General features: G+C 46.1%; 1 protein-coding gene across 1 annotated transcript; it reads right to left on the bottom strand.

Moving 5' to 3' along the window:
* Window positions 1-49,082: 49,082 nt before the first annotated feature.
* On the bottom strand, window positions 49,083-58,049 carry LOC120927249 (40S ribosomal protein S10). Its single transcript, XM_040337802.1, has 6 exons — window positions 57,943-58,049; window positions 52,568-52,717; window positions 52,202-52,373; window positions 51,307-51,384; window positions 49,262-49,317; window positions 49,083-49,171 (listed from the first exon to the last, which is right to left on the bottom strand). Exons 2-6 carry the CDS (start codon window positions 52,715-52,717, stop codon window positions 49,127-49,129), a joined length of 501 nt encoding a protein of 166 aa, XP_040193736.1. The 5' UTR covers window positions 57,943-58,049; the 3' UTR covers window positions 49,083-49,126.
* Window positions 58,050-58,856: the final 807 nt, after the last annotated feature.

The raw sequence follows: 58,856 nt of genomic DNA, 5'->3' as shown, positions 1-58,856 counted from the left end.
GGGGGATCCTCCATTTTTTTTTTTTTATTCACTATCTGGACATTCGCTCAATGCTCTGTTCTCCAACTGCACCCCTAGACAACACTGAGGTAACTTAATACGCTGATCCCAAAACAAACCAGCGGCTCCTGAGGGGGTAGCGCTACATTAGCTACAAGCCCAAAAAATATGAGGTACCCAATAGGAAAACCCTGAAGATTGGGGTTCCCTATGGGTAACAAGGGGCTACTATAGGCAAAAAGGGACTATACTCGTATGTAAGAGTATACAAAGTATTTAATGTTGAAAAAAGGTCGCTACAAAACATGATATAAAAAGCAGTAAAATTGCATGTGCAATGGGTATGCATGCGATTGAACTGAATGAATGAACAATAATGCACCTGTGGTATATAGTGTGCAACTATTAGACGTACAAAAAAGACAATAACGAACATACAACAAATATAGACAAACAGTCCGGACGTGACATTTCACATCTGCTGTGATTCCCAATCGGAAAAAACGATTTGAAAGTGTAAATAAGAAAAAATAAATAACAATGATTACTGGGACCAAGTAGGGTTTGTCCCTACAAGGAAGGCTCGAGATAACACTACCAACTTGATTCATGGCGCTCAGACACGGAAGATCCCGCTGTTGATTCTTGACAGATGCCAAAAAGGCTTTTGACAGGATGAATTGGCCCTTCCTGGTTGAGAATCTCCGCTGTGTAGGCCTGAGGGAACGGATGATGAATTGGGTCCAGGCTATCTATTCTTGTCCTTTGGCCCAAGTTAGGGTAAACGGACATCTCTCTACATTATTTGTGATATTCATTTTGACCCTTGAACCCTTTCTATGATACATCAGAGAAAACCCAAATATCTCAGACCTGCGAATAGATGCCACTCTGTCCCCAAAAATTGCGGTGTTCACGGATGACTTGTTATTCTTCCTGACCAACCCCTTGGTATCTATCCCAAACCTGCTTTCTGAACTGAAGACCCATGACGAGCTATGAAGAGCTATTTTTCTTACGCGTCAATTATCAGAAATCAGAGCCGCTGGATGTGTCATTTCTGACCTCCTTAGCTGCGCTGCTCCGAGTGGATTTCCCCTTTAGGTGGGCTGCATCCCACATTAAGTATTTGGGTATCCCGTTGCCTAGCAGGGTGGAGATCTTTCCTCTTAATTTCCCTCCCCTTTTGACAGCTATAAAGAAGGACCTTTAGGACTGGCAGCACGGCCTGTTCTCCGGGTTTGGGCACTGTGGCATAGTAAAAAATAGTATTTTTAGAACAGCTTACCTGTAAAATCCTTTTCTTGAAGTACATCACGAGACATAGAGCCTAGTAATTACTAAGTGGGTTACATTCCATCTTTAGGTGCTGGACACTGGTGTAATCAATTAGACAGGAAGTTTCCTCCCTATATAACCCCTCCCATACTGGCAGCACCTCAGTTTTTGTAGCAAAGCAATAGGTGTCCCAATATCCCCAAACAAGAGGGGCGGGAGCTGTGTCCCGTGATGTACTCCAAGAAAATAATTTTACAGGTAAGCCGTTATAAAAATCCTATTTTCTTTATCGTACATCAAGGGACACAGAGCCTAGTAATTACTAAGTGGGACGTCCCAAAGCAATACCTACTGAGGGGAGGGAGACACAACAAAACGTCAGTTTCCTATATCTGAAACCTTCAGATAGCTTTTTTTTTTTTTTATCAGAAAAGGTATTTATTGAGAAAAAATAACCATACAAGATTACAAACATACACATTACATTGTGCAGCATAAAAAATACTGAATACAGGCTGTATCCTAACACATTTGTCTTCTCGCACAAAAGGTTACTAAACAAGGTATGCTGTATCCAAACAAGATTATTGACATTGTCATACCTAGTGCTGTACCATATCACAACCAATTATTTTCTCCCTTCTTTCCTCAACTCAGGGAAACTTATTGAGAAGAAAAAGTAAAAAATAAAAAAAAAGTAAAACAAAAAGAAAAAAGGAAATAACTGATATCACAGGGAAAATAAAAAAGGGGGAAAAGTTTCACAGCTCCTATACAGGTCAGACATTCAGGCAGTCAACGCAATCAGCATTGCAAGAGGGATACGGTAGCGGTATTGCTAGCACCTATCACCACATAGAAAACAAAAAGACAGGTCTCACTGTCACTGGGGATATTCATTGCATAAGCCCGCCCCACAATAAGTCACGTACACCACAAGAGGGTCACCTCCTCCGCACACCCACTGCTCACATTGCCCACCCACCCTCTACCTCAACAGTCGATCCATCACCAGATCAACCGGGGACAGTCCGGGGGCATTCAGCCAAGGTGACCACAGTCTGTCGAACTTCCCCGGCTGACCCCTATGCTGATATATACATTTTTCCAAGCGAATGGTGTCACCCATTTGGGTAATCCATTCCCTCATCGTCGGTAGCTTAGTAGCCTTCCAATGCCTCAGAATTAGCTTGCGGGCCTGAAACAGGGCCCTGGTTATGGCCTGTTTGGAATTATTGTCCATGGGGATGTCATCCAAGATTCCCAATATGCATGGTTTCGGGTCCGTAGGTATGTTAGTCTGAAACACTCTGTTAACTGTGGCTAAAACCCCTGTCCAATATAGGTGTAACTTGGGGCACCTCCATAACAGATGAATTAGGTCCCCATGATCTCTCGCGCATCAGGGGCAATTAGAATCCGGTCTCACCCCCATTTTGCACAACCTAACGGGCGTATAATGGAGAAAGGAGAATGTAGAGTTGTGAGAGCCGTTGGGCCACGTTTAAGGAACACAGTTGTACCCCCTGGAGCGCCTCCTCCCACTGCTCATCCTCAAACACTCCTACAACTCTCTCCCACCTACTTGAAGCTGCAAGGGGGAATCCCTCCAGGAATGGTAAGAATCATGGAATACGCTCTAGAAATGAATCCCCGAAACTGGGATACTCCACCAATGTATTTAAATATTGGCGTCTGCGAGAGAATCCAAAGGTTCTCCCCCGACTGCGCCCTCACTGCATGCTGCAACTGTATATAATAGAAGAGCATTGATTGCGGGAGGTGAAAACGCTCCCTCAGCTCCGGGAAGGGAATCAGTCTAACCTTGTAAGCCGACAAAACTAGACTTTTTTTTTTTTTTTTTCGAGCCTACAGCGAAATCCCCCCCCTTACCCCCCCTCCGACCCATCCCCCCCCCCCCTGACCATCTCACGACTCCACATAGTGATTTTATTCCCTTTGTTACTACTGCGATCTTATTCCTCTCTCAGATTTTCTGCGAAACTCCAAGACTTTTTAAATTCAATCCATGGTTCCCAAATATCCTTGTTCCCTGGCTTGTTCTTATCTACACCGTATTTTAATTTCTCCCTCCTATATGTACCCTCAACGGAGTCAATCCACTCCCATATTTGCGGACTTTCCAAGTTTTTCCATTTTAGGGGTATCAATAGTTTCGCTGAATTCAGCAAATGCGGGGTCAGTGATCCCTTATATTCGTTCACTGGCGCTTCCCCCCCATGAAAGAGGACTACCCATGGGTTGTCTTTTACTTCTTTTTTAGTTATCTCTTTTATCAGGGCCCGGACTTTTCCCCAGTAAGTTTTGATTTTTATGCAGTCCCACCACAGGTGGGCCATCGTTCCTCTTTCCGCTCATCCTCTCCAACATTCCTCCGACTCCCCTACTCTGAATTTACCAATTTTTTCTGGGGTAGCGTACCAGCCCGTCAGACATTTGAAGTTCATCTCGGCGGTTCTTACATCAACCGCCGAAGTATGGGTCAAATTAAGAATTCTTCCTATGGTCGTTTTCCCCCTTGGGACACCTAAGTCTCTCTCCCATTTTTGGATATAGTTTAGCGTGTCCGACTCATCCGTTTTCTGCAAATATTTGTATACTTTAGAAATGTTACCTTTTGAGCTTTCGGTACTACACATTTGTTCCAATATAGTGTACTCCTCTTGTGACCGCAAAGGGTGTGGGAGGCGCTTGACGAATGACACCAACTGCAGGTATCTCCACTCGTCGAGCTCCCCGGTTTCAATCCTAAGTTTAATTTCGTGAAGAGTCATAATTTTACCCTTTAGTGTTATATCTTTTAACTGTGTTCTATTTTTAATCCATTTACCACCAACCTCTTTTGTCCCTGGTGCAAAATATTCATTTTTTTTAAGTCTATAAGGGGTGAGTTAAATTTAGTTTTTAATTGTTTGTGTAAACTATCCCAAATCCTCAAAGCATTATGTGTAATTGCATGTGTTGACGTATGTAAGGTTCTATAATGTGGTGGGTTCCAAATTAATCTCCCTAACTGTGCCCTCGCTAATGTGCATTCGATGCTTATCCATCTTTTGTCCTGGGACTCTTTAGCCCATTCTATAACCCTTGAGAGGACCGAAGCATTGTAATACAATCTGATATCGGGTACAGCCAAACCCCCCTTTTTCTTGGTCCGTTTTTAGATTTGCGCAGAGACTTTGTGTTTTTTATTATTCCAGATGTATTTCATTATAAGGGAGTTTATTATTTTGATGTAAGACCGTGGCAGATAGATTGGGACCATTTGGAATTTATATAAAATTTTAGGGATAAGGACCATTTTTACCACATTTATCCTCCCAAACCACGAGATTGGTCTATTATATATGGTTTTAATTTCTCTTTTCATTTCGTCAAGAAGGGGGATAAAGTTTATTCTATATAATTTCTTGAGAGTATTTGCCAGTTTTATACCCAGGTACTTTATCTCTCTTTGCCAAGAGAAGTTAAATTTCTTCCGCAAATATAGTTCTTCATCTTTATGAATATTAATGTTCAGGATCTCCGTTTTTGCTGTATTCATTTTAAAGTTTGAGACCTCACCATATTGTTTTAAGGTAGCTATTAACTTCGGGAGAGTAACTCTTGGACTGCTTATGTAAAATAAAATATCGTCGGCGAAAGCTGACAGTTTGTGCTCATCTTCACCTACTTCTACTCCGTATATTTCTGGGTTTTGTCTAACCATTGCCAAAAGGGGTTCCAATGAGAGGACAAAGAGGAGAGGAGACAGGGGGCATCCCTGCCTAGTCCCATTCTTCATCTCAAAGGGTGCGGATAAAGATCCGTTAATTTTAATCCTTGCGCAGGGATGAAAATATAAGGTTTTAATACGCTTGATCATCCTTGGGCCTATTCCTATAGATTCTAATGTTTGTATCAGGAACCCCCAGTCCACCCTGTCAAAGGCTTTCTCAGCGTCGACCGACAGGAATAGACCGGGGATCCCTTTTTCTTTAATCTGCTCAAGGAGGAGGAGCGCCCTAACCCCATTGTCCTTTCCCTCCCTCCCAGGTATAAAACCGACCTGGTCAGGGTGGACAATAGCTGTCATTACTCCTTTCATTCGTTCGGCCAGGATTTTTGCATACAGTTTGGTGTCTGCATTCAGGAGCGAGATCGGTCTGAAGCCTGAGCAAATCGTATTATCCTTTCCCTCTTTTTTAATCACTGTGATCGTTGCTGTTAATGCCTCTCTACTCATCTCATAGTCTACTCCCAGACCATTAAAATATTGACACAGTCTAGGAATTAAGATGGTGCTAAACCTTTGTATATAAGCAGACGAAAAGCCATCTGGCCCGGGACTTTTCCCCTTAGGAATGTTTTTTAAGACCTCGCTTATTTCCTGCTCCGTTATTGATTCCTCCATTCCTAATATGTCATGCTCTTCTAAATTTGGGAGATTGGCTTGCTGTAATACTTCTCTGATCTTATCCATTTTTTCACCTGGGTCCCTGATCTTTTGTTGAACGCCGTATAATTCTTCATAATAGCTTCTAAAGGATTCTGCTATTTTATTTGTTGCGTATACTAGGTCACCATTCCCATTCCTGATTTTCTCAATAAAATTCCTGGTTTTCTTTTTTCTTACCATTCTGGCCAAGTATTTACTAGGTTTGTTTCCCCAGACATATCTTTCTCTCTCTGTCCTGTCAATATATTTCTTAGTTTCCTGCTCAGCCAGGGCTCTGTATTCGTCTCTTATTATAGTTAGCTTATGAAGTGTTTCCCTCTTTTGTCCCTGTAATTTATGTTCCTGTTCCAACCTGTATATCTCCACCCTTAATGTTTTTAATTTGCTCGTTCTTATTTTTTTTTTTTTTGCCCCTTCTACAATAAAAATCCCTCTTATATAAGCTTTATGAGCGTCCCAAAGGGAAGCTCGTGAGATACCCTCCTTATCATTCTCCTGAAAGTAGAGTTCCAGTTCCAGTTCTTTCTGTACTACTTTCTCGACTACCTCCTCGTCCTCCAACAGACTCTCGTCCAATCTCCATTCTGGTGGATTAGCTTTTTGTATAGCAGTACTTATTTTCATGGTAATAGGGGCGTGGTCGGATATCGTCATGATCTCACAACTTACTTCGACCACGTTCTCCAAAAGTCTATGGTCCACGAGGATGTAGTCGATCCTCGAGTACATCCCATGTACAGGCGAAAAAAACGTGTAGTCACGGGTCTTGGGATTGAGGATTCGCCATACATCCACCATTTGATTTTGTAACATTTGTCTTATCAGTATCTTAAGATGCTCACGGTTAGTCCCCTGTACACAGGACGTACTGTCGAGGCTCGGGTTCATGCAGAAATTAAAATCCCCCATCAACACTACATGACCCTCTTCAAATTCTTTTCATTTTCTTCGAATTTTGCTAATGTATTTAACCGAATTCACATTGGGGGCATAGACATTTGCCAGGGTATAAACCTCCCCCCTAGTTTTATTTTCAAAAACAGGAATCTCCCCTCGGGATCAGTCTGTCTGTCCAACAATGTGAATCGGACTCTGCTTGCAAATCCTATAGCGACCCCACGAGATCTCGATGAAATTGTATCCCCATAATACCAGGTAGGATATTCAGGTGAGTACTGTGATGGTATCGGTATGATATCCCCGTCAAGCATTCCCTCCTCTCCATACAAGAACATCACAGGATCATCCACACATGAGTCAAGATTGAATGCTGGAACCAAGACTGATTTATTGGCAGCTTGCTGCTGGTTATAAATACAGTTTTACAAGCTAAATCCTTAATCGAGGAACAATGGGAGCTCCACCCCCTTTTCACACACTCAGGAGTTTCTCATACAGAATATAGCCAGACAATTCGGAGCCGACCTGAGACACATTTTCTTTAAATAATGACATCAGGGAAGTTAATTACAAGGTGTACAGAACACATTAGCTGGGCAGCCTGGCACCGCTTAATGAAGCAATCAGAATACATAACATGAGTCACCTCTAATCACAGTAAACAGGTTTAACATCCCTTTGAAACAAGGAGCTAGCTGCAGATGGGTCATTAACATGTCAAAAGCTTGTAACACATGAATCCATTTTACCTCTAACCCACAATTTAACCAAGCAGGGAGATTTACACTGACATATCCTTCACAATGGCCCCCCTTTTTCTCCCTGCTCCGGCAAACCCGGTTGGACCTTCCCTGGTCCAGTAGGGTTGACGGGTTTAGAGCTTTTAGTCCGAGGTTAACTCCGTTTGGCGTGACTGACCTCCATTGGTAACTGCTTCCGACTCAGGTATGCCACCGGGTCGTCAGATCACACGCCGGTCAGTCCCCAAGTCTTTGTTCGATCTGCAGAGTCACCAGAAGTCAGTGTGAAGACGGCGAATGGGTCTGTGCGCCGCCGTCTAGGTGTCCCGCTATGGGAGGGGCAGGTTATGGCTCTGAAGTGACAATCACAGGAGATTCATAAAAAGGAAAAGTTATATTTGTTGAAATGCTGTAGCACTGGTGCTCAGAGTCCGGGGGGGGGGAGGGGAATCAGAGCCCCATAAGGTCAGCCACCCCCTGCTCCCTCCGCAGCCGCCGGTTCTCCTCTTGGAGCTTCTCCAGCTCCATCTCCAGTTCATGGTGCCTGGGGGGGTCAGCCTGCTGTGACCTCAGGTGGTTGTTCTCCTCCTCCATGCGGCTTATGCACTCCTCCAGCTCCATGTATTCACGGATCAGCTCCTGCTTGCTCATGTCCTGCAGGCTTTCCACGTGGTCCTTCATCATCAGGAACTGGGTGGTGGTGTAAGGGGCCACCGGTGGGCCCTTGGCGAACATCTCGGCCCGCATCTGGGGCGCCCGCTGCGATTCCATCTCCTCCCAGGTCCGCTGGTTATATGACTTCCAGGACCTCTTCTTCTTGGAGGGTAGCTGGCGGTGCCTCTTTCTGCCCAGCTCCCTCCAGGGCCCCTCCGGCTCATGGCTGTCGCCCATGACCAGCTGACAATGGTGTTCCCTGTTGTCCGTAATAACAGATTGTACCATGAGGGCTTCGTAAGGGGTGCCCAATGGTTCTTCCTGACCCAGCTCCTGGGGATCCCAAGCCGAGTCTACACAATGGGCTGCTGCTGGTGGGCGGTACCCAGGTTGAGACCAATTTGATCTGGTGTTGTCATTCAGGGGGCAATTCTGCTTGAAGTGACCCAACTGTTTGCACCGGAAGCAGCGTTGTTCATTGTCCTCCTGGCGTGGATAGCGAGGGCTCGATGTCATTGGTCTGTTAGGAGGTTGGTATCTAGCGGCTGGTGGGTGTGAGGGCGCCGTTTGTCGTGGAGGTTGTACCCGTGGTGTGACCTGGTTTGTCTTGCGAGTATCCGCATATTCATCCGCCAACTTTGCGGCCTCTGGTAGAGTCATGGGCCTGCGATCTCTCACCCAATCTTTGACATCCATCTGGATGTGATTGTAAAATTGCTCCAGGAGCATTAGTTGCAAAATGTCCTCTGCGGTGGTGGCCTGGCTGCTGTTAACCCAGTTAGAGGCCGACAGGGATAACTGGCATGCCCATTCCGCATAAGAGTCTTTCGTGGTTTTGCGTGAGTCCCTGAACTTCTGTCGGTGGGACTCTGGGGTTAGTGCATAACGAGCCAGGAGCACTTCTTTAACCCTGGCGTAGCTATGGATATCCTGATCTGGCACGGTCCGGAAAGCATCAGAAGCTTTGCCTGACAGTTTGCCTGACAATATTGCAACCCACTCTCCTCTAGCTATTCGGTGCAGGTTACATTGTCGCTCAAAATCTGCCAGGTAGTTATCAATCTCACAGTCCTTTTCATCAAAAGCTTTAAAAGCGCTAAACGGAATCTTCCTTGCGTCTGCTGTGCTGTACTCACTGTTTGGAGAATGTGCGGCTGCTTGTTGGACTGCTGCCAGTTTTAACTGTAGCTCTGCGTCTCTTATTTGTTTAGCCTTCTGTAGCTCTGCGTCTCTTATTTGTTTATCCTCCTGTAGCTCTGCGTCTCTTATTTGTTTAGCCTCCTTCGCTAACAGGTCCATCACTTTCAGCACCACATCCGGCGTTGGGTTCGGGCCGAACCACGCTAGCTTCTCTCTCATTAGCTTGTTGGTTGGTGACTCCTCCTGAATCACTGGTGTCTCCACCTCTTGTACTGCTGGCGTTGCTGCAATCACGTTCTCCTGGTCTAGCTCCATTAATTCTGCTATGATGACCTGCTTGGTTTTGTTGCTAGCAATCCTTCCATTCACTGTTCCCAGTGTCTGCTTGGAATCCTGGTGTAAGGGAGAGTAGAAGGGAAGATCCCGCTGCTACCAACCAATTGTGACGGTATCGGTATGATATCCCCGTCAAGCATTCCCTCCTCTCCATACAAGAACATCACAGGATCATCCACACATGAGTCAAGATTGAATGCTGGAACCAAGACTGATTTATTGGCAGCTTGCTGCTGGTTATAAATACAGTTTTACAAGCTAAATCCTTAATCGAGGAACAATGGGAGCTCCACCCCCTTTTCACACACTCAGGAGTTTCTCATACAGAATATAGCCAGACAATTCGGAGCCGACCTGAGACACATTTTCTTTAAATAATGACATCATGGAAGTTTATTACAAGGTGTACAGAACACATTAGCTGGGCAGCCTGGCACCGCTTAATGAAGCAATCAGAATACATAACATGAGTCACCTCTAATCACAGTAAACAGGTTTAACATCCCTTTGAAACAAGGAGCTAGCTGCAGACGGGTCATTAACATGTCAATAGCTTGTAACACATGAATCCATTTTAACTCTAACCCACAATTTAACCAAGCAGGGAGATTTACACTGACATATCCTTCACAAGTACAATTTTATATTGGACTCCAGGGTAATGTGGGTCTCTTGAAGATAGGCAATATCTGTTTTATATTGTGTTAATTCGCAGAGAATTTTATGTCTCTTGATATGAGAGTTTAACCCTTTTACATTATATGAGAGGAGCTTAATATCTGTCATATAACTTTTTTTTTTTTTTTTTTTTAAGCGTTTAAGGAAGTTTCTTGTGGAGTCGTACAGATGGTCCCCCTCCCTTCCCCCACCTTCCCTAATTCCCCTCCCGTTTCCCGCCCACCCCCCCCCCCCCCAAATCCCCCCCCCCATCCCAGCTCCCCTCCCTCCCTCCCTGCCCTGGCCTATTCTTGGCCTGGGAGCCTCTGTTAGGCGATTCCTCGCCTTCACCCTCAGCTCCTCTTTCGTAGTGGTACTGGAGGCACTCCATTAACTCCCCCCCTCCCATTCCCCCCCATCAAATCTCTCGGAATTCTAGGCGACCCAAAACCCAACTAATCTACCCAATCCGGCAGGTCAGGGGTTGTTAGATGCATTTTTGAGCAGAAATCATTCAGTTCCTCCGGGTACCTTAGTCGTGCTGTTTTCCCTCCCTTTATGCCTATAAGGCATGCCGGGAAACCCCATTGATACTTTATATTTTGTGACCGCATCAGCTCTAGAAGGGGTTTCAGGTGTCTTCTCCTTGCAAGCGTTTCTTTAGACAGATCGGAAAATATTTGTAGCTCAGTCTCTCTATATCTCAGGGGGGGTTTCCCCCTAAGCCTTCCCCAGATTTCTGCTTAATCGACATAATTCCTGAAACGAACGACCACATCCCTTGGTCCGTATCTATCTGTCTGTTGGGGGTTCCCCACTCGATGCACTCTCTCGATCTTGAGGGGCTTCGATTCTGCTGATCTCTCAAGTAAGGGGTTAAAAATTATGTTCATGATATCCCTGAGGTCTTCATCCTTTTCTTCTACTATCGCTCTGATTCTAAGGTTCTGTCGCCTGTTACGATTCTCCTGGTCCTCTATCCTATAAGCCACCACTCTTTGGCTTTCGGTCAGGGCCTTTACCTGCCCTTTCAGGAAGTTTATTTCCTGGTCCTGTTCCTCTAATCTCCTTTCCGTCTCTACAACTCTTTCGCGGAGCCCTCCAAGGTCTGCTCTCACCTTGTTGATCTCTGTCTTTATGACATTCTCCATCCTCAGCAGCATTGTGTTCATCTCTGCCTTTGTAGGGGGTTGTGTGTCCTGTATGTCTTGGGCAAGCTCTTCAGCATTATTTTGATCTTGCTCGCTTTCTATTGTCGTTTCACTTTTAGAGCTCTCCACACTACTTTCTCCTTTTTTTGTATCGTTCTTCTTCTTTTCAGTCTTTTTTGCGAGTCCTGGACTTTTAAGGCTCCCTTCTTGAGTCATATATTGCTGTATGGAGCTATTCCCCGAATTATTCTTAGTTGGTTTTATAGTGACGCCTCTCGTCGATCTATTCATTTTATTGGAGGGTCTGATTCTCTTCCCCAGTTTGAAAAAAGGATTTTTACACTCTGCGATTTATTTATTCTCAGCCTTGCCTGGGTCCCTTCACGCGGAAATATCTATTCCCTTCTCGCTATTCTCTCCCCTCCCTTCCTCCTCACTCTCCCCCCTTCCCTTCGCTCTCAGAGGTCCAGCCGTTTTTAATTGCCGTGTACTCTATTTTGGGTGTTTAACCCCTCAACGGCCAAAATATGCTGGTCTATCTGGGGGGGGGGGAATGAGGAGCAGAGGGGGACAAGAAAGAACAGGAGAAAGAGCAAAGAAAAGAGGAGCCAAAAAAAAAAAAAGGAGGAGACACCAAAAAGAGGGAAAGCCCGGAATGGGGGTACCCCTGCGGCCTCTCCACTCTGTTTCCTTGTTGAATCTTATCTATTGCGCGTTCAATACCCAATTAGATTACTACTGTGATTAACTGATAATCAGGTAACGCGAGGAAGATGTATTCAATCAATATGGACTAATTATTCCCTTTCGCTGCCCTCCTATTCATGTGCTCCGACCATTTACTTGCATAGACCAGTCGCCTTTGTTTTTCTACAACAGATGTATCCTGCCAGGTTGTAAACTTATAAGCATTTTTCACATGCATAGGTTTCTACTCTTCTATCCCTTAGTACTTCCGAGCCGACAGTAACATGTTCACTCCCACTTCCAAGCCCAGAGTCTCTTCCCAGGGTTGAACTCCACGGATATCCAGTGAGATTTTATATCAGTGTCTACACTATGAATGGGGATTTTTCAACTCCTTAATCTGTTGAGGCTTTGATTTTCTTCGCTAGACTATGCACTGTGTTTAGCCCGGTGTGTGTGTGTTGTATTTAAACGGCCACCTTACACATAGGAGTTACCCTGCTCCTTGATCTGATATGATTTTAGTGTCTCTTGAGAGCAGATAACCATATGTCTCCGCTCAGGTCCCTAAACCAGCTTATACCTCAGCCCTGACTGGCTTCCCCGGACTGGTCGTCCTGTATGTCCCGCGTTGTTAAATATATGTAGCCCCCATACATATAAGGGGGGTCCTGCTACTTCGCGAAATATTATATATGTGTGATCTCCATATATATATGTATGAGGAGTCCTGCTTCTTGACTAGATAATACTTTGAGCCAGAATTTCTTCCCAGGGCTGAATACCACTCAAGTCCCAGGCAATTATTTAACTGTGGTCACCTTACAGATGAGATAGGTAGAATAGGGCCTGTTCCCCAGCATATGAGATTTCTGCCCAGAGTCTCTTCCCTGGGTTTAGGACATCTCCAGTCCCATAAGTTTGGGTACATATGTCACCTTACGCAAAGTAGCATAATACCAAGTCCTACTCCTTACACACGTGAAATTTCTACAGCGTAATTTTTCAGCGACACTGCCCAGAGTTTTAGCCCTTGACTTAACAACCATCTAATCACGTACGTGTCCCGGGCTAGTGATTACTGGTAAATGCAAATGACCATCACATAAATGGAAATAATCCTGCTCCTCCATAGTATGGGACTATAGCCATGACTTAGCTCTAGCATGATTCACAATGACTCGTTGCACTTTTTTCTTTCTTTTTTTTCCCTCCTGGGCTGGGCATCCAACAGAAAGCCTGAGCTTCAGCTCACAAGACCAGGGGGGGTGGGGGGGGGGTACTTCGGGGAGGGGGGGGGCAGGACGGCACCCGACCCTGCTCGGCTCCACTGAGCGTCTGACCCAACCTCAGGACCTCCTCGTCATCCTGTTGTTACCGCTGCCGTTACTCGGTTGCCCTCTATGGGTCCTCCCCTTCTATGTCCCGCTGTTCCGACCAAAGCGCAGCGTCCACCGGTTCCCGACTGCACCCAGCGCGATGTTGGGAGATCACATGGCTTCCTTCCGGGTCACGTGGTTTCCTTCGAGGTCCCGTCTATGTTTCGAATCCTGCGTTGGGCCGAACAGGGCAGGGCAGAGTCTCCGACTCGATCTCCGGGGTGTCAGCCTCTCACTCTGGCATCCACCGGTCTGAAGCTGCTTTCGTCGGCTCTCCGCTCCCCGCTACCACAAGCCATGGAGCGCTCCGGCACCTCCCACCTTCACGTACGTCACGTCCTCGTCACGCGCCCCGACAAAACTAGACTTAATCCCCCAAGCACATGGGCGACCTAACTGACAAACTTATACGCGTTACCCCTTGTATAAAGGCCCGAATCAAAGAGTGCGAAGCAAGCGACCTTTAAAAATACTGACAAGGACGAGATTGTATCCTTGATGGAACTTAAGACTAGCTCCATCTCCTTTCATAATGTAGGAAGGCAAGAATTTAACCAGGAACATGGGCATTCCAGATCCTATGATACATGGTCCTGGAGGCCAGCTCTCCTGTACGAATCAAGGTAATTTGTCGCCGATTCTGAAAGCCCCGATCCTCAAGAATGCGGGCTACAACAGCCAGACCATTAATTCCCATGTTTGCTAGACAGGATGGAATACCCCAATGCGGAGTAGGTCTGGAAAAGATGTAAGGGACCCTGGGTCCTCTACTACCACTCTTACGATCCCTGCAGATCCTGTGCACGCGCGAGCCAGCGGCAACCACATTGTCCCCCTGCCTACAAAAGCATGCACGCGTGCGTAGGGAAATGGTGGAGGCGGGGGGAGAGAGAGCGAGATGCCCCAAGGAGCGCCGTGGACCCGGACTACGAGGGACCCCCCCCCCCCTCACACAACTGTGGCAGAGCCTGAAGCGGAGGAAGTGAGCCACTCAACAGACCGGTTAACACTGAGCTTTTCGTTCCTGGAGAGCATGGGAAGTGAAACACCAGGTATGTCTCTTTACTGCCTCTAGTGGCAGAAAACAGATAAGACATGCAGTTACTCATGGAAGATAATCCTTAAGGTATTTACCTAGGATTGTCTTCACTTACCTTATCCCTGCTGCAGGATACTACTGAGCACAGACAGATCCAATCTTCACCCATCACGGCGGGTTAAGTCAACAGACCTTCAGGGACCGGGCAACTCTCGGAAATCCACTCCCCTGGACCTGTAGCGCATCCTGTCAGTAACTTTTAGTTTTTGGTATAACCAAAGCACTGGCACTCAGGATCCAGCCCTCCGAGGAGAGGCATTACAGGCAAAAACCTTGTGCTTCTGATACGAGGCCCCAGGTACCATCCACTTTGCCCTCAATGGCACTTTGGATGGATCTGGTCTTTATGGAGGCTATTTAAATCCAGCATAGATCCCTCTAGTGGAGCTCCTCAGAGCACATCTTCACTCACGACCAACACCTTAGATACTGGCGAAAAAACTGAGGTGCTCCCAGTATGAGAGGGGTTATATAGGGAGGAAACTTCCTGTCTAATTGATTACACCAGTGTCCAGCACCTGAAGGTGGAATATAACCCACTTAGTAATTACTAAGCTCTGTGTCCCGTGATGTACGATAAAGAAATTAACGCTATGCCTCGGTTGTTGTATCACTTTCAGGCACTACCGTACGGGTTCCCAGCTCCTTCCTTAGAGCAGTAAACCAATCTCTGGTCACCTTTCTTTGGGCCCAGAAACCCCCCCCACCCCGATTAGCCCACTCTATTATGCGACTTTCGAAATTGCTTGGTGGCATAGCATTTGCCAGATGCTAACCTCTATCACATGGCTTGCCATCTGACTCGTGTCCTAGATTGGTGTCACCATGGCTCTTTGAAACAATGGGTACAAGTGGAGCGGGCCTTACCACGTCTGATGCTGGACCACCCTATGGTGGGAGAGACATGGCGGATAGCCCAGAAGGCCTTCCGAGACTTTATTATCACACCAACACCTTCGTCAATCACCCCAATTGTTGGCAATCCAGTCATCAGCCCCGTATTCAGCAACCCTAGAATCCAGGAGCTAAAAGTGGTAGAGACATCTCTATGGTGCGACATTTTCTTATCAATGGTCAGTAAAATAATAGACAACAAATCATGGATGACCCGACCCTTGTGGCTCTGCCGTTTTGGCAAAAATTACAGCTAGTTCATTTAGTTGGCTCTCTACCCACACCAGAAGCTTTCCGGAGGCGATTAACCTCGTTTGAACTATTATGCCTGGAGCAGTCTCCGATGAGACATGCGATTTCCCAGACTTACCAACTTCTGTTGTCCCAGCCACCATACTTTAGACCTCCATATGTTGCCAGATGGGAGCAGGAGCTGGGTCTTCAATTTACTGAGAAATAGGTCACCAGACTCTACTTTTTTTCCTACAAAAAGTCTATCTGCGCCAGGCACCAAGAGTCGGGATTTAACCACTTGACAACTGGGCACTTAAACCCCCTTAATAACCAGACCAATTTTCAGCTTTCAGTGCTCTCACATTTTGAATGACAATTACTCAGTCATACAACACTTTTTCGTCCTTTTTTTCACATAAATAGAGCTTTCTTTTGGTGGTATTTAATCACCGATGTTTTTTTTTTTTTTTTTTGCGCTATAAGAGAAAAAAGACTGAAAATTCTGTAAAAAAATGAATTTTTCTTTGTTTCTGTTATAAAATTTGGCAAATTAGTATTTTTTCTTCGTAAATTTTGCCCAAAATGTATACTGCTACATATCTTTGGAAAAAATAAGTACAAATTGGTGTATATTATTTGTTCTTTGTGAAAGTTATAGAGTACACAAGCTATGGTGCCAATATCTGAAAATTTATCACACCTGAAGTACTGACGGCCTATCTCATTTTGTGAGACCCTAACATGCCAGAAATTTCTCACAAAATGGTACTATTGACACAAATTTGGCAATTATGAGGAGTATGCAGAGCTGGTGGCTTAGTTTCCTGAAGGAGAGCAATCACGGGTGGCCCCCCCGATCATGGTTGGGAGACTGCTCTCCCTCCACCCTTATTTTTTCTTCATTTTCCCCACTTTTCTCTTCCTGTTGCCAAGACCTTATGGGTCACCTCTGCTTTTTTTTTTCCCCTCTTAGAATTATTGAACACAGTGTTAGCCGTGCAACATTTTTTATGCAGGAAACAGACTCCCTAGACCCGGAAGTCCAGAGTTGTTATCCCTGAATGAATGAATGACTTGTATAGCGCTACACATGCAAATTTAATCGCCTCTAGGCGCTTTTTCCAGCAAGTGTCTGCTTGGCTGGTGCGGTCATTTTACCCCGTAGGATCTCGACACGCTTGGGACACACAGTCATACACACAGATATACATATATATTATTGCTGTCAGTTAAACGCGCTATTAACTGCGTTAACGCGAACCCATGTTAACGGCGTCAATTTTTTTATCGCGCGATTAACGAGGCGGCGTTCGGGGGTTATACCGGGATGATGCCTGCAGCCGCAGGCATCATCCCGGTACCGTTGTTTAGAGCGGGCGATCGGCTATCCAAACATAACAACCGATGTGGCTAAAAGCCGCTCGGTTGTTATGCCGGAGGAGCGGGAGGGGACAACCCCCCCTCCCGCCGCCTTTCGCCGCTCTGACCGGGCCTCCCATCCCACCGGGAGACCCGATCCTAGATCCGCCGCCTTCTGTGTCCAGGTTGGAGACTGACACTAAGCCGTAAGCGGCTTTGATTCAGTCTCCGCATTGAAACCACGGAAGCGGCGTCATGACGTCACTTCCGGGTTTCTCGGCTGCCAATGGCGCCGGATTTAAAAAAGTACACAGTATTCAGAATCGCCGTTTTCGGCGATCTGAATACTTTGAAGTGCAAAGGAGGGCTCGGAGGTCCTTTAGACCCCCGATCCCTCCATAAAGAGTACCTGTCACCACCTATTGCTGTCACAAGGGATGTTTACATTCCTTGTGACAGCAATAAAAGTGATCAAAATGTAAAAAAATTAAAAAACACAATTTAATATTATAAAAAAAATAAAATAAATAAGAAAACAAAAAAAAAATGTTTTAAAGGGTGAACCTCCTTAATAGCGCGATTAATCGTGAGTTAACTATGACATTAATGCGATTAATCGCGATTAAAAATTTTAATCGCTTGACAGCACTAATATATATACTGGGTCAATTTGGACAAGATCCAATTTACCTACCAGCATGTCTTTGGAGTGTGGCAGGAAACCAGAGTACCCGTAGGAAACCCACACAGGCAAGGGGAGAACATGTAAACTCTAGGCAGATGGTGTCATGGTCGGGATTCGAACCAGCGATCCTTTTGCTGCTAGGCGAAAGTGCTACTCACTACACCACTGTGCTGTTCAAGTAGGTCTTTCCTGACATTTTCTTAGTCACATCTTACAGCAAAAGCCATGGTCTGCAGAGAGCTTCCAAAGCATCAGAGGGATCTCATTGTTAAAAGGCATCAGTCAGAAGGGTACAAGAGAATTTCCAAAGGCATTAGATATATCATGGACCACAGTCAAGACAATCATCGAGTTGAGAAAATATGGAACAACAGTGACATTACCAAGAACTGGACGTACCTCCAAAATTGATGAAAAGACAAGAAAACTGGTCAGGGAGGCTGCCAAGAGGCCTACAGCAACATTAAATGAGCTGTCGGAATATCTGGCTGTGTGGTACATGTGACAACAATCTCCCATATTCTTCATATGTCTGGGCTATGGAGTAGAGTGGCCTTTTCTTACCAAGAAAAACATCCAAGCCCAGCTAAATTTTGCAAAAGCACATCTGAAAAAACATGTTATGGTCTGATGAAACCAATTTTGAACTTTTTGGCCATAACTTCAAAAGATATATGTTTGGCACAAAAACAACACTACACATCACCAAAAGAACACCATACCCACAGGGGCCTTAGTCAAGGTAGAGGAAATTATGAACAGTTCCAAATCAATATTGGCATTAAACCTTCAGGCTTCTGCTAGAAAGTTATGCAAAAAGAGAAACTTCATCTTTCAGCATAACGACCCAAAGCATACATCCAAATCAACAAAGGAATGGCTTCACCAGAAGATTCCTTTTGGAATGGCCCAGACTTGAATCCGATTGAAAAATCTGTGGGGTGATCTGAAGAGGGCTGTGCACAGAAGATGCCATCGCAATCTGACAGATTTGGAGTGTATTTTTGCAAAGAAGAGTGGGTAATTATTGTCAAGTCAAGATGTGCCATGTTGATAGACTCATACCCAACAACACTTAAGTGCTGTTATAAAATCAAAAGGTGATTAAACAAAGTATTAGTTTAAGGGTGTGCACACTTATGCAACCATGTTATTTTATTTTTACTTCCCTCCACCTAAAAGGATTTCAGGTTGTTGTTCAATTGAGTTGCACAGTTTATAGGTCAAATTAAAAAAAGGTGAAAAGATTTCACAGTGTCCCATTTTTTTTTCCATCACAGAAACCTGACATTTTAACTGGGGTGTGTAGACTTTTTACATAAACTGTATATACAGTGGCCAGTACGGAGGTGTGTATTCCCCCTTTCTGAGAAACCTTTTTTTTTTAACCTTCCTGGCGGTATGATTCTTTCAGATTTTTGGTGATGTAAGCGGTACCATTATTCTGCATGTAAATTTGGCGTTTTATATTGTAGGCCTGTAATTCCTAGGAATAACGCACTTAAATCTGTCCAAATAAGAGTCTAGTAGACATCCTGGGTATGATAAAGTTTGAAACACAAAATCATAAAATTATAATATAATAAATAATAACAAATAATAATGTAATTATAATAAAAATGATTCAATAATGTAATAAAAAAAAAAAAAACACTGATATTTGCTCAGTTGCAGAATTGTCGCTGTCATTACTTTGTGTTTGATGATGAATTTCCCCTCAATTCTGCAAGCGATTCCAATTTATTATCGCTGTTGGTCTAAAACCACTTTTGACGTAAAAAGACACTTTTTGGTTGCTATGGACAATCTCCAGTTTCCAGGCAGAGAAAAATGTGTTTATAATATAAAACTGCATGCAGGACACTGGACAGACCACTAGGGACAAAGGGGATGTGTAATTATTTGATACAGTACTGTAATCTGTAAGATTATAGTATACTGCATCTATACTGTGATTTTCATTTTTTGAATTTGGCACCAAACTTCACCCCCGTGCGTCTCTCACAGGGAATGGAGCTCGGCACTCACCAGTGTGAATCAAGCGAGATGACAGCTCGCACACACAGTGGAGAGACATCGCAGGATCCAGGGACAAGGTAAGTAACTTCCACTGTATCCTGCAATGCGATCCCGAGTCTGGCTCTGGGTTACTGCTTTTGGTATGAAAAATTCACCCCGAGCCAGACTCGGGAATACCACCAGGGAGGTTAACAAATGGGTCCCTGGCAGCTTTAAGCCATAATGTACCAGTATGCACTGCATACTTGTACATTTTGACAGACTAACCTACAAACGCAGAGCTGCGCTCTCCTTTGTCCCAGGCAACTCCAATCTTCACCCAGTCTTTCTTCCAGGTTTGCGAACTTCAGCCATTTGAATGGCTGTGCCAGGACGATGTCACTTCCACGCACAGGAATCACATCGCAGCGGCACACAAAGCAGTCATTATTGTGGTCTGAGCAAAGCAGGTACTCGTTGACATGCGGCGAGATTTATGACAGAAGAGACCTCGAGGCTCCCTTCTGTAAGACCCTTTTCACACTGAGTTTTAGCGCTTCCAAAACGCTTCCCAGGCTGTTGCAAGGAAATAATATCTGAGTTTTGAACATAGTCTGTTTCCAGTCCCAACGGCCAGATAAGCCCCCTGCAGGAATGTAAGCTGGTACACCCGACTCCGAAATGTCTACGAAAGTCTTTGATTAGTCCCTTGGCAGACAATAGAGAGGTGCGACCGTCAACATAGGTGCAATGATGAAAGGATTAGCAATCTGTTGGAGATTATATGGACAATATCACTCCCCAGAGGCTAGGTGTGACACAACAATCACAAACAAGGATGTGAGTCATGGAAGTGCAACGATTGGTCGAACATCAGATGGGCGGGCAAATTGGAGGTAGTGTAAATGAGTAATGAGTGAGGTTTTGTAAAAAGGAGTTTGGAAGACAGAGCTCAGTCTATTCTTGAGGCAAGCCTACCATATGAGGTTGTGTCTACGTCATCCTGAGACTCTGCTTCTGACGGCCATATTGGGCCTAGCCATGTGGCCGAGGCCTTCTCGATTTAACCAGTGAGGGTCACAGATAGGAGTGTTAAGCATCTTTTATTATTATTATTGTTGATATAGACTGTATCTGATATCTGTTGTTAGAATGTGATATTCCTACTTTGAAGAAAATAAATGTAACTGGTTCTATTCAAATGCGTCTGTCTTTATAACTAGCATGATAGCCTTAGCCTAATACACACTCGGATTAGAGGATATTAGCAAACAAGGGACTCATGCCCATTAATACAGATGCAATATATATATATATATATATATATATATATATATATATATATATATATATATATATATATATAGTTTACCATAGAGAGGATATATACTTATTATTGCATGATTGATACTTCACAGGCACTTTGAATGCTCTGACCATTCATTTCAATGAGCAGGGTGTTTTGGGAGCGCTGTGTACAGTGCTCCCAAAGATGCGGCTTGCAGGACTTTTCCTAACACACTGAAATGAATGGGAGGCGGTTTTCTGGTGTTATTTCAAGGCAATTTCTAGTGCTAAAAATGCCAGAAAACCACCTCAGTGTGAAAGGGGTCTTATAAAAAGCCTGCCCGTCAGGGAATTTTATAAAAACTGACTTTACCACCACTTTTCATGACCAATTGTGTAGTTCAAAAGTAAAAGCTGCATGCCCAAAGACTAAAGCCAGGTACACACTAAGAAAATCGGGTGAACATTTTCAAGGAACGACCATACGATTTTCTTATAGTATGTTCACAACTTTCAACAGCCGATACTGACCTTCTGAAGATACAACCGCCTAAATTTTTCTCATATGGGACCAATATTAACGACTTTTGTTTAATGTGTATCACTTTTGTACATGAAAAATCTGAAACAAAATGACTCTGCATGATCAGAAACCATAAAACAAAAAAAGAAGCCTGGTGTCGTACATTTCCTTCTTTGGTTCCGACTTGCTGTAACACAAACAGGAAAAAAAAAAAAAAAAGGATGATCGTTTGCCCAATTTTTTTATAGTGTGTACCCCAACTTAAAGGGTCAGTGTTCCGTTTTGCACTGTAATCAACCTTGTGTAAATCTAAAACAGGTTCTTGAACAAGTACAAAGTGCAGGCATACCCGCAGCAGCACCCTGGCCATTTTTTCTACTGTGATGGCCAAATCTTGGGCCATGTTCACAGGCAAAAAAAAAAAGAAGCAAAGGGTTATACCATTCCGCTGTATATCTACATTAACTCAGAATTTCTTAAAAAATGTATAGGCATTAAAAGAACTGATTAGTAAATGTATAAATGCTTCCTGTACCAGTTTGAACAAGTAAGAGCATGAGGGGAGAGAATCAAATACAGTAAACAAGTAGAAGCAATTCAAAAACTGAAACTGTTGCTATTAAAAGTATAGAGTACTATAGTTAAGGCAGCCATAGATGGTTTAATTCTTGGACCGGTCAGCAGGAACTGGCTGAGATTCAAACCATGTATGGGCAGGCTAAAATGTACCCAAAGTTGATCGACCGATAAATTTACAACCAGCCTGCCGGATTTCACATAAGATTATTGCTAGCGACTATTATAGCTGATAATAATCAGAGTTCTCTTGGCAGGGCAGCTTCCTCCACCCCACCGCCAAGAGAACACAATGGCTGGGGCGGGAGGGATTCCCCTGTCAACACTGACTGTGAAAGAAATTCACTCAGTCTATGACCGGCCTTAGCCTGGTTAAAGTAAAAAGACACAAGTCCATCCAGTTATACCCACACGCAAATCAAAAACCTCCATATACCCAATCCTATACCTACAGTTGAACCAGAGGAAGGCCAAAAAGAAACCCCCAATAAAAGCATGATCGGATTTGCTCCAGCAGGGGAAAGGAAAACCCTAAATACTTCTTACACCCTCAAGAGGCAATCAGATATTAGTATCCAGTGCATTCTGCACATTTAGGAAAGAAACCAGGCCAAAAATAAAATAAAAATCTGAGCTGGCCAGAACCAGCTCAAAAGGAGTCTATTCCACATTTTCACAGGTTACTGTGAAGAAACCCTCCCTTTACGATGGTGGGAGACAGGGTAGGGTTTAGGATCATGTGACCACTGTGATTGGCTGTCATATGATCAGCGACCGATTACTTTCCGTTAGCGGTCAGTAACAATACCGGGAGCAAGCAGAATGCATGCTCTCGGCACAGCTGTGTTTACACCAAATCATGTAGATATGCGGCTGCTCGGCGCCAAGGCCCACCCGCCGAGAGGCCACATATTTGCGTGCAGACAGCGCCAAGGGGTTAAATCTTTTTTTCTTCTAAGAGTGCCCCCTTATCCTCTGTGAGAGCCTTAAAGTCAAAAACTACATCAAGTTCACTATATGGACCACTTTTGTATTTATACATGTTGATCATACCTCCCCATTAATCTAAGAGAATAAATTCAATTCCTTTTAATCTTTCCCTGTAGCCAAGATCCTCCATGCCTCTTATCAGTTTGGTTGCTCTTCCCTGCACTTTTCCAATATCCTTTTTGTGAACTGGTGCCCAAATTGGAACTGCATATTCCAGGTGAGGTCTTACTAATAATTTGTACAGTGACAAAAATGATACCTCTCTGGGGACTTCACCTATCTTAATACAAGAAAGGATTTTGCTTGCTTAGAAAAACACAGCTTGGCATAATTAAAATTATATATAATAAATCAATAATTATTCGGGGTGCACAAGGCGTGACCGGAAAGCAGATGTGGACGCTGGCGTGAGAGCTCTCTCCCTCTCCTCCTAAGCCTATCTCCACCCCTGGCCGGGGGGAGCTTTGGCTGCCGTGGGCTGACCGGGAGCAGGTGTGGAGGTATAGGCGAGCAGGCGATGTACATGGGCCGCTCGCATGATCCTGGGGCACGGCCAAGTAACTCTCCAGCTCTCCGAGTTGCGGCCCTCCGCTGCTGGCTCTGACGGCAATTGAATGCCCCCAATGCGTGGATACCAGTGGAGTATCGCGAGGAGACGGTGATAGATGGGTTACGAGAATTCAGTGCAGTGCTTCTCCCCCAACGGAAGCACGCTGCAGTGGGAAGTGACAGCTGCTGTGTGAAAGACCCCCACCTTCCAAGACTGAGAGGTACCTTGCTGACGGACCGTGCTGACAAGCGGATGTGTGAGGACCCCTCCCCAAAATCTCCATGGCTCTACATGTTGGAACAAAGATACAACGCAGAGGAAGAGTGACCGCCCCTCCCCTTGCAAACCCTCGATATCTGAACTGTGGCTGGGTGAGAAACTTCCATTTATTTACCTCTTGGAAGAAAGGGCAGGATATAAGAGTAGAGACAGTGTATTTTTACCCCCCGCCCCCTCCCTCTTTCTTCTGGTGTGAAGCTGGGAGGTTGGGACTGTGAATAGCAACTTTTGAACTGTGTTGGATTGCTCTTTCATTTCTTTGCTCCCTCTTCCCCCCCTTTTTTTCCTTCTCCACGCTATCTAAACGGCTGGCTCTGAGAAGAGAAGGGGGTTGAGACAATCACACACCTGCGGGTATTAATCAGCTGACCACGTTACTATGCCATTGCAGCGCACTACAAAAAGGTGAGCCAAGCAGCTACCGTTAGATTAGAGAAATTTGCACACACCCCCCCCCCCCCCCCCAAAGTCAACAGAATCAATAAATATACCAGCATACTGTCTAAACCACAGACTGGGGGCTAATGTCACAAGAAAGAGTCAGGGACACGGTCAGGTAACCCCCGTGTAGGTGGCGAATGTCCCCATAGGAAATCCATTGGGAGAGGGGGGTTGGAGGACACCCAAAAGCAGTCAAAATCACCACCTGGAATGGTAGCCCTGGAGGAAGCAGAACCATCACTGAAGGAAATACGGCCCGCAATTAATTCCTGTAAAACATCCATAAATGAAATGTCTGACCAGCTTAAAACTGTTCGGGAAGAACTGTCCCTCATTAGGCACGATATGCAAAAAGGGCGTAAAAGGACCACGGCCCTTGAGGGGATGGTTAGCCTAATAGAGGACGATTTGAACCCTCTGAAACGGGAAATGAGAACTATAAGGGAACAAATGGCCATCAGATAAAGATTGATGAAATGGAGGACGGGATGCTAAGGAAGAATGTGAGGATAAGGGGGACTCTCTGAACGTAGTGAGGGATCAGATCCTACTGTATTTTTGGAAAAATGGTTTAAAGACTTATTTGGAGAACAGTCCTTCTCATCCTGTTTTGCACTAGAAAGTCCACAGGATCCCCTCTAGACCTCCAAGAGAAAAGGATTTTACGGTGAGTACAAAAAAAAAATCCTATTTTTACCGTCATCCATGGATGGACACAGCTCCTTAAATCTTGACAAGTTATGTTCCTAGGCAGAACATGTTAGTTATCTTAAAGGAACACTAAAGGTTTGTTTTTTATCAATTGATTGCTGTAAGCTAGAGCATTTAAATATCACTTACCTTGTTTTTCCTTTTGACCTCCAAAATACAGTAATCCAGGTTTGAAAATGCAATTTCCTGTCACTCCTCTTCTTGCTTTCCACCAGCATCTGAGCCGTTTTGCATGGTGGAAAGCAGAATGTGCTCACCCCCTCCCTATGACTCCAGCCCTGCGTGAAGATGCTCTCTTATCCCTCACAGGCATGGAGGCTAAGCCTAATGGGAACTGTAGTTCCCATTAGGCCGTGATGTAGCAAGAATGAATGCGCACCGCAAACCAGGAAGTCAGTGAGAATAATGATTCAGGAGTGACGGAGGTGAATAAAACAGCTCGATTTCAACAGGTATCAAACTAGTTATAATGCAAAACATTACTTTTTACTTTTTCAGCTACTGTCAGACTTTAATTTAAGAGGAAAATATTTTTGTCTTTACAACCCCTTTAAAACATGCAACTTTAAAAAAAGGAGGTTGTAAAGGTACAATTGTTTTTTCCTAAATAGCTTTCTTTACCTTAGTACAGTCCTCCTTCACTTACCTCATCCTTCGATTTTGCTTTTAAAATGTCCTTATTTCTTCTGAGAAATCCTTACTTTCTGTTCCTCTGTCTGTAACTCCACACAGTAATGCAAGGCTTTCTCCCTGGTGTGGAGTGTCATGCTCGCCCCCTCCCTTGGACTACAGAAGAGTCAGGACACCCACTAACACAGCTCCTTTCTCTATCTGAAACTTAGAGAGCGTCCTGACTCTTCTGCAGGCCAAGGGAGGGGGGCAAGCATGACACTCCACACCAAGAAGAAAGCCTTGCATTACTGTGTAGAGTTACAGAAAGGAGAACAGGAAGTGAGGATTTCTCAGAAGAAATAAGGACATTTAAAAAGCAAAAATCGAAGGATGAGGTTAGTGAATGAGGACTGCACTAAGATAAAAAGAAAGCTATTTAGGGGAAAAAATAAAATAAAAATTGTACCTTTACAACCCCATTAACAGAGTAGAACAGCCCCACCCAGGGAGGGCAGTCCCTCCGGTCATAAATCCTCACCCTGCAGCTCAGTTTGTCAAAAAGCAGTACAAACTTAAAAAGAAGGGGTGGGTGCTGTGTCCGTCCATGGACGACAGAGAAAAAGATTTCACGGTGAGCTAAAAAAAATAAAATAAATCCATGGACGGACACCGCTCCTTAAATCTTGACAAGTGGGACATCTCCAAGCAGAATAATAAAAAAAAAAAACACACACACACACACTTCACCCCAAACAAGCAGAGCTCCTCAACGGGAGGAGTTGCAAACTCAAACAGCCACCTGCAAAACCTTTGCGGCCGAAGGAAGCATCTGAAGATGCACTCACATCAACCTTGTAAAATTTGGAAAAAGTGTGAATGAACGACCAAGTCGCCACTTTACACACCTGTGAAACAGACGCTTGATGTCGGAAAGCCTAGGAAGCACCAATTGCCCTGGTCGAATGCACTGTGACAGGGAAAGGAGGTGTCTGCCCCTTAAGGGCGTAGGACTGGATGACAGTCTGCCTGATCCACCGAGAAATAGTGGCTGGCGAGACCGCCAGGCCTTTCTGCGGACCAGATACCACTACAAACAGTGAGTCCGACCTCCGAAACAAAGCCGTAGCAGACAGATACAGCCGCAGAGCACGTACCATGTCCAAGGTATGTAGCAAAACCTCTTTGGGATGCGACGGAAGTACAATGTCCTCATTCAGGTGAAAAGCTGAAACTACTTTCGGAAGAAAGGAAGGCTGCGGGCGTAGCGCCGCTTTATCCTTGTGGAGAACCAAGTATGGCGATTTGCAAGACAAGGCCGCCAACTCAGAAACACGTCTGACAGATGTAATGGCTACTAGAAAAGCCACTTTCTGAGAGAGCATCAAGAGGAATTTCTCCAATGTTCTCAAAAGAAGGCTCCTGAAGAGCCGAGAGCACCAGATTCCAATCCCACGAAGAAGCGGTGGTCTAAAATCAGGGGAAGCACATGTCGACCCCCCCCCCCCTGCACTAAAGTACCTACCAGCAAGTGGGTCGCCAAGGGTCGTTGAAAGAAACCAGTCAAGGCTGAAATCTGTCCCTTAATGGTGCTTAAGGCAAGTTTCTGATCCACTCCACACTGTAAAAACAGGACCCTGAAAACCGAATACCTCCGTGGACGCCACTCCCTCCCCTCACACATTGAGATGTAGGCCTTCTACCTCAGCATGGTTGAAATGACCAAATCCGACAGACCTCGGCCCCTTAGCACCTGGCTTTCAATAGCCATGCCGTTAAAGCCAGCTAATGTAAAGCGGGATGAAGTATGGGACCTTGAGACAGAAGGTCCTCCCGCATTGGCATCCGCCACCAAGCACACGAGGTCGGCGTACCAGAGACGCCGAGGCCAATCTGGAGCAATTAGAATCACCAAGATCCCCTCTGGGTCCAGTCTGCGGAGCAGACGAGGAAGCAAATTCAGTGGGGGAAAGGCACAAATTAGCCGATACTGACCCCACAGGGCTACCAATGCGTCTGCCCAGGGATCTCTGAACCTGGCCACGAACCAACACCTTTCGATTGAGTCAAGGGACCAGGAGATCCACGTCCGGTGTGCCCCACCTCCGGCTAAGGAGTTGAAACACCTCCGGATGCAATGACCATTCCCCCTGATACAGCATCTGGCAACTTGCGTAGTCCGCCTGCCAGTTTTCTACACCTGGAATGTAAACGGCTGACAGAGCCGGCACGCTCCTTTCCACCCACCGCAGGATGTGAGTGACCTCAGATGCCGCAGCCGAGCTTCTTGTTCCCCCCCTGATGGTTGACATAAGCCACCGCCGTGGCATTGTCCGACTGGATCCTGATTGGACGTCCTTGTAGCCTCTGCGACGAGGAGAGGCATAGCCTGATCGCTCGAAGTTCTAGTACATTGATCGGCAGGCGAGATTCATCTGGAGTCCAGCGACCCTGGGCCGACTGGACCCCCCCAACCTGTGAGGCCGGCGTCCGTCGTGATCACAGTCCAATGGAAAGGATTGAACGACTTCTGGGACTGAAGAGTTGGGGATCTCAGCCACCAACTCAGTGAAGCCCTGACCAGGTGACTTACCTGAATCGGATAATCCAGAGACAATGGAGATCTGTTCCATTTGGACAGGATCTCCTTCTGCAAGGCTCGAGTGTGGAATTGGGCATACAGTACTGCCTCGAAGGAGGCCACCATGAGGCCCAGAACTCACATGCAAAAAACGTAGAGACGACCATTTGCGGGATACTAACAATTTCACCGCCGAAGATCGTCCAAGTAGCCCATGACAGCAATACCTCGCTGTCTCAGCAAAGCCAGAATCGGGGCAAGCACCTTGGTGCTGACGCTAGGCCAAAGGGAAGAGCCACAAACTGATAGTGGTCTCCGCAAAGCGCAGAAACCTCTGATGCCCGGTGCAGATGGGGACATGCAAGTATGCGTCCTTGGTGTCCAGGGACACCAGTAAGTCCCCCGGATGGAGCGCAGCAACCACAGAACGAATGAATTCCATCCTGAACTTTTGCACCCTCACAAAGGCATTGAGGGCCTTTGGGACCACAAACATTCCAATAGAATCCCTGAAACCTTTCCTTCAGTGGCACAGGTAAAATTACCCTGCACCTGGGCAAGTCTTGTACTGCTCCCATCAAAGCAGCCCGACGAGCCATAAGGCGGGGGAGATTTGAGGGAAAGAATCTGTTTGGTAGACAAGAAAGATATTCGATCTTGTACCCTGAAGTTACCACCTCGCAGACCAACTTGTCTGAGAGCAGGGAGGTTCACCGAGCTGTAAACCCGTCCCCCCACCCTTGAGTCAGGCAGGGGCAAAACTTCATGCGATAGCAGGCTTGGTAGCCAGCTTGTTTGGCTTGTGCACCCAGGGACGCTTCTGTCCCCCAGCTGGAGCTTTGCCAGACTGGGAGGATCTACCGGCCGACCCAAACTGACGAAAATACCACTTCTGCACAGAATAGCAGGGCCCCCGCTTATGGCGTGGCTCCTTCCCCTTAGAGGAAGGAGGGAGAAGTGTGCTCTTGCCTCCAGTGATAACCTTAATGTCGTCCAGCGAGGTACCAAAAAACCTCCCACCTTTGAAGGGCAAATCTGCTAGAGCTTTTTTGGATCCTTGGTCAGCAGACCAGCATTTTAGCCAAATCAGGCAGTGTAATACCACCGCCGATACAGATGCTCTGGAGATCAAGTGGGCTGCATCCAGAGTGGCATTACAGACATACACAAGGCCCTGTACCAACTGGGCGGCCAGCCTCGCACACTCAGGAGGGGAGCTGATGCTCCTCCACTGTCTGGCACAAAATCTTTGCCCATTCAGCAAGTGTCCGAGACACCAAAGTTGCAGCCAAAATAGGCCACAACGCAGACCCCAGTCCTATCTTGCACTGACCCAGATGAGGGGTCCTCCTCACCAGGGAGGTCCAGGTCCGCATCCTCTGACATACCAGAACCGTGGTCCTGAGCCCCATCCAGGCCCGAATCCGGGTCAGAGGAATCACCAGAAGATGGCGATGATTCCAGGACTGCCGACAGTGTATCCATGGAAACCGCAGGTGCACCGTCTGCTGCCTCTGGCAATTTAGGGGAAGAAAGGTCAGATACTGACTCCATATTCACCCACTGACAGCCCTCAGGGACTAAGCGAAAAACACTCAAGTCCACCCTCCTTGCTGGACCGGCTGGGGGAGCTCTGTGATGTGGACGACGAGAAGGCCGTGCAGAGACTTCCCAGGAGACAGACCCCCCCCTCACAGAAAGAGTACCCCCCACAGGTACACCCCGGCTGCAGCGGGCCCTAGGGGAAAGGGCGACAGAGCAGGGAAAGAGGACAAGAGAACCCCCTTAATCCTGGGGATGCCCAGCTGTTCCATCCTGCCTTGGCAGGAGGAACCATACTTCCCCATCCTTGCAAGCACTTGCTGGCGTGTCCCTGACAGACCCACAACCGATGGTACGGAGTAGCTGTCGGCCCGGTCTACTGTGAGTGAGACAACAGCAGCCCAGTCATATGTGGACCCCGGAGCATATGCTCATCAGCCATCCTTGGAGCCAGGGGGGGCAGTCCCTCCGGTCATAAATCCTCACCCTGCAGCTCAGTTTGTCAAAAAGCAGTACAAACTTAAAAAAGAAGGGGTGGGTGCTGTGTCCGTCCATGGACGACAGAGAAAAAGATTTCACGGTGAGCTAAAAAAAATAAAATAAATCCATGGACGGACACCGCTCCTTAAATCTTGACAAGTGGGACGTCTCCAAGCAGAATAATAAAAAAAAAAAACACACACACACACACTTCACCCCAAACAAGCAGAGCTCCTCAACGGGAGGAGTTGCAAACTCAAACAGCCACCTGCAAAACCTTTGCGGCCGAAGGAAGCATCTGAAGATGCACTCACATCAACCTTGTAAAATTTGGAAAAAGTGTGAATGAACGACCAAGTCGCCACTTTACACACCTGTGAAACAGACGCTTGATGTCGGAAAGCCTAGGAAGCACCAATTGCCCTGGTCGAATGCACTGTGACAGGGAAAGGAGGTGTCTGCCCCTTAAGGGCGTAGGACTGGATGACAGTCTGCCTGATCCACCGAGAAATAGTGGCTGGCGAGACCGCCAGGCCTTTCTGCGGACCAGATACCACTACAAACAGTGAGTCCGACCTCCGAAACAAAGCCGTAGCAGACAGATACAGCCGCAGAGCACGTACCATGTCCAAGGTATGTAGCAAAGCCTCTTTGGGATGCGACGGAAGTACAATGTCCTCATTCAGGTGAAAAGCTGAAACTACTTTCGGAAGAAAGGAAGGCTGCGGGCGTAGCGCCGCTTTATCCTTGTGGAGAACCAAGTATGGCGATTTGCAAGACAAGGCCGCCAACTCAGAAACACGTCTGACAGATGTAATGGCTACTAGAAAAGCCACTTTCTGAGAGAGCATCAAGAGGAATTTCTCCAATGTTCTCAAAAGAAGGCTCCTGAAGAGCCGAGAGCACCAGATTCCAATCCCACGAAGAAGCGGTGGTCTAAAATCAGGGGAAGCACATGTCGACCCCCCCCCCCCTGCACTAAAGTACCTACCAGCAAGTGGGTCGCCAAGGGTCGTTGAAAGAAACCAGTCAAGGCTGAAATCTGTCCCTTAATGGTGCTTAAGGCAAGTTTCTGATCCACTCCACACTGTAAAAACAGGACCCTGAAAACCGAATACCTCCGTGGACGCCACTCCCTCCCCTCACACATTGAGATGTAGGCCTTCTACCTCAGCATGGTTGAAATGACCAAATCCGACAGACCTCGGCCCCTTAGCACCTGGCTTTCAATAGCCATGCCGTTAAAGCCAGCTAATGTAAAGCGGGATGAAGTATGGGACCTTGAGACAGAAGGTCCTTCCGCATTGGCATCCGCCACCAAGCACACGAGGTCGGCGTACCAGAGACGCCGAGGCCAATCTGGAGCAATTAGAATCACCAAGATCCCCTCTGGGTCCAGTCTGCGGAGCAGACGAGGAAGCAAATTCAGTGGGGGAAAGGCACAAATTAGCCGATACTGACCCCACAGGGCTACCAATGCGTCTGCCCAGGGATCTCTGAACCTGGCCACGAACCAACACCTTGCGATTGAGTCAAGGGACCAGGAGATCCACGTCCGGTGTGCCCCACCTCCGGCTAAGGAGTTGAAACACCTCCGGATGCAATGACCATTCCCCCTGATACAGCATCTGGCAACTTGCGTAGTCCGCCTGCCAGTTTTCTACACCTGGAATGTAAACGGCTGACAGAGCCGGCACGCTCCTTTCCACCCACCGCAGGATGCGAGTGACCTCAGATGCCGCAGCCGAGCTTCTTGTTCCCCCCCTGATGGTTGACATAAGCCACCGCCGTGGCATTGTCCGACTGGATCCTGATTGGACGTCCTTGTAGCCTCTGCGACGAGGAGAGGCATAGCCTGATCGCTCGAAGTTCTAGTACATTGATCGGCAGGCGAGATTCATCCGGAGTCCAGCGACCCTGGGCCGACTGGACCCCCCCCAACCTGTGAGGCCGGCGTCCGTCGTGATCACAGTCCAATGGAAAGGATTGAACGACTTCTGGGACTGAAGAGTTGGGGATCTCAGCCACCAACTCAGTGAAGCCCTGACCAGGTGACTTACCTGAATCGGATAATCCAGAGACAATGGAGATCTGTTCCATTTGGACAGGATCTCCTTCTGCAAGGCTCGAGTGTGGAATTGGGCATACAGTACTGCCTCGAAGGAGGCCACCATGAGGCCCAGAACTCACATGCAAAAAACGTAGAGACGACCATTTGCGGGATACTAACAATTTCACCGCCGAAGATCGTCCAAGTAGCCCATGACAGCAATACCTCGCTGTCTCAGCAAAGCCAGAATCGGGGCAAGCACCTTGGTGCTGACGCTAGGCCAAAGGGAAGAGCCACAAACTGATAGTGGTCTCCGCAAAGCGCAGAAACCTCTGATGCCCGGTGCAGATGGGGACATGCAAGTATGCGTCCTTGGTGTCCAGGGACACCAGTAAGTCCCCCGGATGGAGCGCAGCAACCACAGAACGAATGAATTCCATCCTGAACTTTTGCACCCTCACAAAGGCATTGAGGGCCTTTGGGACCACAAACATTCCAATAGAATCCCTGAAACCTTTCCTTCAGTGGCACAGGTAAAATTACCCTGCACCTGAGCAAGTCTTGTACTGCTCCCATCAAAGCAGCCCGACGAGCCATAAGGCGGGGGAGATTTGAGGGAAAGAATCTGTTTGGTAGACAAGAAAGATATTCGATCTTGTACCCTGAAGTTACCACCTCGCAGACCAACTTGTCTGAGAGCAGGGAGGTTCACCGAGCTGTAAACCCGTCCCCCCACCCTTGAGTCAGGCAGGGGCAAAACTTCATGCGATAGCAGGCTTGGTAGCCAGCTTGTTTGGCTTGTGCACCCAGGGACGCTTCTGTCCCCCAGCTGGAGCTTTGCCAGACTGGGAGGATCTACCGGCCGACCCAAACTGACGAAAATACCACTTCTGCACAGAATAGCAGGGCCCCCGCTTATGGCGTGGCTCCTTCCCCTTAGAGGAAGGAGGGAGAAGTGTGCTCTTGCCTCCAGTGATAACCTTAATGTCGTCCAGCGAGGTACCAAAAAACCTCCCACCTTTGAAGGGCAAATCTGCTAGAGCTTTTTTGGATCCTTGGTCAGCAGACCAGCATTTTAGCCAAATCAGGCAGTGTAATACCACCGCCGATACAGATGCTCTGGAGATCAAGTGGGCTGCATCCAGAGTGGCATTACAGACATACACAAGGCCCTGTACCAACTGGGCGGCCAGCCTCGCACACTCAGGAGGGGAGCTGATGCTCCTCCACTGTCTGGCACAAAATCTTTGCCCATTCAGCAAGTGTCCGAGACACCAAAGTTGCAGCCAAAATAGGCCACAACGCAGACCCCAGTCCTATCTTGCACTGACCCAGATGAGGGGTCCTCCTCACCAGGGAGGTCCAGGTCCGCATCCTCTGACATACCAGAACCGTGGTCCTGAGCCCCATCCAGGCCCGAATCCGGGTCAGAGGAATCACCAGAAGATGGCGATGATTCCAGGACTGCCGACAGTGTATCCATGGAAACCGCAGGTGCACCGTCTGCTGCCTCTGGCAATTTAGGGGAAGAAAGGTCAGATACTGACTCCATATTCACCCACTGACAGCCCTCAGGGACTAAGCGAAAAACACTCAAGTCCACCCTCCTTGCTGGACCGGCTGGGGGAGCTCTGTGATGTGGACGACGAGAAGGCCGTGCAGAGACTTCCCAGGAGACAGACCCCCCCCTCACAGAAAGAGTACCCCCCACAGGTACACCCCGGCTGCAGCGGGCCCTAGGGGAAAGGGCGACAGAGCAGGGAAAGAGGACAAGAGAACCCCCTTAATCCTGGGGATGCCCAGCTGTTCCATCCTGCCTTGGCAGGAGGAACCATACTTCCCCATCCTTGCAAGCACTTGCTGGCGTGTCCCTGACAGACCCACAACCGATGGTACGGAGTAGCTGTCGGCCCGGTCTACTGTGAGTGAGACAACAGCAGCCCAGTCATATGTGGACCCCGGAGCATATGCTCATCAGCCATCCTTGGAGCCAGGGGGGGCAGTCCCTCCGGTCATAAATCCTCACCCTGCAGCTCAGTTTGTCAAAAAGCAGTACAAACTTAAAAAAGAAGGGGTGGGTGCTGTGTCCGTCCATGGACGACAGAGAAAAAGATTTCACGGTGAGCTAAAAAAAATAAAATAAATCCATGGACGGACACCGCTCCTTAAATCTTGACAAGTGGGACGTCTCCAAGCAGAATAATAAAAAAAAAAAAACACACACACACACACTTCACCCCAAACAAGCAGAGCTCCTCAACGGGAGGAGTTGCAAACTCAAACAGCCACCTGCAAAACCTTTGCGGCCGAAGGAAGCATCTGAAGATGCACTCACATCAACCTTGTAAAATTTGGAAAAAGTGTGAATGAACGACCAAGTCGCCACTTTACACACCTGTGAAACAGACGCTTGATGTCGGAAAGCCTAGGAAGCACCAATTGCCCTGGTCGAATGCACTGTGACAGGGAAAGGAGGTGTCTGCCCCTTAAGGGCGTAGGACTGGATGACAGTCTGCCTGATCCACCGAGAAATAGTGGCTGGCGAGACCGCCAGGCCTTTCTGCGGACCAGATACCACTACAAACAGTGAGTCCGACCTCCGAAACAAAGCCGTAGCAGACAGATACAGCCGCAGAGCACGTACCATGTCCAAGGTATGTAGCAAAGCCTCTTTGGGATGCGACGGAAGTACAATGTCCTCATTCAGGTGAAAAGCTGAAACTACTTTCGGAAGAAAGGAAGGCTGCGGGCGTAGCGCCGCTTTATCCTTGTGGAGAACCAAGTATGGCGATTTGCAAGACAAGGCCGCCAACTCAGAAACACGTCTGACAGATGTAATGGCTACTAGAAAAGCCACTTTCTGAGAGAGCATCAAGAGGAATTTCTCCAATGTTCTCAAAAGAAGGCTCCTGAAGAGCCGAGAGCACCAGATTCCAATCCCACGAAGAAGCGGTGGTCTAAAATCAGGGGAAGCACATGTCGACCCCCCCCCCCTGCACTAAAGTACCTACCAGCAAGTGGGTCGCCAAGGGTCGTTGAAAGAAACCAGTCAAGGCTGAAATCTGTCCCTTAATGGTGCTTAAGGCAAGTTTCTGATCCACTCCACACTGTAAAAACAGGACCCTGAAAACCGAATACCTCCGTGGACGCCACTCCCTCCCCTCACACATTGAGATGTAGGCCTTCTACCTCAGCATGGTTGAAATGACCAAATCCGACAGACCTCGGCCCCTTAGCACCTGGCTTTCAATAGCCATGCCGTTAAAGCCAGCTAATGTAAAGCGGGATGAAGTATGGGACCTTGAGACAGAAGGTCCTCCCGCATTGGCATCCGCCACCAAGCACACGAGGTCGGCGTACCAGAGACGCCGAGGCCAATCTGGAGCAATTAGAATCACCAAGATCCCCTCTGGGTCCAGTCTGCGGAGCAGACGAGGAAGCAAATTCAGTGGGGGAAAGGCACAAATTAGCCGATACTGACCCCACAGGGCTACCAATGCGTCTGCCCAGGGATCTCTGAACCTGGCCACGAACCAACACCTTGCGATTGAGTCAAGGGACCAGGAGATCCACGTCCGGTGTGCCCCACCTCCGGCTAAGGAGTTGAAACACCTCCGGATGCAATGACCATTCCCCCTGATACAGCATCTGGCAACTTGCGTAGTCCGCCTGCCAGTTTTCTACACCTGGAATGTAAACGGCTGACAGAGCCGGCACGCTCCTTTCCACCCACCGCAGGATGCGAGTGACCTCAGATGCCGCAGCCGAGCTTCTTGTTCCCCCCCTGATGGTTGACATAAGCCACCGCCGTGGCATTGTCCGACTGGATCCTGATTGGACGTCCTTGTAGCCTCTGCGACGAGGAGAGGCATAGCCTGATCGCTCGAAGTTCTAGTACATTGATCGGCAGGCGAGATTCATCCGGAGTCCAGCGACCCTGGGCCGACTGGACCCCCCCCAACCTGTGAGGCCGGCGTCCGTCGTGATCACAGTCCAATGGAAAGGATTGAACGACTTCTGGGACTGAAGAGTTGGGGATCTCAGCCACCAACTCAGTGAAGCCCTGACCAGGTGACTTACCTGAATCGGATAATCCAGAGACAATGGAGATCTGTTCCATTTGGACAGGATCTCCTTCTGCAAGGCTCGAGTGTGGAATTGGGCATACAGTACTGCCTCGAAGGAGGCCACCATGAGGCCCAGAACTCACATGCAAAAAACGTAGAGACGACCATTTGCGGGATACTAACAATTTCACCGCCGAAGATCGTCCAAGTAGCCCATGACAGCAATACCTCGCTGTCTCAGCAAAGCCAGAATCGGGGCAAGCACCTTGGTGCCGACGCTAGGCCAAAGGGAAGAGCCACAAACTGATAGTGGTCTCCGCAAAGCGCAGAAACCTCTGATGCCCGGTGCAGATGGGGACATGCAAGTATGCGTCCTTGGTGTCCAGGGACACCAGTAAGTCCCCCGGATGGAGCACAGCAACCACAGAACGAATGAATTCCATCCTGAACTTTTGCACCCTCACAAAGGCATTGAGGGCCTTTGGGACCACAAACATTCCAATAGAATCCCTGAAACCTTTCTTTCAGTGGCACAGGTAAAATTACCCCGCACCTGAGCAAGTCTTGTACTGCTCCCATTAAAGCAGCCCGACGAGCCATAAGGCGGGGGAGATTTGAGGGAAAGAATCTGTTTGGTAGACAAGAAAGATATTCGATCTTGTACCCTGAAGTTACCACCTCGCAGACCCACTTGTCTGAGAGCAGGGAGGTTCACCGAGCTGTTAACCCGTCCCCCCACCCTTGAGTCAGGCAGGGGCAAAACTTCATGCGATAGCAGGCTTGGTAGCCAGCTTGTTTGGCTTGTGCACCCAGGGACGCTTCTGTCCCCCAGCTGGAGCTTTGCCAGACTGGGAGGATCTACCGGCCGACCCAAACTGACGAAAATACCACTTCTGCACAGAATAGCAGGGCCCCCGCTTATGGCGTGGCTCCTTCCCCTTAGAGGAAGGAGGGAGAAGTGTGCTCTTGCCTCCAGTGATAACCTTAATGTCGTCCAGCGAGGTACCAAAAAACCTCCCACCTTTGAAGGGCAAATCTGCTAGAGCTTTTTTGGATGCTTGGTCAGCAGACCAGCATTTTAGCCAAATCAGGCAGTGTAATACCACCGCCGATACAGATGCTCTGGAGATCAAGTGGGCTGCATCCAGAGTGGCATTACAGACATACACAAGGCCCTGTACCAACTGGGCGGCCAGCCTCGCACACTCAGGAGGGGAGCTGATGCTCCTCCACTGTCTGGCGCAAAATCTTTGCCCATTCAGCAAGTGTCCGAGACACCAAAGTTGCAGCCAAAATAGGCCACAACGCAGACCCCAGTCCTATCTTGCACTGACCCAGATGAGGGGTCCTCCTCACCAGGGAGGTCCAGGTCCGCATCCTCTGACATACCAGAACCGTGGTCCTGAGCCGCAGCCAGGCCCGAATCCGGGTCAGAGGAATCACCAGAAGATGGCGATGATTCCAGGACTGCCAACAGTGTATCCATGGAAACCGCAGGTGCACCGTCTGCTGCCTCTGGCAATTTAGGGGAAGAAAGGTCAGATACTGACTCCATATTCACCCACTGACAGCCCTCAGGGACTAAGCGAAAAACACTCAAGTCCACCCTCCTTGCTGGACCGGCTGGGGGAGCTCTGTGATGTGGACGACGAGAAGGCCGTGCAGAGACTTCCCAGGAGACAGACCCCCCCCTCACAGAAAGAGTACCCCCCACAGGTACACCCCGGCTGCAGCGGGCCCTAGGGGAAAGGGCGACAGAGCAGGGAAAGAGGACAAGAGAACCCCCTTAATCCTGGGGATGCCCAGCTGTTCCATCCTGCCTTGGCAGGAGGAACCATACTTCCCCATCCTTGCAAGCACTTGCTGGCGTGTCCCTGACAGACCCACAACCGATGGTACGGAGTAGCTGTCGGCCCGGTCTACTGTGAGTGAGACAACAGCAGCCCAGTCATATGTGGACCCCGGAGCATATGCTCATCAGCCATCCTTGGAGCCATGGGGTATGTCGTGGCTGACCAAGGGCGTAGCGAAGGTCTGCTCACGCTTGAAATGGGCAATGTCCTTTTTAATGGCAATAGGGTCTCCATATACCCCGACTTTTCACCTGACTTGCAAAAATGGAGCCAAGTTTGGAGAAGCCAAACGCAAACTGCAACAATAAAAATGTTATTATGCACTGTGATAAATGCTCTGGGGGAGAACATGTTCTTTGACACCCAGAGGGAGTGGAGGATTGGATAGCAACTTAGAGGAGAATAGATTAACCTGACCGTACTACCCTTGAATTTTATTAATTTTATTTAGTTTAAGGCACATATTAGCACATTGTTGAATAATCAGGTATAGAGGAGACGGGGTTGGTGGTGGATAGGTGGGAGGGAACAATGAGCATATTACCCCTTGTTGCTAAGGGGTATTGCAAAAAGTTTTACACATTTGTGTTTGTCTGTTTTTATAGATGTTGGTTGTACGGGGCTCCGAGGGAGGGCAAGTACACAAGTTTAAAAGATGACAATAACATTTAAAATGACAGATAAATGTAAAGGTCACATTAGGAAGCCCCCAAATGGGCCCAGTGGGCAGTTGAAAGGGAACAATGAGTGGTATGATTGGCACAAAATATTGTTTGAATTTAATTACAGGATTAGGCAATGTGTCACAAAAATGACACAGGAAAATTACACTAAGGGGAAGTCATTTGTCACAGGGCTCACAGAAAACGGAACTTTAATGGTTAAAAGCACTCACATTAAAAAAATAATTTTGGGTTCATGGAATATCCAGGGAGTGGGAGACCCAGAGAAAAAAACAGCTGTTCTGATTGCAAAGACATATGGGGCAGCTATACTTTGCCTACAGGAGACACATCTTACTAAAAATCTCTATTCCCCAATTGAGGTGGAGGGATTACTGTACACAATTCCACTCAGTTCACACCTCCTACTCTAGGGGGTGAGAATTTTGGTTAGATGCGGGGTGGCGTTTTACTTGCATGCAGTCGAAGGTGGATGAACTAGGGCGATTTTTTTTAACTCTGCAAGAACAGAACTTGTGTATTGGTAAATGTATACATTCCTCTCCTTTTGATCCTTTGCAGGCTCACCAAGTGTGTCTTGGATAAGTCAGGGGTGATAGTAACAGGGGACTTTAACATGGTAATGGATCGGAAGCTGGATAGGTTTCCACCAGGGGCACAAACGAGCAGCGTAGCGGATAGCTGGCTACCCAATTTTTTTAAGAAACCGAATTGAGGGATATCTGGAGAATACGGAAACCTGAGGCCCGACAGTACTCATGCTTTTCCAGGACACTCTAATCTCTCCAGGATTGATCTAGTTCTGGGAAGCGAGGAGATGATGCCCGTGATAAGGAATGTGGACTACAGGCCAAGGGGCCTGTCGGACCACTCCCCGGTGACTCATGAGAATCAGGTGAGCGTAGTGGAAGATTAGCCCTTTCTGGATCGAACTAATGGGAGACCCGAACAAGGTATTGGTGCCCCTGGAAGAGTTTGTTGAACAGATGCATCGCCTCGGAGGGAATAGTATGGGATACTCTAAAGGCTTTCTTAAGAAGTATACAACAAATCAAAAAAAAAATCAAAAAGCAGACCATGTATTGGGAAAGACCAATTGGGGAGAGGGCAACAACAGCGGAAGAACAGTATATCAATAACCCGACACCTGATGACTCAGGAACTGGATAGAGGAACAACAGAATTACCGGTTGGTGACCCTTAGGAAGATAGAGAACAAATCTTTCAGAGACAATCTCTGCCTTTGGAGAAAGAGAATGTGTGGGACGTATGTAGGCACAATTAGTCAGGGTGAACTCTCCATCTGTGGTACCTACGATTACCACAGGGAATGGAAGGGTACCCTCATATACGCCAGAAATAGCGGGCACGTTTAAAGAATATTATGAGGAATTGTATAGCCCCTGGCAGGAGGGGATGGAATAGATAGTTTTTTCAGGGTTTTGAATCTCCCCAACCTTAGACACGAACAGAGTTAGATAGGCCTATAACGTTAGAGATACAACGGTTCACGATTGAGATGGCGGGACAGAAATCCCCGGGGGTTAGATGGGCTCCCGGGCAAGATATACTGGCACTACGGGAAGGCATTGCTTCCCAGACTGCTGAGGGTATTAAAACTGGTCGGTGATAAAGGGAGCACTCCCTCCATCAATGATGGAATCTACCATAATTACCATATACAAAAGGAGGGTAAAGACCCACTTGACACTGCCTCATACAGGCCTACTGCCTTGTTGAACTTTGATATGAAAATACTGGCAAAGGTCTTGGCGGCTAGGTTGAACAGGGTAATATTGAGACTCATCCACCACGACCAATCAGGTTTTATACTTGGAACTACCAGCACAAATATAAGGAGAGTATATTTTAATCCCCAGGTCCCAACGGACGACGGTGGAGAGAGCCATCTTGTCTCTGCATGCTGCCAAGGCCTTTGATAGCCTTGAGTGGCAGGGTTGAAACAGGAAGAAGCCCGATCTCGAAAACATACCCACATATAAACAACGGGAGAATGGGAGGAAGAGGCCCCTATACAGAAGAAAAAAATAAAATAAAAATAAGATGTGGGAAACATTGCTGAAACAGTGGAATGGAATCCTTGAACTTGCCCCACTGGTAACGCTGTCCCCCTCTGTCACATCTGTTTTTATTATATTGAACCTATTACACCCCACTTAAACTTTCAGTTTGGGCGTAGGCCGGACACAAGCTGCCCCAGGTGCAGTGATATAGACGGGGACATAATTCACATTTTTTTGGAGATGCCCGAAGCTGTTCCGCTACTAGACAAGGTGATGGTTGTCGATTGTCTTCTCTTTCTTTTTTTCTGTTTGTATAATGCTAGATGGTTACCTGTTAAAATAATTGTCTGATGTATAAGTAATCTTAAAATCAAATAAAAAGAAATTAATTTAAAAAAAGACAAGGTGATGGGTACCATCGATCGGGTGTTTGTTTCGCCTCCAGCTCTGTGGAGGTTCCACTGTCCCCTGGGATTAGTAGGAAACCCAGGAAACACCCAGGTCGCGGTCCTGAGATGCTTATTTCAAGGAAGGAGATTGCCCCGAGATGGCAGCCGGCATCAACCTTGTCCAGTAGGGAATGGGTTAACAGTATAAATATGGAAATTCTAAATGTGAAATCGGTATATGTAAAGCAAGGGGTACAAAGGAATACAATATCTGGAAAACCTGGTGGGAAGCAAGGAGGAATTAACATCTGAATTTTAATAGAGTAGAAAAGCACTTAAATGATGAAAGGTGACTTAATAGAATCTAGATTAAGAGAAAGGAGAGTGAAAAAGGATGGATGAGTGAAAGGGAGGATGGTGAAAGAGAGGATGACGAGAGGGAGCAGTGACTGAGAAGAAATAGATTCAAAAGGAATATCAGACAGGTCTACCAGCACAACGCCAATCCCCCTCCAGGAAACACCAGATATTGATTGTATTTAACCACGTACAGGCAAATGGGCGTACATGTACGTCCTCGCCTTTCCCGGGGTCGGGGTCCGATCGGGACCCCCTCCGGTACATGCGATGGCTGGGAACGGTGTGCGGGCGATCCGGGATGAGGGGGCGGCTATTGGTTTCCAGCCACCCCCTCGCGATCGCTCCCCACGAATCAGGTTCCTCCTGAGCCCGCCCTGCCTGTGTAACTGTAAACACAGGCAGGGAGGAAGTGACGTTTTCTCCCCTCTGGCGGTCTTTTCGTCCGGTTCCAGAGGAGAGAAGACGTCTGTACTGTGAGTTGCACCAACACAACACTGACACAGCACACATAGGCACATAACCCCCCCCGATCACCCCCCTGTCACAGTGTCACTGATTGCAGTGATCATTTATTTTCTGATAACTGCATTTAGTGTCAGTGTGACAGAAAAAAGTGTTAGGGCAGTTAGCTTTAGGCCCCTTTAGGTCCAGGGTAGCCCCCTACCCCCCCCAATAAAGGTTTAACCCCTTGATCACCGCCCTAGTTAACCCTTTCACCCCCTATTGCCAGTGTCACTAAGCGATCAGTTTTCTGATCGCTGTATTAGTGTCACTGTTGCCGCTAGGCAGTTAGTTTTTTTTGAGGTTCGCCGCCAGGTTTATATAGCGTTAGGTACCCCCATAAATAAAGGTTTTAACCCCTGATTGCCCCTAGAGTTAACCCTTTCACCAGTGATCACTGTATAAGTGTCACTGGTGACGCGGTTAGCCAGTCAGTTATTTAGTTATTTTAGGTTCGCCGCCAGCTTTTTAGAAAGCGTCAGGTACCCCCATATATTACCTAATAAAGGTTTTAACCCCCTGACTGCCCCCTAGTTAACCCTTTCACCAGTGATCACCATATAAGTGTTACGGTTGACGCTGGTTGGTTAGTTTGCTGTTTATAGCATCAGGGCACCCGCCGTATATAACCCAATAAAGGTTTAACCCCCTGATCACCCGGCGGGTGATATAAATTAAATTTTAGCGTCAGTCAGGGTCTGCGTCGCCCCAGGCAGCGTTAGGTTAGTGCCAGTAACGCTTACACCCACGCGCAAAGCATACACCCCCCTTAGTGGTATAGTATCTGAACGGATCGATACCTGATCTGATCAGATCTATACTAGCGTACCCAGCAGTTTAGGGTACCCAAAAACGCATTGTTAGCGGAATCAGCCCAGATACCCGCTAGCACCTGCGTTTTCCCCCTCTGCCCAGCCCAACCCACCCAAGTGCAGTATCGATCGATCACTGTCACTTACAAAACACAAGACACATAACCGCAGCGTTCGCAGAGACAGGCCTGATCCCTGCGATCGCTAACAGTTTTTTTTTTAAGCGTTTTCTACGTTTGCTTTTCTACAGATCAGGTGCTTTTTTGACCTGTGAATCCTTACTATTGTACCACTAAATTTAGAGCCCAAAATGGCAAAGCGGATGTACAATAGTCAGCAGGCCTTCGAGTTCATGAGCATGACAGATAGTGAAGAGGAGGAGGTCACGCATCTGTCAGAATCTGGCTCAGAATACGAACCCGTTTACGACAGCGGCTCCATGTCAGATAGCTCTCACGACGAAGTTGAGATCCCTGCTAAGGCCAGGCGTACCCAATCCCGTTCTGATGTTGTTGAGCAGCAAGAACAGCAGGACCCTTGTATGGAGCAGAGAAGTACTAGCGCCGCTATTCCTTCTGGTGGATTGGCAAGCACCAGCGGCCTAGTACACCCTGGTCGTTCATCCACCACTGCAGTAAGACGTGGTGAGTCCCATAAGTGCAGTTCAAGCTGGCGAGGTGGCAAGCACAAGTAGTGTCCCGCTGCCACCAAGAAGAAGGTAGAGACAGACCCGTCGTTCCCAGTGTCCTTCCTGCAGAATTCGCCTATCCTGATTGGGTCCCCACCACTTCTGCAGCACCCGTACTTCCCCCATTCACTGGCCAACCCGGTATTCAGGTGGATACAGCGAATTTTATGCCACTTGAGTTTTAGTCGCTGTATTTCACGGAAGATCTCTATAGATCTATTGTGGACCAGACTAATTTATATGCTGGTACCTACATCGCCGCTAATCCCCAGTCTCTCCTTGCCAAAGAATGGAAACCTCTTGAGGTTTCCGAATTTAAGACCTTTCTGGGCCTTACCCTCAACATGGGCATACACAAATTTCCGGAATTGCGGATGTATTGGTCCACACATCCAATTGACCATATGCCCATATTCTCTGCTCACATGGCCAGGAGTCGATACGAGGCGATCCTGCGGTTCCTGCATTTCAGTGACAATACACTTTGTCGTCCACGTGGAGACCCTGAATTTGACCGGCTCTACAAAATTCGGCCCCTCATAAACCATTTCAACGAACGTTATGCAGCCTTGTTTAATCCCCAGCAGGTTGTATGCGTTGATGAGTCCCTGATTAAATTTTCTGGCCGTTTGTCTTTCAAACAGTTCCTTCCCAGCAAGCGTGCCAGATACGGGGGTCAAGCTCTATAAGCTTTGTGACAGGGCCACAGGCTACACATGGAGCTGAGCTTTAGGGTTTATGAGGGAAAAGATAGTCAGGTAGAGCCGGAAGGATGCCCAGATTACATGGGGAGCGCTGGCAAGATTGTTTGGGACTTGGTGTCACCCTTATTCGGAAAGGGGTACCACTTGTATGTGGACAATTTTTACAGCAGCGTGCCACTTTTTAGTCACTAGTTTGATCAACAGATTGGAGCATGTGGCACCGTGCGACCTAATCGCCGGGGCTTTCCCCAGCGGCTTGTAGATACCCGTATTAGGCTGGGGGCGAGAGCCTGCTGCAGATGTAAAAATTTGCTCGCTGTGAAGTGGCGGGACAATAGGAATGTTTTCGTTCTTACCACCCTTCACGCAGACACGACAGTACAAATTTGTACGGCGACTGGTGTTGTGGAGAAACCCCTGTGTCCACGAATATAACCTTAATATGGGAGGGGTGGACCTCAAGGACCAGTTGATGGCGCCGTATCATATTGCCCGTAAGACGAGACGCTGGTACAAAAAAGTGTCTCTACATTTATTTCAATTGACTCTACTGAATGCTCATGTCTTATACAGAGCTTCAGGACAGGATGGATCCTTCCTTCAATTCCAAAGGGATATCATCACAGAACTCCTGTATCCAGGCGGTACTGTACCTCACCAGCCCCTACCAAATGCAGTACGCCGACTGCATGAGAGGCATTTTTCAAATGCACTCGAGTGTACCCCTACCCAACGAGCCCCCCAAAGAAAATGTTGTGTCTGTACCAAGCGCGGATTTAGGCGTGACACCCGTTTCTTTTGTCCCCAATGTCCTGCCGATCCTGGTCTTTGTGTTGGTGAATGTTTTGGACACTTCCACACACAAGTTAATTATTAGCGTAGGGTGAAACATTTCACAGGCTAGGCACACTAACACATGGTCTCCCAAGATGCCATCGCATTTTGAGAGACCCAAACCTGGAACCGAAAAGTTGAAGTTACAAAAAAAAAAAGTGTTTAAAAAAGTAAAAAATAAAAACAAAAATATAAAATAAAAAAAACAAAAATAGTTGTCGTTTTATTGTTCTCTCCCTCTCTATTGTTCTGCTCTTTTTTACTGTATTCTATTCTGAATTTTTTTTTTTATGTTTTTTCATGCTTGCTTTTCAGGTATGTAATTTACTTTACTGTTTTCAGGTACGGCATTCAGCTGTTGTGCGGACTTATTTATCTTGACCGCAACAGCGTTTGCTCCCACGATATATAAAGCCTGTGACTCCAGTGCTGTAGGAGGCGATTTCACCACCAGTTAAAAAAAAACAAAGAGCATATATGCCGAAGCATGGAGGCATTAGGGGCGGAGGAGCGATTTTGCTCCTAATGCCGCGTACATACGGTTGACATTCCTACGGAGGCTTGCCCGTGAAAAAGTCTGACCGTGTGTACGCGGCATAACTTTTTTGCGGGAGGATGCCCCCATGCTTCGGCATATATATTTTAGGCACAGGTTGCGTTAAATGTTTTATTTTTTGGTATTTGCTTTGCAGGTATGATCTTACTGTTATACTGTAATGTTACTTTGTTTTAATGTTAACCATCATTTGCTTAGCAGGTACGCCATTCAGTTGCAGCGCAGATTTATTTAGCGTGACAGCAACAGCGTTTGCTCCCACGATATATAAAACCGCGACTCCCAACGCTGCAGGAGGTGATTTCACCACCACAGTTAAAAAAAAAAAGAGCATATATGCCGAAGCATGGGGGCATTAGGGGCGGAGGAGCGATTTTGCTCCTAATGCCGCGTACATACGGTTGACATTCCTACGGAGGCTTTCCCGTGGAAAAGTCTGACCATGTGTACACGGCATAGAAAAGTCCGACCATGTGTAACGCGGCATAACTTTTTTGCGGGAGGATGCCCCCATGCTTCGGCATATATAAATGGTGCATGTATGCCCATCATTAGAAGTGGGTGGATGAAGGGAGGTATTCTAATGGTGGGCATACCCACCGATCAATCTTTTTTTTCGTTCAGCCAACACAGGCTGCATGAAAAAAAAAAAAAGGTTACAATACATGTCCAACAAGAACCATCAACGTACTGGTATATTGCTGGATTTGAATGGTTATACCAGAATGATGCCTGCGGGTTTAGGCATCATCTTGGTATCACTCTTTTCAGCCAGCGGTCGGCTTTCATGTAAAAGCAGTCCTAGCAGCTAATTAGCCTCTAGACTGCTTTTACATTCAGTGGGAGGGAATGCCCCCCCCCCCCCGGATATAAACAGCGCCATTGGGAAAGCATTTTATCACACCGATCTTGGTGTGGTCAGATGCTTTAAGGGCAGAGGAAAGATCTAATAGACCCAATTGAAGAGAAAAAAAAAAGTACCTGTCACTAACTATTGCTATCATAAGGGATATTTACATTCACTGAGATAACAAAAATGGTAAAAAATAAATAAAACGGAAGGAACAGTTAAATAAAATAAAAAGCGCGAAATATATATATATTTAAAAAAAAAAAAAAAAAAAAAAAAAGCATCCCTGTCCCCCCCTGCTCTTGCGCAAAGGCGAACGCAAGCGTCGGTCTGGAGTCACATGTAAACAGCAATTGCACCATGCATGCGAGGTATCACAGCGAAGGGCAGATCGAGGGCAGTCATTTTAGCAGTAGACCTCCTCTGTAAATCTAATGTGGTAACCTGTAAAGGCTTTTAAAAATGTATGTAGTTTGTCGCCACTGCGCGTTTGTGCGCAATTTTAAAGTATGTCGTGTTTGGTATCCATGTACTCGGCCTAAGATCGTCATTTTTATTTCATCAAAAAATGTGTTTGAAAAAAAATTGCAACACCCACCATTTTAATCTGTAGGGCCTTTGCTTTAAAAAAAAAAATATATATAATGTTTGGGGGTTCAACTTAACTTTCTTGCAAAAAAAAAAAAAGTTTTTATGTAAACTAACAGTGTCAGAAAGGGCTTTTTCGTCAAGTGGTTAGAAGGGTGGGTGATGTGCAACATAAGCTTCTAAATGTTGTGCATAAAATGCCAGGACAATCCAAAACCCCCCCCCCCCCCCCCCCCAAATGACCCCATTATAAAAAGTAGATATCCCAAGCTATTTGCTGAGAGGCATCTCGAGTCCATGGAATATTTTATGTATATGTATATATATATATATATATATATATATATATATATATATATATATACACACACACACACACACACACACACACACACATACATACACACACACACACACACACACACACATATATATATATACACACGGCACTTTTTTTCACTAGTAATGGTGGTCATAAGCGACTTTTAGCGGAACAGAACAGACACTTTTGGGACCAGTGACATCATTAGTGATCAGAGCTAAAGATACCCACTGATCACTGTATAAACACTGGCAGAGAAGGGGTTAAGTGTGTCCTAGGGAGGTGTTTTTAACTGTGGTGGGAAGTGGACTGACTGGGAGTAGAGAGATCGCTGTTCCTAATCACCAAATGATCTCACTGAACTCTTGTCAGAACAGGGGCGATATGCTTTTACACTGGACCCAGTTTTGCCTCTGAGGAGCGATCGTGGGTGGCCAGCGGAAATCGCAGCCGCCGGAACCCGCGCATCAGCTCCCTCGCTGTGCAGCTGGCGCGCGTCCACAGCATCTAGCACACAGAACAACGTACGGGTACATAGTTTCGCACAGCAGGGCTGACCTGCCACAGTATATATAAACAATCAGGATGTCTCCAACTTACAAGCCAACCTCAACGCAAAGGATGTTATTCCACTGCATCTTCTGCAAAGAAGCTCTGCCCACACGACCCCGTCATTCATACCAGTTTCCTGTGACTTGAACTACTACAATTACCGTGAGCCTTTGTGGCCAATGGGATGGTCGTTCCAAATGCACTGTGGAGGTTACTGATGAGCAGCCTCATAGTTTACTCACAAGCCTTGCAGCTTGTGGACAGCCAGAAGGGCATGATCCACCGATTATGGGTGCAATTTTTTCCCCAAAAGGAGCCTGGAAAGCAAATCAAATATTTTTTGCCCAAAAAGAGTCCCAACACTGAACCTTGGGAAACACCACTAATAACCTTAAAGGGTCACTAAAGGAAAAAAAATGTTTAGCTGAAATGACTGTTTACAGGGCATAGAGACATAATAGTTAACTGATTCCTTTTAAAAATGATTAAAAATAGATAAAAAAACAATCATATAATGTGCCTGCAGTGTAGTTTCGTTTTTGCTGTTGTTTGCTGGTTCTCTGATGTACAGAGAGCCACTAGAGGGCAGTCAGCCAATAGAGAGCAGTGATACTTTGTCTAAAACTCCTCAGCACCAATCCAGTTTCGTTTTACACACAGCTCCTTGATTAGTGACCACCGTGAGAAATCTCCCAGTACTGTGGTTATCAGGAAAAAGGCAACCAGGAAGTGTCCAGAACAGAGAGGATTTACAGCAACATGAAAGCAAAAACGAACAATGAGCACATGAAACCAGGACTGCAGCAAGGTAAAGGAAGCTATTTAGCTAAAAAAAAAAAATTCCTTTAGTGACCCTTTAAACCAGAGCATGAATCACTACTCTGAATAGGGTCTTTTAGCCATTTTTCTATCCATTTTACGAACTGAGGTTTCCAAGCTTTTACCTTACATTTTTCATAATTATAAAAAGATTATGCATTTGTACTCCAAAACAGCAATTACAAAAAAAAAAAAAAAAGAAGTGCCAAAGTAAGTGGTGTCAAAAATTTATTCACAAATGAAATTTTATGTGCATCACTGGGGGGGCTGCTGTCCACGACCACGTCCAAATCCTCCTCTCTAAACAAAAGTAAAAATTGAATAATTAGAAAAACAGGGAGGTAAATTACACAAGGCCATGGTCGATTTGTTGATGAATAGTTTACTTACAAACTGGAATTCTGTAGCGGCTCCAGCACCAGCCTCAGCCTTTTTGTCAGAACCAGCTGTAACAAAGAAAATTAGAGATTAGGAACAGGGCCAATTTTAACAACTCCACTTTTTATTTAGGTATGGGCAAAAAGCCAATGCCTGATCTCACAGAAGAAATCCAGTAAAATCAATTCTCAAGAATTTGTATTCAAATTTTGCACCATTAGTGGCTGATGTTCGTGCGGCCATCAAAATTGAGTGAACAGGCATGTTGGAAAGTTGCTGAAAAATGCACGGATTTTCTAATCAATGATGGGCCAATTGTGCGAGAAATATAATTGAACAAGAAACGTGCATGAAAGCAAGAAAATCTAATTCCCCCAAAATAAAAGCAGATTCCCAGCCACAAAAAGTTTCTGTAGCAACATGGGGGTGAAATTGAAATCTTGGTTGGTCGCATTTCAAAATCAAATGTTGGCACCATTGAATCAAATTTCTGATTTTCAAAAGAAATTCAACCCATGTATTAGGCCTGCATTAGGTTATTGCACTGAACTGACAATGCTTCTAATAACATCTACATATTATGAAGATGTAAAGGTGCCAGCAGAGAACTCCAAGAAGAGCTGTTTGGGATTTCCTGTGCAGAAAGTGGCACAGTTGTGAACTCAGCTTGGCAGCTCAGAATCCAGCACATTTCTGTATTTTCAGTGTTTTTAAAGTGATTAAAAAAAAAAAAAAAAAAGAGGAAATTTGCATGCACTGAATGGATGTAATAAATATGTAGTTTATGCAATTCTTTTACCCACACATACAGCCATGGACAAAAGTTTTGAGAATGGCACAAATATTAATTTTCAAAGTCAGTCTCAGTGTTTTTAGATCTTTGTCAGATGTTACTATGGTATACTGAAGTATAATTACAAATATTTCATAAGTGTCAAAGGCTTATATTGACAATTACATTACGTTTATGCAAAGAGTCAATATTTGCAGTGTTGACCCATCTTTTTCACAATCTCTGCAATTCCCCCCGGCAGACTTCCAACTTCTGGGCCACATCCTGACCGATGGCAGCCCATTCTTGTATAATCAAAGCTTGGGAGTTTATCAGAATTTGTGGAGGTTTTTGTTCACCCGCCTCTTGAGGATTGACCAAATTCTCAATAGGATTAAGGTCTGGGGACTTTCTTGGCCATGGACTTAAAATTTGAATATTTTGTTCCTCAAGCCACTTAGTTATGACCAGTGCCTTATGGAAAGGTGCTACATCATGCTGGAAAAGGCATTGTTCCTCACCAAACTGTTCTTGGATGGTTGAGAGAAGTTGCTCTCAGAGGATATTTTTTGAACTATTCTTTATTCATTGCTGTGAGCCCACTCCCTTGGTTGAGAAACAATCCCAAAAATAGACTTGGGATGCTTTACTGTTGGCAGAACACAGGACTGAAGGTAGCACTCATCTTTTCTTCAAACTGTTTTTTTTTTGGATGCCCCAAACGGAAAGGGGGATTCAGAGAAAATGACTTTACCCACCCCTCAGTTTTCAGCAGTCCAATCCCTGTACCTTTTACAGAATATTAGTTTATCACCAATGTGGCTTTTTTGCTGCCCTTGACGCCAGGCCATCCTCCACCTCACTGTGCGTGCAGATGCACTCACGCCTGCCGCCATTTCTGAGCAAGCTCTGCACTGGTGGTGCCACAATCCCACAGCTATATCAACTCAAGGAGGCGATCCTGGTGCTTGCTGGACTCTCGGGTGCCCTGAAACCCTCTTCACGAATGCAGTGGAAATGTTTCATAGCAAAGAGGGACTTTGCAATTCAACCGATTACTCTTCATAACATTCTGAAGTATATGCAAATTGACAAAACTCAGGCAGCGAATTTTGACAATTATTAATTTTCACATTCTCAAAACGTGAGGCCACGGCTGTACCGTTACAACAAAAAAAGTTACATTATGGGTAGACTACTATTGTGGGGGGTGTGCTTTTGCTTACGTCGCACCCCAAATACAGGTAGAACATGTTGCAAAAGGTGGACTTAGCCACACACTTACGTGGAGCAGCACTGCGTCTGTAGGTATCTCTGTCTGTCTCACCACGGGACAAGCGAGCAGGACGTTCACCCTCTAGACCTAAAAAGAAAATCAGTGGTAAGAAACGTGCAACCATCATCTTTAACAGAAAGTAAATGCCCAATTCATAAGAAACACACACACACACACACACACACACACACACACACACTAGGTCAACCTGCATTGACATACAAAGCAAATTGAAATAGCAAAGTGGTAACCACCTGACAATGTACACAGACACGCATTTCCATTGAGTTTAAAGTGCATCAAAAATGACGTCTTGTTATTCACAGAGAATTTGGAACGCTCGCTAATCTGACAGGTGTAACCCCATTGAAAAAGCCTTTACAAACCTCTACTTTTATTTCTGACTTTTGTGCTGCATCACGACCAAGATTCTCACAGGCCCAACTTATAAGTGGACCTCGCCAGACCTACAACTTGATGAGCAATATTGGACAGAATTCAAAAACACCCGTAAAAAAAAGAAAAAAAAAAAAAAAAAAGGGGGGGGGAATGAAAGCAGAGATCCACAAAGGTGGAAGCACCGCTTCGCTGCCTCCCCCCCCCCCCCTACAGTGCCACATTTGGAACTCTGTTAAGTGTAGTCACCCTGGGTCAGAAAGCCTCTTGGCAAGATCATTAAATAAAGACAAAAAAAATATGGCCATAATCTTATGACTGGTAAGCTGCAATATTAAATTTATGTTCTTGGTCTAGATACACTATAATTCGTTTCATGACCCTAGGACTGAGTATCACAGTATAGGTTGAAACTCACCAAAGACCCTGCTGCTCAAACCTTGCATTTCCCAGGGCATGCATTGTACCCATTTTTCCTACATTAGCAGGCCAACTGGCAATCAATTACCTTTAGGTCGTGGTCTGCCTGTCTCAGGACGACTCCTTCTTAGAGTTGCAGGAACAATCTCTGGAGGAAGGTGTAGGAAATCCCGCAAGTACTGGATGCCTTCATTTGTCAAGTACCAGTAAAAGTGACGCCAAGCAAACTGCTCCTTCACATATCCTCGAGACTTCAAAGACTACCAGAAAAAAAAAAAAAATCTACATTTAATAACTACACAAAGAAAAAAAAAAATTTTTTAAATCATTCCCAATATTACTGATCGCTTTTAGCAGAATTACAAACGTGCAAGGTCTAACTTCCCACGCAAGCTTGACAACTATGACCAACACAAAAGGTTTACACATGTTCTAAGATTTCCCCCACGTTTACCTGCATAGCCTTCATGACATGGAGGTTAGGTACATTCTTGTCTGCCAACTCTGGATGCTTTGGCATATGCACATCCTTCTTGGCCACCATAACGCCCTCCTTAAACAGGAGCTCGTAGATGGCAATACGGTTTTTCTTGGGCATCAACATCTAAAGAGAGAGAACACAGAAAAATCAAACTTCTGAAAGGGTCTTAAAATATTAGCACTGCATAAATATGAAAATAAGTACACATGTATTCTCATTTACAGTAAACCAATCACAAGAGATATGTGGGCCATCATCTCTTTAAATGCTGGTTTCCTGCTGTCAAGGCGCTGACATCAATACGTTAAAGGGTAAGTTCACCTTTGAAAAACAAGTTGCACCTTTTTTTGCAGGGTAAATTTTTTTTTTAATTTTAAAGACAGCATTGTATCACGTTCACCAGACTGCAGGTTAAACCTCAAGCTCCTGCAGACTCTCGGATAGCTGTACCTCTTATATGAGGAGGCAGTTACCTGAGAGGAGGAAGATCAATAAACTAACAGAGCACTCACCTGCGCCCTGGCAGATCACTGAGAACTACAAGCTCTCAGCCGCAATGGCCGATTGTACTTGTCTACCCATTCAAAGGAAACTGAATGAATGACACTGCCACATGGGAGGAGCGCTATGCTGGTTTCAAATTGTGACAGCAGGTGTGGGCAAAAGACCCCCCTGCCTGCTGTCACATGGAGGGATCGCCCGTGCGGGGTGCAGATGGTGAACACATCCAAAAGTATGCAGATACAGGGATTTAAAAGCCCTTATCCACATATATACTTCAGGTAAGTCAATTAAAATGTTGGAATGATGGGCAACTTGTTTTTTTTTTTAAGAAAACAGACCGGACAGATTTACCCTGAAAGATATGCCCTCCAATTGACATGGCAGCATTAAAAAAAAATTAAAATAAAGTCTATGGAGATTAGATCAATATTGAAGAATCTTGTGCTGGTGGGAAGAAACACAGCACTCCCAACACTCAGCACTGCTGGCCCCACATCTAGAGAGGACCATGCTGTCATCCTACTCTTCCATCTCATGTCCCCCTCCTCCTGCATTCCATATAACAGTGGCTGATGTTGCAATTCATAAGACCAATGAGAATGGACTTAAACACAAATGGAGGGGGGAGCGCTGTTTTAAAGTGGTCGAAACAAGGATAAACCCAAAGTAGATAAACAATTTATTGTTAAAGAATCGTCATCATGGTCATAGTTGTATACATGGCAACAATAGGTGCTCGGAGCAAATAAAGGTGGAAATGAGCAGGAGTGTTCTAGATCTCATAGATGGTAAGGTCCACACTGCCAGGTCGAATGGGATGGCTGGCTCAGCCTCTGGATCTCCTGAGGGGTCTTGACAAGGGACGGAGCTGGTAACAGCTGGAAAGACCCAAATGACATGCAGACTCAGAAGGGACGTCAGATGCTGGCGCTAGCGCTCCGCAAAAGATACAGTAATGGGGGCACTGAAAACAAGCAACCAAAAAACAAGAAAGCTGTTACACAGGATAACTATAACCCAAACTGGGAGGATGCCTACTTGGTCCAGGACTACATGATCTGTAGTTCTGGACGAGTCAGCTTCCTCCCAGTTTGGATTATAGATATCCTGTGTCCAACAGCTTTTTTTCTGGCTGTCCTCATTGTGTGTATTTGAGGAACACTTCTGCCAGCATCTGATGCCCCCTCTGTCTGTGCAGGACTCCTCAGGCCTGTGAGCAGTCTCTACTTCATGTCTCCCTGGCTCCATACCTTGCCAAGTCCCCTGAAGAGATCCAGGGGCCTAGTCGCCCATCCATTCGATTTGGCAGTGTGCACCTTACCATCTACGAATGCTCCTGCACCACTGGTGACTAGCGGCAGCTGTCTCTAGTTTTGTTTACATTTATCTGTCAAAGGTGAACAGAATGTGTTGTCAAGGATGCAGTGGACCCGCTCCTTAACCGATAATTGTTGTATTCTTCTGTGTATATTTCAGTTGCCAGCGGGAGAATACCGCTGACAGCTAAAACCACCAGCAGGTATCGGTTTTAAGTATTGGTGCATTTGCACGAGTATTGATGCCAATACTAAGCATTTGCACAAGTATTGATACTCATACAAATGCTTAGTATTGGCACAGAAACCAATACCCGAGCAACCCTGATAAAACATGTTATAGCAGCCCAGATCCTCCTCTTCTCAGGTCCCTCTTCTGTGCTCCTGGCCTCTACACAGCAAGCAGCTTGCTATGGGGCACCCAAACCAAGCTGCAGCTCCATGTGTCCATTCAGACACGGAGCACTGGTTCAGCCCCGCCTTCTCACCCGATTGGCTCCTGCCAGTCAGTTAGACAATGGCGCTGCTGCTGTGTCTCAGCCAATCAGAAGGAAGAGTCCTGGGCAGCTGAGGAATTTGTGCACATCGCTGGATAGAGATGGGACGCTGGTAAGTATAAGCGGGTGCTTTTTACTTTCTGCCTTTAAAACCACTCACACGACACACGTATTCTTCACTAAGCAGCCAGTATTTCTGAGCCGAGCGTTCACTCCCAGCAGAGGTCGAGCGGTAAAAAAGACAGTTCTTGGTCTCTGCTAATATAATTGGATGCTGGTGGGACCAGCGCCCAATCAAGTGACAGCCTGTAATTTGATTGACTGATCTTTCCTGCACCCCAACATCCAGAACTTTTACAAGAACGCCAGGGTGGGTAGGAAAGGGTTAAAGCAATAGCAGCTTTGGACAGTGTGAGGCCTAATGTATACAGACATTTACAACCTTTCCTGAACGATTTAACTTGACAGATAGAAAGCGACATTTAAAAACGCTTGTTTTGTTAAGTTAAGGGTTTTTTATTTTAATAGTCAAAAACTGAAAAAACGCCTGTAAAACAAAAATACGGCTAAAAATGCGAGTTACCACGTTGACAAGCTGTTACAGACGTTGGTCGTTTCAAATGCCTCTGAACATCCATCCTGAACGCTTTTTTTGCTTTCCAAAAAATGCTTCTAAAAGGCCCCATGTACACGGGACGCTGCTAAACGTATGTTCAGAGGCAGTTGGACGCTTTTTTCAACTTATTCAATGTTATCCTATGTAACCACGTTCAGTCGTTTATTGCCATTTTTAGGCAGTTGCGTTTAACAGCGTTTCTTTGAAAGCAAAAAAATGGGTTCAGACGCAGAAGATATCCACGTTTTTACATGCCAACCCACGTTTCGTTTATAGGAGTTTTGTTTAGACATTTTTGGAAAAAGCTTCTAAACGCAAAACGCAGCATGTAAACACGGCAAAAACTGACGTTTTAAACGTGGGTTACTATCTGTCAAGTTTAATCATTTAGAAGCAGTTGTAAAAACAACTTTTATACATGGAGCCTAAAAACAACTATAAAACGACTCAGTGTACACATACAAATAGGATAACAGGAGGAGAGCTATGGGGCAGCTGGAAGGAGGAAAAAAAAAAACACCCAACTGCTCCTAAACGTCTGTTTACCAGCAGCAGTATACAGGAAGCCTTAGGCCTCATGTACACTGCTACTGGTAAACGGACATTTAGGAGCAGTTGGGCATTTATTTTTCAACTGCTCCATAAAGTGGTTGTAAACCCTCTGGCAGAAGTTACACCTACAGGTAAGCCTAGATTCAGGCTCCATTCACATCTCCGCAACAAGCAACGCCGCATATTTTGCCGCGGATAGTGTATCTTTTTTTTTTTCCAAATTCTTCCCATTGCTGTCAATGGGCGAACGCCAATGTCGCCTGAAAAAAAGGGTCCGGGACTTTTTTTCAGGCAACAGGCGTCTTATGAGATGTGAACCATCTCCATAGACAGCAATGGGAATTTCCCCCTCAAGCGGCACAAGCGTCCAGCGTTTTGTCGCCTAGATGTGAATGGAGACTAAGGCTTACCTGTAGGTGCTTGCAATATCCGAGACCTACGCGGTTTCAAAGATATTTGCAATTTCCGAGCGACGCCTTCTGCGTATGCGCCGTCTTGGAAGGGCACACTGTGCCGTATCAAGCTGGGGTCATGCCGTTAGAGGCAGCTCCCGCGTGCAAGTGACATCGCGCGACTCCGGACAGTCAAAGAGCTGGAGTTCGCAGCCCCCGGAAGAAGACGGGTGAAGATGGACGCTCACTGCCATGGAGAAAGACACAGACATCACGGGCTTCTACTGCAGGTAAGTGTCACACAATGGGCTATTATGCTTTACCTTTGCAGGGAGACGGAGGAAGTAAACCCCATCAGGGTTTACTTCCTCTTGAACTCTCCTCCATGTTATCTTATCAGTACATATACACAGGGTCGTTTATATGCAGTTGAGTTTAGGGGCTTTTGCTGCAAGTCCCCAAAAAAATAAACACGTTCAGAAGCTGTCTTTAGAGGTATTTCAGCGGCTAAATGCAGTAACTGGCGTTTAGACGTTTTTCATTTTAACCCCAAAAAAAAAAAAAACACACACGCTTATAGACGCAAACGCGGCATGTAAAACGCAGCTAAATGGCCATTTTTAGACACCAGTTTCTAGCCGTCAAGTTAAATCGTACAGGAGAGGTCGAACAACATCCTGTGTACATGAAGCCTTATAATCTGTCCGGTATTTTTGCTCTCCCATTGGGGATACTACCCTTTACTCCCTGCCCCATAATCAATACAGGAAGTGAGGGAAATCCCTGGCAGTCACCAGAACCAATAGAGGATTTCTTCTCAATTCTGGTTCTGATGTAAATCTGTGTCAAAGACGGGACAACGACAGGATGAATCCCTCAAAGAGAAAAACAGCAATACATTTTTTTTTTTTTACAGGTGTTGTCTTTCTAGAAAAGAAAAAAAAGTTTTGGACTTCAGTTACAATTTAATAACACTTATCAGGATCTTATGCATGAAGTAGATAAGGTCACTTTAACCAGCAATGAAATTGAAGGATGTGCTTCCCATTCCCAGCATATCTAACACAAGGTTTTCACTCTTATGCTGTCTAAAGCCTGATATAAGATCACTACTTCCTGGGAGAGCTGCTCTCTGTGCGCTCCATACCCCCCTACTACAGACTACACACATTCCTTCTGCAACTCCACTCGGCGGAGGATGAAGTTGTAGCAGTGGAGCTGAACACATAGGGTACAATGAAGCCAGCAAGGACTGGGAGCCGCCTGTGGACACAGCAACGAGTAGGCCGCACCAGACGCCCGAGCCCCACCACTGGGCTCACTAAGCACCTCTTCCTACTCAAAGACGCACAATATTTAGCGCCTCTGGTTCTTCTAAAGCCCTTCTACAATACGCGAGGGCACCCGACCTGTACGGGGAACGGATGGCTGAGAAACACAACGGATTCCAATTACGCCGGTAGTCGCTCACCTTTGCAGCTTTCTCGGCAGCCGAGCAGGAAAGGAAAGAGCATGCGCAGATCGAGCTACTTCCCTCTGCCTGTAGGACCCCAACTAGGACGTCTAAGGCACTGCCTGACTGAAAAATCATAACGTCTTTACATTGTGTGCGAAAGTGCTTTATATTCATAATTGTCTATTGTATACTAAACTATATCAAGGTGCAAATGATGGATTCACTTTTCTTCAAATTTAACAGGAAAGCTTTGAACAGTGTTTGTGAATAAGAAAATATTCCTGCTAATCCTAGTTGATATTTACGTGGTTGGGAACTGTCACAAAGCTAAACACACAATCATTAACAGCAATAACTTAGAACATCTATCTATATAGATATAGATGTATCTATATCTAGATAGATATAAAGTAATATTTAAAAAAAATAAAAAAATTGGATTTTTTTTATATAGATAGATAGATATCTATATCATTTATTTTTTATTTATTTTTTTTCAAATAATTTTTTATTTTATTCATTTATTAAATATTACTCGTTACATACAAGGATATGGTAAGAAAAAAAAAATCTTTCTTTAACCACTTCAGCCCCAGAATATTTTCCCCCTTAACCACTTCCATACAGGGCATTTTCACCCCCTTTCCTGTCCAGACCAATTTTTAGTTTTCAGCGCTGTCGCCCTTTTCCCCCAACAAATAGAGCTTTCTTTTGGTGGTACTTGATCATCTCTGCGGTTTGTATTTTTTTGCGCTATAAACAAAAGAAGAGCGACAATTTTGAAAAAAACACAATATCTTTTACTTTTTGATTTAATAAATATCATAATTTAAAAAAAACAAAACATTTTTTTTCCTCAGTTTAGACCGATACGTATTCTTCTACATAGTTTTGGTGGAAAAAAAATCGCAATAAGCGAATTTGAGCGC

The sequence above is a fragment of the Rana temporaria genome, chromosome 2, assembly GCF_905171775.1.
Source record: "Rana temporaria chromosome 2, aRanTem1.1, whole genome shotgun sequence".
Lineage (NCBI taxonomy): Eukaryota > Metazoa > Chordata > Amphibia > Anura > Ranidae > Rana > Rana temporaria.
This window is presented reverse-complemented; position numbering and strand designations above follow the sequence as displayed.

What these genes read in the sequence shown, in the direction of transcription:
- LOC120927249 (XM_040337802.1), bottom strand. Translation starts at nt 52,717, where the DNA reads ATGTTGATGCCCAAGAAAAACCGTATTGCCATCTACGAGCTCCTGTTT. An exon ending in AGGCAGACCACGACCTAAAG is followed by an intron (nt 51,385 to 52,201) that starts GTAATTGATTGC and finishes TTTTCTTTTTAG; the next exon opens with GTCTAGAGGGTGAACGTCCT. An exon ending in CAGACGCAGTGCTGCTCCAC is followed by an intron (nt 49,318 to 51,306) that starts GTAAGTGTGTGG and finishes TCTTTGTTACAG; the next exon opens with CTGGTTCTGACAAAAAGGCT.